The sequence below is a fragment of the Homalodisca vitripennis genome, chromosome 6, assembly GCF_021130785.1.
Source record: "Homalodisca vitripennis isolate AUS2020 chromosome 6, UT_GWSS_2.1, whole genome shotgun sequence".
Lineage (NCBI taxonomy): Eukaryota > Metazoa > Arthropoda > Insecta > Hemiptera > Cicadellidae > Homalodisca > Homalodisca vitripennis.
Genome location: NC_060212.1, coordinates 55259141 through 55331229, shown reverse-complemented (window position 1 = coordinate 55331229; position 72089 = coordinate 55259141).

Genomic DNA, 72089 nt, shown 5'->3' with positions numbered 1-72089 from the left:
GATTACGCAGAGCAAACTGGTACTAAGTTTCTGGACTATACGTTTTATCCATTATTAGAGAATTTCAAGGAAACAGAATTAGCTTTATAATGCAGTTTCTGTGCAGGACTTTTAACATGGAATGTAAACCAAGATCATGAGATTTGTGAGCATGAGACTTTCTTTTAGGAGAATTACATATATACCGGGGCATTACCCGGTTACATCTAGACTATGATAGCATTCAAATAACCCAGACGATGAATCGTAACCAAAGTAAAAGACCCATAATATGGTAAATTCTAGGTAATAATATTTAAAAACTAGTTGTAGTTATGTACATGAAGAAATAGATAATAATTCAGGGGATTTTTCTGGCAATATTCAAACGACTTGGATGAAATATTGGGTACAATCATCAAGTAATGCAAAGGCACCTATAATTACGTACAGGTTGTATTACCTAAGATCTTTGTAGTTCACAGCTAGAGATTACTTTAACAAGAGGCCCTTTTTAACCTAATTCTGCCCATCCATTCGCAGCAAGGATCAGAGAACAAGAAATACAACAGAATAAATGCGTTCTTAACAATCATGAGACTGAGTTAATTTATGTATTGTAAATGTTGCAGTGTTTTACAAAATTTAATATAATGAATATAAGAAAGGCTTTATCATAATTACGTTTATTAAGATGAAGGGAAATTAACTGTTTGCAGGTGTTATCAATATCCATGAGCCCTAAATTACAAGATAGCGAGGCAGGGGGGAAGCGTTATAAGTTCAACAGTTGCCGCGAATGGAAAAATCTCGCATCAGTTCTGGTTTATTCAATTTAACACGCGTTGAATTTGTCACAGTTTATATGCATGTACATTGTATGGGTATAAACTAGCCATTTTTACTATGTGTTGTGGTAGTTTCAGTAATAGGATACATATGTTTAGAATGTGGTAATGAAAGTCAATGTCAACCTTCTGGTGGTGTAATATCTATAAAATATAAATATCGCCATTATTATTTTGATACCAGAGAGATAAATTCCGGCATCATGGAGATAATTTCCGTGGGATATAGTTGTAACATTCTTGTGGTGTAATGTCGGTGAGAGATGAATACCGGCAATCTTGTGGTTGGGAAACACGGTAACACCTACATTGTTGGACTACTTGCTAGGCTTTTGTGGTTGATGTCACAGCTAACATATATTTTGTGGATCACACCATGTCATTACATTGCTTATGATGCAGGGAACATTGTATATACAGAACCTTGAATAAAAAGAAAATTACTCTTTACGACAAGTTCGAAGTGCCCAAAAATCCGTTTATTATATTATTACTAAAAGCAACAAATTATTGGTAGATTTTAAAAATTAAAAAACTAATCATTTGGCTATACCTGTATTATTTAATCACTAAAAAATGTTTCAAATTATTTATATGGATAAATATTGTGAAAACCAGTATTATTACAATTTTAGTTCAGTGTCTATACGAGTCTTCAGGGTTGTGATATTCAGACATCAGATAGCTGCGTAAATGAAATACAATCAATTTGTAATAAAATTAATTTGTAAATACTGCATAAAAATGCAGTTTTATTAACAAAGCAGGGTAACAGTTTATAGCATGTAGTTTACACACTTCCACACCATATTGTACTGTTATCTTTGAAAATTGCACACAATCAACTAAACGTTTCAATTGAAAATTGTTAATTATACTTATAACATTGCATTATTACGTAAACACAATACGATATGTATCATATAAGAAGGATTCTTTAGTCATTGTACAGTACAAAAAGAATTATTAGCAGTAAAATAATTCTAGCAATATTAAAGATACACTGTTAAGGGAAGACATTCGGAGAAGAATCTCAAAGTTTAGCTCGTGTCCCCGGGGATGCAATAACGAGTCGCCTTCTGCCAAAAACCCACTATGAGCTGATCTCAACAATTGTTATTAAACAATTAAATTTAAAACTACTCTTAGGCGTGAACTTAAATATTTTTTCATGAATCCAGGTAGAATTTTACGTAACATCCGGTAATAATTAGAGCTATTTTAATGTTAACTACTTTACAGGGTTTTATATTGAGGTACTAAGAGTTAAATACATGTATATGGTAATTTTTTTGTTCTTTTGCACATGTTACATATTTTGGAACAACGTACAGCTCCAGATACCTGTAACTTGTTCTAAACTTTTAAACTGTATTTAAAATTTCTAGGATGTTGATTCTTGGCTGCTTAAAATTTATCACAAACTTGGGTGTGTATCTTATAAGGGAAATAGTTTTATTTACCATACAACATACAACACTGTGTGCTATATTCAACCATATTTAAAATTTAAAACGAGAAATTACCACAGTATTGTAAAAGAAATGTTTCCATATCAACGTGCGTGAACGAAAGTTATACTTTTCCCGGAGGACTCGCCTTTGATTCTTTCCCTGCCAGATGTATTTATATTGTATTTAGCAGACACCAATGTTATTACACACAAATCTTAGAAATTCTGTGATTGTCAAACACTAACTTCAGATGTTTGTGGAAAGAGATAACTCGATCGATAGGTCTTTTTCAATTCGTAAGAGAAAATTATCTGATGATAGGAAAGTTTCCTAATTGTTTTTTGAAGTTACAATTAATATAAAATACGTTTGGATAAATGATTTATTATTGTACTGAATAAACTTCCAATCTTCCCATTCTCAACTGCGGTTTCTAGAAGAGAATCAAACCAATGCCAATCCGGCATCCGTACAAAAGACCTTACTCATCTACTTATTATCCTACCAAACATAATCTAAAATTCCAACTTTTCCAACCTTAGGACGTAAGTAATAGAATATGTTGTTTCAGTAATATTAAGTTTGAGTTGCCTACGCCACGTTCTGAGCTTTAAATCCTCAAAAGATTGGACTCTGATCGACCCGATAATGAGGAATACGAACAAAGGCATTTAGAAAAGCTTAATTTTTAGTAGGATTTATTTAAACTAAACTATAGTTTTGTACAAAAATGTTTTTTTTAACGGGAGCGCATTTTAACTCGATTTTGTGGGAACCCAGAAAGAATTTAGTATTAAATTGAGGAATTCCTCGATGTATTCACATAAGATAATAATTCATAATAGTAATTAAATGTGCACACTATTTATATATAATACCATACATGAAGCAGACTGATTTACGTGCCGTTATCTGCCCATCTAAGGTGTGATTTTTTCTCGACTTAACAACTTGGTACGTTGGTTAATCCTGGTCCAAGGAAAATCCAGATTTGGAGTAAAAAGTGCAATTAATAATTTTTGGGTATTTCGTGGGTAAATTTACGTACATATATGTAACAAGTTAAGCTAATAAAAACGAAAAAACCTCTTTGCTATTTGGCACGATAACATGTAAAGTTACTCTCATTAGAACAACTCATAACCAATAATAATAATGCAAAATAAATATTTTGAGCTATTGGAGATACAGTTACACTAATACGTCATCGTTACAGTGACTTCGATAACGACCCTCATAGCGGTTTGTCAGGTTCCTCGAAACCCCGTTGTAATGGTTTATTAAGTTATTCATATGAATTATTGAAATTAAGATTCTACACTAAAATACCAATAAAAAATATGTATCCTTTGAAATTTGAATGAGTTGGATATAAAAAGTTAAAAAATTAGGCATTGGTTTAAATTTCATAAAGCCTAACTATATAGTTCTTTCCAGAGGTTTCATTATTACTGTGAATGATTTTAGAAAATGCCTAAATTACGGGATTGTGTTACCATTTTTTCTGTAAACAACAGAATACATAACATGTCAAGAAGGAAAAGATCCAATCTTCCTTCTAATTTTACATGTACTTAAGGGAGGCAAAAGTTTCAGAAATCAAGATGAATTTTCCCTGATGAAGGCACCGTGACGTCAGGCGCCAGCAGTATAAACGCTGGAGGTTTACGGCCCCTACTCTATACAGTGTGTAACTGACACTGTAAAGAAAAAAATTGAGGTTGGTAAGTTGGCTTATAACTGGCTGGTAAATTAATATATATTTAGCCATAGATATAATTTTCATTAGCATAAAATGTAATTCTCATCTTGCCTATTTGTATACACAACACTTAGCTTTAGCCACAATACATAATCTCTTCTATGTAGAATTATACGGGATGTGAATAAAAACTAAAAAGAATAATTATTTGAGATTTCAGAACAAAATAAATTATGATTATTACATAAATTATAGCCACATTACGCTTAGTTTACCGTCAGTCTGTCTGTGTGGGGTTTTAAGAGAAAAATTATATCTATATTTTAAAAAAAAGTTCAAATTCTTAGTCTAATTAAAACCTAGTTTTGGAAAACATTGTAGAAAATAATACCAGGCTAGAAATAGCGAACGTATATAATTATTAATTTGTAAAACTAAATAACTGGAGGTATTCAAATTACTTAAATAACAAAATTAATACGTAGTTTAATTTTATGTGAACATTTTAACACTGACTTCGAATACAACAATCGAAGAATTGTATTGTTTAACTTCTGAATTAAAAATCAGCTGATTCTTTCACTTGAAAAATAAAACTCCAAAGCCATCGGTGCCGTTTAATGCAGTACATTTGTTTTGGAAGGTTAGAAAGGATTATAGGATTTAGGATATTCGACATCGCTGAATGTTAAAAAATCTCGTATAACATCGCGTTTCGATGATAGAAACCTCTTATTTTTATCATGTGCAAGAAAGTTCTTGTGTTATTAATACATAACAGAAGAAAGAAAAGAGAGAAGAAAACATAAGGGGTCAAACATACTGAAAACTGCTTGGAGTCCCAACAGAATATGAAACCAACCGTTTTTACTGCACATGATGCAAGTTACGAGAACTAGAAGTCAAAAGCACAATCACGCGTCACACCAGCACAGATAAAAGTGAGTTACTTTCATGGAATCTACAGAAGATACAAGAAACACACAAAAATGTTTTTGGACACTGTGACACTGCTTCTAAGCTAGGAATATCTTTCACTTCTAATGAAGATTTTCAATAAGAACTCAACCGTTAAACAATCATCAATATGGTTCTGCAGTTGTAAAACAAGTGTCTTATAAAGTAGTAATTAACTGCATCAAAAGCCTTAGACCCTACATCGTCTGTTTCCTGGCGAAAGTATGGACTATCCTATTTACAGAGTAACAAGTTTAAATTCTACGTTATTGGATTGTTCTCGAATCCAAAGTAACACGAAATCTAGACACCTCTACTAGGAATAAATAGAACTCTATCACTAACAACGAAAAGTTAAAGTTATAACTGATATGAGTATATATTTTGAATGTTCAGGTTTCTCCAGTTCACTTTCTTTCAGTGCATCGTCTGAAATATGGCGCTGTCACAGACGAGGAATCTGGAGCGATGTTTGTCTGAAGTTATACAAAGAAAGTCAGCTATGAAGAAGCGCAAAACCAACTCTATGCATCGTTTCGACTTCAGATATACTTAGACTATAAAATACGAGTATAATGTAATCTAGGGAAATAAGTATTCTCATAGTCTCACCATGTACACAACTGAGTGCAATGTGATGTTTTACACAAGTTCTATAAAAACTATGGAACAACCAGAGTTTTCAACACATAATTTTAACTATAGTGGTAATGATGAGTTTACTGTGAATGTAGAATTTGATCAGACTATCATGTTAATTTGTGTTGAAGGAACAGACCTATGAACATTTTACAAATATCTGTAACAATAAATATTTAACATATATGAATAATTTATAAGAATAATTTAGAATTTAAATAATATTTTTTAAATGAGGAATACTTCACACTAACTGTTACCCGCAATTGTGCACAACATTTATTTATTCAACATGTACATCATGGACATGTCCTATAAAGACATTGTCAGTTGAAAATAATCACATTTTCCGACCAATTTAAGAATGAATTAAACTTTAAAAGTTTAAAGGCTATGGATTTGAGGGCCCGAGATTGAAAAGTGAAATAGATTATTCAAATACCAACACCAACTCAAATTTCAATCTAAATTTCAATGTTGTTTGATTTATTGCCCTAAAGATTTAATAAATGACCCATATTTTATCTTTGAGCAGTGGGGAGAAATCCTATTGAAGGAGACTGTAGCTTTCTTTGATAGTGGATTTCTATGTCATAATATGGGGAACTATAAAAATTGCGTGGCGGCATATTTGAGGTAGATAATATTACATAAATCACTCAAAGTTTTGACTTAATTTTATCTATTACAGAAGGAAAATCGTGCAAAATACTATACTTATAACATTTACGTTTAGATGCTTTTGAAAGCACACTGAATTTCCAGTTTTCTGAGAATTGGAATATTTGTATAGTTTATAATTTTATTTACATTAAAACGTAATTAATATTTATATGATCATTAAAAAAGCCAAAAAATCCAACTGTTGTTACTACTAGACACATTTATTATTTTAACCAAAAGCAACCTAACTTAACTTTACCGAACCTTATTTGACTTAAGAGGAGTCTGACTCTCTACCTTTGATAATGTCAACTTTATGCTTTTCACTGTAACTAATCAAGCTAGGATTAAGAATTTTTATGTTATTTATTTCTTTGGAATTTTATCCACACAAACTCACAAGATGAACAATATTTTAAAATAGATTTTTTAGAAACAATTAAACTGATTTTATGTAACTATATTGTATAAAAGTATTTTAAAATATCTTTTTAACGGTTATAACTAACAATTTACAAAACCTCTGTTATTAGAATACAATAAAAAATACACGAAGTAAGAATTTCATTACTTCCTGACTGAAAAGCTGGCAAAAAAGTATTTAGAACATAAATTTCGAAGATCGCAAATGAAACAAATGCAAAGCTTTAACTCTGTTTAATAATGCCCAGGATAATATGGAGGGTTGTGCTGATTCTCCTGTTTTATCAAACGGGTCATTAAGCTCCCTTTTTTAAATTAGTCAAAGCATGTCTAATTTCTTTTCAAGGTCTTTAACTGTTTTTTAAATCTTTTGCAGTTTAACTCACTCCAGATTTGTGATCGCACTTATTAGATAATTCCCTGTACCCACACATAAATGTTCCACAATTTTGCTTTACTTATGTAACTTTCAATAAATGCACAAACCACAGTAAAAACATCATACCTTAATGTAGGTAGTGTCATAAGATTCTTTTTTGGAATTAGAGAGCATATAACATTATTCATCGACTTACTCGGGTTCTGTGTTTCGCTCTTACACCCATTTATAAAAGCTGTTCTTCGGTCCAGTCACTAAAGATACGCTTAGATAATTGTTATAGTCATATTGTGTTTGGTGTAATAAAGATTGGTCATGCATGCACCAGGTTCATTGTACAGAATGAACAAAAAACACTATTACATAATTAAAAAAAATACTTGAATGAGTTTCAATTCAAATAGGACAATAATTAATATAACACTGAAAAGAAGAGATTACAATCTAAAATAAATAACTGATAAAATACAATGATCTAACCTAACCCATTAAAACCTAACCTAATGTAACGTACCCTAGCATAGTTTATTCTAAAATCAAACTGTACGTAAAGTATCCCAACCTAATGGACTGTCCAAGTGCTAGCAGATTGAAGATATCATGGAATATAAGACTTCTTATCCTAAGTAATACAATGATTACGAGTCATATTAATTAGACTCACTTCCATCAGTCCACTTCAGTCACACACGTTTTGTCTCTTGACTTTGATGCAGCATTGGTGTGACACCCAAAGTGAGTGCTCGAAACTTAAGCTCTGAAGTCTCTCGACAAGCACAGCTTACAGTAAGTAGCATGACAGTAAGTAGAACGTCTGCCTATCTATAGTATCTTTCTATGGCAGGCCCATTAATCTAAACTATATCCTCCTATATATTCACTATATAAACTATATTCGCGGTAATACTGAGTTAAATCCGTAATGATTGATAGGGAATTAACACTGACACAACTGTTATGACGGATGCTTAATCCAATCTTTATTTTATGTTTTCATACCAGTTTTACTGCAGGAGAATATAGAGCAGGTATTACAACAAGCAGGTGAAGAGTTTATTCAGTTTTTCAGGAACGTTTTAAATTGCTGACGCATTTCCTGCGCAATCAATCACATTATTGTATTCTCCTCTCTGAGCATTATTCTTCATCATCCGGAGCAATAGAAACTGTTCAAGACTTAAATTTTATCAGTAAATATAGTACCATTTGCGTTTGTATAAAGCAAGTACCCGAATTCATATTTTACACATTTTAGAATATTATAGAGAGTACTGTAGTTATACCATTTTCCATTTTATTTTGTAAAATTAAAAGGCTAACAGTGTCTTGAAACATAATACTTTTTTAATATACGTACAAATGGCTTTTTTAATTAGTTATATGGTTAATTTTCTTTTGTAATTGTGAATGAGATAAGATTTAGAATCAATACCACTTGTTAAATTAAGAACTTATTGGTTTCACCTAAATAACAAAAGTCATTTTGTGCTTTTAATGTTTTATTTTACTTGAGAAAGAACCTATAATACTACTCTATATACATGTTACTACCATAAACGTTTAGCAAAGCTTCGAAAATTTTAACCTTAACTTGTACGTTAATTAATTTTCTTTTTATCAGTAAATAAGAAGTACCCAATTTTTTGTTACCTTACATTAACTTAAATAAAAACAATGGGAACATAAGTAACATATTCAAATCTTACTCGTTTCACACCGTTAAAATTTACAAAAGCCATTCTTAAAAAACGATTTAAATTTCTTTAATAACTGTAAAACAGTAAAAAAGATCCATAAAATACCAAGAACTACTATTCAAAAAGGAAGTAGTAAACTGATATCTCACATTAAATGTCTACTTACAATTCCTAGATCTTATTTTCTTCTTCATACATCTTAACCATAAATATTTGTAATGGAAAAATGCAAGTATATGGAACTATAAGAGCATCAGATCTCTAAATAATTGAGGTAGCATCCAGATACCCTGTGATATGAATTTCCTTATTGTAGAATTAAATGTTATGTAATTTAAATTTTCACTCCAGACAACGATTAAATTATTTTCTCTAGTAAGACATTGGTTCACTACTTGAGCTTTGCTCTATTATGTGCTATATTTTAAATATAATATTAATAATTTACGCTGCTAGGTAATATAAAGTATGTAAATCGGCAATAAATAACATTAAAATTAGTTATTAAGCTAACACAGTTGTCTTTTATTTAAAGAGACATACGTATGTTACAAAACAATGATCATACTATGCGATTTTTAGACTTAAACAAAGGTTTAAGTTAATTAGGGCTTCTAATAACCTAAAAAAGAAATTACTTTGATTTGAAATGGATTTTTATTTTATTTATCAATTTCAAAATTATATGTTACATGTTAAAAGAATGTATATACTTGACAGTTTAGCATATGTTTCGGGATCCTTATTGGCGCCACGCCGCCGTTGAGTTTTTGCCCGGAATCCTTGAGGAATCACTGTTTTACTTCTTCCAGGCATTTGCCTGTTGTTTGCTCTTTGAAGTGCTGGCAGCCAAAGTCCTAATCCCTGGCTCTTGATTGGCACCTTTGCCTTCCTTTTGCACTATGTCTACAAATTTACAAGATAATTGATCCCAGTACCCAGTGAGACGATGAGGAACTTGACAACCTTTTTCATCATGATTATCTGTCCTTGACATCCGTAGAGATCTTCCACTGCCTATTTCCGGAAGTCTTAATTTATTACAAAGATCTGGAGCCAGCCAGCCAGTCTGACTCGAGTCACTTACTACGGTACCTTGATATCGCACTGTCGTAGAAGCCGGAGACGCTTTGCAGTAAATGTACGAGTGAAACGCTAAAGACTCGAGAAACTTTCAAGGTTCTAAATACAACAATATTATCAAGAGTGAATAGGAAAGAAAAATATATGGGAAGTAGTATTTTTTTAAAGGACGTAGAAACAAGATCCTATTGAAGTAGCGTCACAGGTACGTGAAGGTAATAACGCACTCAACCAGATTGCCTCGTGGATGAAGTCGATCTTTACTAATCATAATAAATTGTGAACCCGTGAGTGAACTTCTTGTATTAAGGAACCTACACCTGAAAATATTATGAGAAAAGATATGATGCATTTAATAAGTGGTGAATATAATTTGACGATCCAGATGTAACAAGATGGAACAAGTTATATTAAACTGTCACAGTTTATGATCTGAAGAAGTAACACTTTTCATGATATAATTAAGATTTGAATTATCACCTGCGATATTTCTTTGTAAAACATTCCTTGAGTGCTGCAGACTAATGTAGGAGTATTAAAGAAACTGTGCAATTACTTTCCTGCTGGAAATGTAGTTTTTAAAATTTATAACCTCATTAATATTAATTTTAGCGTTAAATGTTTGAATATAATAAATTTTAACAGAAATATACAAGTTATAAAGTTTAAAAGAATAATAATGCTGCGTTGTTTATTATGTGCTTCAAAACAAGAATGTAAATTCTTTAGATTGATTTATTATGTAATTTGTTTTTTACTGAAAAAGTTGTACAACATATAAAACAGAATGGTAAAATTCTTTACAAGGACATTGTTATTGTAACTAACATATAAAAATAAAAACACTCAATATTTTCCACTATAAACTTCAATAACTAAAATCTGTAGAAGCTCATTGAAATTTTACCTAATACAAAAAATGTATAATTAATTTTACATTGGTTTGTGTTAAAAATGAAACATTTTCTTTACGCTGGTAACTAACATTTATTTTTTGTATTTGATACACTTTTCCAGGCATAATTTGAACGAGCTTTAATGAGTGTCTATAATAACTAAAATCCTATAATTTTTCATATCACTCATTGTTAATAAATGGCTTACCATTTTTCTCGATAATAAATAATAAGTGTTGCTATGCAATTGTATTATTTTCCAAGCTTCACACATATTATTATTATTGTAAACTCTAAAAGACCTTATTATATATAGTGATTGTCTAAATTCAGATGAAAAAATTCACCTACTGACGCTAAATTCCGAAGACAAATTTGGGACATACGCCTAACTCGAAGCAATATGTAAAAATAGGCCAGACGTAATCAGTAATAACGAATGCCTTTTCTTATGCCACTAACCACTCTCTAGATGCACACATCTCTCGCATGCTTCTGGAAACCTACATAATAGCATCAGATAGAAGACTTACACCATCAGAATTTCGCTATAGCAAAATTGCCCACACATACAGTAGTAGTCAGAAGTGAGGAGATTGGTGATCAAACCAATGATGTGATAGTTCATTGAAAGTTGACAAGATGATCAGTTTTCTGAGCCATCCTAAATGCAGGGGATAGGTTGGATAAGTCTGTTTGTTCACGATGAGTTACTTACTATACAGAGTGATTGAAAAGTAAGTTGAACCCCCTATTAATTATTTGTTATTTTAGATATATAAAATCTGTTTGTCACAATCTTGATAGCTACAAAGGGCATCACTAATAATGATAGCTTTAAAATATTTGACCCTCAGGGAACAGTGGTGGGAGATGTGGGGCAACTCAACATTTTCAAACAGAACTTTTCGTCTAGTAACATATAATTTTAAAGGTCTTGGTTAGTCAATAAAAAACCTTTAAAGAATTGAAATCGGACCACTCGAAAGAAAATGGCAACCCCAAACGGAAGCATTATTGCGATTCATAAAATAGAGGCTAATACCTAACAAATTTTCAACAAATAATGAAAAATCAATTAAAGACCAATTTTATTTGGTCAACTGCAGTTAAGTGTTGTCGTATTAGAGAGGTAGTAGTTGGTAAAACTAATACCCTCTTGTTTATATGATTCTTAACATATAAAATGCTTTTATCCGATCCGATTCTCAAATTTCTAACAGTTTGCTTATAAGGTCTTACTTGTTCAGTAACAATATACTGAGTTCCTACTGAGTTTAGTTCTAGTTTTAATTCAGAGTATGTCGTAGATACGTTATCATTATGATAACACCCTAAACTTAAATTTTTAATTTGTAATTTAGTAAACTCTGTTCTAGAACGAAACGAGATAGATATATAAACAGCTGAGTGTAATTATCACTGTATGGAGGTCCATGGAGAGCAATTTCGACACTTAATTTGAAGTATGAAAGTAATAATCTCTTTTAATTTAATATGTACTAAAAATATTAAGTATTCCTAACAGTTTTTTTATTTTTGTTTTAATACAATTTTAAATGTCTAGCAAAATAAATGAGTTGAAAATGTATCTTCTTAAGAAGGTTCTCGCTGTGGTTAAACAACTGTTCTTGACTTGTAGCCTTTCATGTTATATTCAGAAAGATATCAGCATGATAAACGATAGATGCGAATTACTTTTCAACATTATACGTTTGGTGCTGTTTTGTATCAAATGATTTTTCATTATCTGATAAATTAGATATTAATCTCTACGTTATGAATCTAACAAGATTGTGTGCAGGAAAGGTTTGATAAATAATACCATTTGTATCTTGAGCGAACATTTATATTGAAAAATCACTCGTATAAAAGTCTTGATTTTTTAGTAACTTACATAATTGGACGCCTCAAGCTTTTAACAGACAGGGTGTATGATTACTAGCCATTTATATTCCGATTCATGGTAACCTTTGTGTTAGGTATCTAGATCAACGCTCTGCGAACAGTCCTTGACTTTATAGTGTTAGAGCTTCAGTTGCCTTTAGGTGATAAAATGTTTTCGTAACCATAATTTACTTGTAAAATAACTCACAAATGTGGAGTATACAAAGGAACATTCCGTTAGCGTGGTACCATTGTGGTTCCACCATACAGTTATGTAGGACCACACTGAACAATGTTTGACTTCGCAGTTAGTGAATGCTACAGTTTCAGTTGCCTTTATTAGAATTTGTTTGTGATTGGATGACCTTAATTAACGATTATTCCTTGTCATTGTAAATACATATACACATAATTATTATTATTAAATATTATTAAAAAAAAGAAAACTCATCACTTTGGGTTATCTTGTAGAGTGGTTCGATTGAAATTCTTTAAATGTATTTTTATTGAATAACCAAGACCTTAAAAATTATAAATTACAAGACTATAAGTTCTATTTTAAAAGTTTTAGTTGGCCCCCACTCTCCTGTCCAACCTCCTAAACTCTTGAAATTACCTTTTGGTCCATGACTGTATTTCATAAAATCATATGTGTATAGTTATCGCAATAGCGTTTATTATGAATGAATTCGTTTATTAAACGGATTTTTGAATAAGATATTGAATGTTCGAGTGTCATAAATTAATATTTTAAAAAACTCGAAAAAATTAACAATGCATTTTCAAGTAACCCTTGCAAGGTAGGGTACCATAAGATATGGCAAAGATATCCTACTTATGTCACATATATAACAAGATAGCACAGTTATAAGTTATCTCAGTAATATTACAAAATTAAAGGTACACTGTCCCTTTATATTTCAAATATCAAAGGTGCTCAAAATAAGTATTAGTATTTATGAAAATACTAACTCTATTACTGCTGGATTAGGAGACCGTTGCAATATATATTTTTTATTACATAGGAAGTTGCATTTCACAGTCCTAATCAAGCACGTAGGTTAATAGGTGCAATAAAATGATTTCGTACAAAAATCATTTCTTTATATTGTTGGCATTACTTGTTGCAGTGTCAGATGTAAAAAGGTTGGTAAACTCGTACGTAACAATCTTTATTAATTAGTGTAGCACCTAAGCACACAGCTTAGATACTTCAATGTGTCAACTCTATCAAATATTTAATTTGTTAAAGGGTATACTTAAACGTAGCAGATGTTTAACCCAAAGAAGGGATAACGTGAAGGTTATTTAATTGTAATTGTACAACTTGTAATGCTGAGGCACCCAGGAATATACTAAGAAATAATATTAAGAAAGCTCAGGAAGCTAAAGGATTAAATAAGTCTGGAATATGATGTGGATTTTTAAGTGAAGATACGTGTTCTTTCAGTTATGTAAAAATATTATTATTTTTGGTTTTTAACCTTTCCTCAGTCCTACTATTACTTTCTATGCATTTATAAATAACACCAAAGACTAAATCAGGTGTTACGTGGTCATTGAAATAAACTCTAAGGAAGGCAGTAAAACAAATAATTTCCTCGTTTATTTTACACAGGAAATCCATTTGCTCTGGGAAATTATTCGTATCTCAAAAGACCATACACTTTTATCGATAATTTAAAATATAAATTTATAACTTAAAAATTTCCTGTGCAGTTACCAGATGTAACGATTTTGTTGGGACATCCTATATCTTCTAACAATTTCGGATGCTTAAAACATTATTAAACATTTTATTCTTTGTTATTTTCTTCTTAACTTACTATTTAACCTACAGCCCACTAACATTTATTGAACTATTGTGCCAATGATACCAATTATAATCAAAATATAAATGACATTATAGTTAATTGGAATAGTATTAGCGTGTCCAGGTTTAATAAGAAAATGTTAGTGTAAAGTTAAAACTTCCAACATAAACATGTTATACTAGAAAAATATAAAATTCTACAGCAAACAACAGGTCAGATACTATAGAGACGGCCTTATATTTATTAATCGATTGTAGATAAAGCAGAATAACTGTACACTATAAATACTATACTTAAATATCTACTTTTAGACATGAATATCATAATTTTCAGTATATTACTCAACTGCCCACAAGACATGCAAAGACAATTTGAAAAGAGTAATAGGTCCCAAACTACATAAAGTAATATACGACACCACTATGTGTTTAATGCTTGACGTCATCAAGTAAAATTAGCTGTTCAGAGAACTAAGTTTATACAAGCTTTTGTGATATTTGCACTTTTATTTGTAAAGAGATTCATTTTGCATTCCATTTGATGTGTCTCAACCGTAACGAATGTTTGCATGATGAATGAAACCCTAGAGTAAACTCTGCTTTGAAATTATTTTTCTAAATGTTTATTTATTTATTAGGAATTACTCAGTCACAATATATTTTCCTAAGAAAAGTGGTGGTTATTTTCCTCTTACCCCTTGACATCTACCAATTACACCATGTTTTTGCAGTAGTTAGTATTTTGTGATGTAATATTCACTGCACTTTTTGTCTTCATAAGAGTTAGGAATATCATATTATAACAATAATTAGGTTTTTATTGTATTACTAATTGGTTATTTAATCATAACTCTTAATAATCTCAGTGCAAAAGGGACTATGAAGATTTAGAAAAACTAATTATATCTAAAGTCTCCTATTTCGTAGGAGGAACCCGTTAATTTGCTCTAACCACGTTATTGAGGTGTAATCCGTAACTATATCTAGTGTTCTAATTCGTATTAGGAATTCATCAGTTTACTATACTGTTGTAATGTAATCCAGTAATTATACCGAATTGTAATTTATTTCGTACGAGTAACCCATCCATTTATCATGTAATTTAGGCGTAATCCAGTAATTGTATCAAAAGTCTTCTATTTCGTAGGAGGAATCCGTCTATTTTATATATCATTGTGGTGTAATCCGGTAATTATATTGGAAAACATATATTGAATTTATAGGCAGGGACGAATGTAACTTAAATCTGTAACATTGAAGTACAAACCAACTATTTAAGTAAAAAAAGTATGAAATTGTACGTTATATAAAATGTATACCATTACAACATTAACTAAGGTTAGATGATGGTTAGAAACAAATCTACTTAAGCTTAACCAGACATAACATATTTAAGGAAAGATCGTGTTAAAATACATATTGTTTAAAATTTATTATATTAGTGTTAAGTAAATAAAACTAAGCAATACAACAAATGTATTCGAAAACTTTGTGTCAAATAATTTTACACCTGAAACTGCAGCAATGATGAACTAAAACTGTTCATTATTATCAAACTGAGGACAGCCCTCCATATTATGGATAAAATAATTTGCAATGTTTCAACACATATGGTATCCATGGTTTTCTATCATAGATCTCATAACGGAACTAAACTTGTTTCACTTCTCTCTGCTTTTAATCATGTTTTCGGTTAAGTTTTTTTAAGAATATTAAAATTTTTACTTTTTTGTTTCGATTCAGATGTGTAGTTAGTTTATTAATTTGTGATTACGACATCATCTTGACTGTAAAGAATATATGGCATGCAAAATTATCATAAGTATTATATTTATGGCATTTTTGCATTTAGTCGCGGCTTTGCATGCAATCCCCTGCCTAGTAACAAAGGCGTCATATCCAAATCGATTTCAAAGGCATAAAACACATTTATTTTTTCAGAAGGCATATTTAGAACATCATTTTTCATGATATTAAAATAAAATTCAAAGCAGGAATAAAGATACTTTTTTATATTGAGGCCGTCTTGTTGCTTAGGTTTTATAGCAAACTTATGTTAGATTTCAATATTCTTTAGTCATATTAGATATTAAGTTCAGGATTTGGTTCTAAATTATAAATTCCTTTCGGGATGAAGCAATAATATTATTTTGGTTATGCTAAATCGCATGTAAACATAATGGATTTTCATAATTTTAGTGAGGAATATAAAACTAATCAGTGGTGATTCTACTTTCGAAAGAGTGATTGTTTTATTAATACAATCTTTGGGACTACATTTACAGGTTAGTTCCATAAATTCATGCATTGAACTTAATAACATACCAGAGGTAAAAATCGTCTTTTCCTGTTGCATACATTCCTCTTTTGGTATAAAGGATAGAGTGAAAGGTTCTTACTTTCGCTATAAAGTAATAGCGAAAGTAAGAATCTTTCAATAGTCTTCATATGTCCTTGATGGTAAATAACTCAGGTGTATGTCAAAGTGTTTTTGAGATAATGTGTTGACTAACTACGTGGGCACACACACGTTGATATAAACATTCGAAATTGTCACGATTTATTAATAATATTTACGATTGGTTCAATTACCTATTAGTAAGTGTATGTTTACTTTGCTCGTCACCTGGCTCGTTTCCTTCGTCTGTATCTCGGTACACGTATTTCGAAGTTCATAATGTACGTATCCTCTTACTTTCCAATCCTTGTTCTCCTTGATTTTTTCTAAGCAGTATATCGGGATTTATATACCTAATCAGTATTGTATGCTTTATCATGAAAAAATTGATTTTAGGGTTTGGTGCATTGCTTTTTGCTTTCGTTTGCTATATTCACGTGCTCACTGCACTTCACAAGGGCAATAAATCGCATGACTCATGTTAGTGTCCATATCCTCCGTTATTCCAACGTTACTATAAATATGCTGCCTCGTAATGTTGAAAGAATCCAACTTAAAGTTCCTACACACGTAACCATTCACTCAAAGATAAGTCATTGAATACAATTCTAGAACGGTCTTGAACATTAATTTGTGTTCTTCACAACTTTCATGTGTTATAAGTTTACCGGAGGGACAGACCTTACAGATCACAGGTCATATTTCAGACCGCAGGATTAAGCTCTGATATAAGATAACTAAGCAAGCGGGTCTGAGCCAAGCCAGAGGTCATATATGGGCAAACTCATGTGGATTTGAGCCTCGAGGGTAGAAGTTTCTGCAGAGTAATTTAACCGTAGTGTCGTACATATGTTTAAGCGTATATCAGCCAATATCTATATTATCAGAGATAATAACCGGAGTGTTTTGTCCTTATGTTTGCGTTCTCTGATACCTGTAAATACGACATTTCGTGTTACAAGATATTGATCGGATAGCGGTCTTAGATATGGATATAATACTATAGAACGCGCGTTGAGAATAAAAATAATGACTTTGAATGTGGATCTGGTGAAGCAAATCGGAGACACAAATGGAAAGCTTTGCGTTGCTGACTGGAAATATTCCTTTCTCTTTTATAAATAAACAGTAAGGCGGTTTCCATATCGAATTCACTCAAAATAATTTAGTTTCCTTCATTTAATACCATAAAATGTAATACTTGAAGTATAAAATATATCATATTATCGCATATACTATTCTACAATAAGTCAACTATTGCGTATTTAGTTATTTTTTAATGTACACTCATGATATTTACTGATATTACGAGTACATAGCTATTGTCAAATATACACATTAATGTATATTAACGTAGTCTTTTTTTATTGTCTTTCATACAGTAAATCTTTTTCTTATGTAAACTCATATGTTTCAGAATTTGTAAAAAAATATTCATAGACACAGTAGTTAATAAAATTTTAGAGAACAAGGCCTACTTTAAAACATATCCATTTGCATGAGCGTAAAGGAACTAGAATAAGGACATAAAAAGGAATTCACACGTACTCACACTCGGAGCAAGTTGTCGTATAATCTAAAGTAGTTAAGTGACTAGTGGCTGATAAAGTTAACTGTATGCATTTATACAGAGACTTAGTATTAAGTTTTTGACCACCTAACGACTTCTTTTTTTTTCTACTTACAACTGAGAATTCATCAATTACAGACCATTACCTATTATACAGTTTCCATTATGCTAACCACCCCTTTCCCATTTAAAACCTATCAGTCACTTTCTCAATTCAACCTCAACTCTCATCCATCGTGAATCTTTAACTTTCTGCTCTTTGCAATTATGTTACTAACAAAAGATATGCACCTGCAGATCATTGCCACATTATTTATTTCCTTGTCATTTCTCTTGCTTTACACCTTTCCATTCCCTTTTTTACCATTCTTCTCATTTATGATTTTTTGGCCACCGAGACTAATATCAAGAATGTTAATTAACTAGTAATTTTTGCAGCGTTAGAATTCTGCAAAAGAAATATCCGCAGAGAATATTAATAATTAGTAAACTGTTCAATTATCCAAGAAATATCCATGAATCATACCATTTACCCGGTAAATCTCTATTACGTCTTTACGAATCGAGTTTACATATTATCAATAATTATCGCCAGTATAAATACAGATTTATGAATAATTTAATCACTTTTACAAAATTGTTACATAAAGCAAAAGATCAGAGTAAATAAGTATACCATATTGATGTTATTCGATCATTAATGTGGTATATTTAAATGTAACATATACGTGTGGTTATCAAAAATGTTAAACTATAATGTATTTTTACAAATAATGTAAAATAAACTTTATTTTATGTTTTGGGAGCACTAGTAAGGTTTTTGTTTGTTTTTGTTTACAAAATATATCAGTATGAGGTTATTGTACCTATAATTAATGAAATACACACCTGCAATATAAATGTACATTCGTTGACAAAAATAGTGAGAACCGATTGAAATTCCATTACATCAGTTACATCAAAGACAACAATGTATCAGTTAAAAAGCAATGTAAATGCCAAAATTAAAATAAAATCACCAAAAGCCCGTTAATTGTGGTCAAAATTATCAAACAGTTCACTGATTAGGGAGATCTGAAAGTAATTATAATTGGATTATGGGTTATTAATTTCCTTCTATTCATCATTTTAACAAAGTGATTAGTTTTGATTGATACCAGTGTGGTTTAACAGAAGGTTATAGGTTTATAATTTAATATGCAAAAATGAATACTCTGCCTTTTTGAGGATAGGCCTACTAAATACATTTTATTATAATAAGCAATTTTAATTATGGAAAAACTTATAAATTTAATTTTTTATTGAGAGAAAGTAAATTTATTGTTTGTAATCTTTTTAATACATCTGTTCCTATTGAGGTAAAAATCTATTTTAAACATTTGAAAATGCAGGTGGAGGAAGAGGAGACCTGGAATGACAGACAAAAGTGGAGGAGGCTGTGTACGACGACCCGTGATAACGGAAACGTCAGATGATGATGAAACCATAGATCTGTAGACACGTATTTATATTTCGTTATGTCAATATTTACATACTAGTGCAATGTTAATTGTTTTCCACTTTGTCATTCACATAAAATTAATAATTTTAACAAATGAAATCAAATTTAAGCTAAAATTGTAATTTAGGTCAGCGAGGAATACTTAGTTAACAATGCGCCTAGAAATTATACATTATTATGAAGCAAATTTAGTACTGTTAGGAGTCCTCTTTACAGTACCTCTTATCAACATATACGGAAGGCACTGTGCCTGTTTTAAAGCATTCAGGTCATATTGCAGTTAGTTACTGAATTCTTCATGAAGGGATAATATTATAACGGCTATCGACACAGCTTATATAGTCAATAATTGCGATTGTTTGACAAAACAAAAGCTTATGAGTATTATAATTGTACAAAAACTAACATAGAGATAGCAGAAATAGTTAAACAAACGGCAAAACTCCGAAACATCTGGTATAGAGTCCATTAATGGACATATCAATCATAATAAACTGCAGTTTTACTTTTGTTGTTGTGAAGCTTATTTTTCACGTCATAATTAAGCCGCGGCCGTTGGTACTTCTCCACTTTGGGCCACACAAATAACAATGGCGGCCCTTCGATAGGATAAACGCTGTTGATCATGTCTTTCAAGAAATAATTGCTCTTATAATTGTATATAATATAACAAATTATAGACGAGTGATGTAGACAAGCAGCCGTGCAGAGAATGGGTGCTCTGCTAATAGTGAGTTATTACCAGACAACAAGTGTCTTTACGAGTAGAGAACATAGTGGTCCGAAAAATATCGAAAACAATAGAATACTGATAAGGCAAGTGTCAGATGTTTCGGGGGTCTGCGGGAGTGGAGGTCTGAACCTTCAGACGGTATACAAAGCACTACATAATAAAACGTCTCTGTTAACTCTAGATGTAAAGTGTATTTGTTTTTGTATGTAAAGTACAACATCCTGCTCTAAATGTTAAAAATAATACATTGTTCAACTACTTTAATCATTAACATATCAATTATAGGAGGTCTCTGCCTCCAAGTTTAAATTATGATTAAATAAAGCCATTAATGAACGACAAAGACTGTCTAGTTTAACCCTAAAAACTCATGCAAAGTACTTCGATAACAAAGTTTTCTTAATGTCACCGAAGCTTTTAGAGTACAAAGGGGTGGATTTTCTGAGAATAGGCTACTGTTGTCCTTGTGTATAGTATATTTACAATTGTTGTGATGTGACTATGATGAAGTGTATGTGGTGTAATTAAGTATTATACAACGATATAGATGTATGAATTTAAAAGAGTTTGATATTAATAAGCGTGTAAAAATTTTATATTTGATTTTTGGGCCGAAATATGTTATGTTTTAACACGTATTTCTGAAGATTGAAATAAATTTATTAGAATTTAAGTTTAATATTTTAATGATAGTTTTGGAACAGTCAACACATATATATATATATATATATATATATATATATATATATATATATATATATAAAACATTTATATAAAATACAATAAGTTTTTGCTACTTGTAAAATAGTATCGTAAAAATATTACCTACCTCACTACCTCATTTACCCTTGCTGATATGTGACTTACAATTTACTCTCACAAAAAAGCAAAACTGAAATCTACAATAATTTTTTATCGTGATCTTCATTAAATAATTATTTTATGCTTTTGTTCCATTTCATAGAGCTTATAAAATTAGGTCGACCTTATCTCTGTAAGAGCTTTTATTTTAGTTTCTCATTTTAATCATCTGAGTTAAAATAAAGCCGAAGTTATAAATCCTGACAAATTGCACATCATGACAGTTTATATTATGTCATAGTTCATTTAATAGTCACGACCGAGTATCATATCTGCTGCTATTTTTTAGATATAGTTTATCAAGGTACATATAATGAAAGTATAATATTTTCCCAGTTCCGAAATAGAAAGCGTTTAATATTTTCCACTACCCAGATAAATAATACTTTTTATTACATTTACATTAAATGAGATTTGTTAGCTTCTATACATTTTTTGGTAAATATTTACTATATCCATATTTTTTTGCTCTATTATGTTATAGTAGTTATACCGGGTGAGTCTAAAAGGACTTTACAAATTTTAAATTATATAGATGTTTATTGACTTTACTTACAGACTTGATATATGTGTCATTTTGTAGCAAATTACTTCAAGTTTGACTCCCGTAGTGCTGTAGTACCAAGTACCAGCTTTGTCTATACTAAAATGGTTACTTTCACTGGTGCGGAGCGTGCTCGCTGTGTGTTATCGTTTCATGAAACAAACTCTGCTACAAGTTTTCAGCGTAGATTTCGCACAGAATACAGAAGAAACCCTCCAAGCAGGCCTTCTATTTACAGCTGGCACAAGAATTTTGTCGAGACAGGTTGTTGTGTTCATGAGAAATTGCCAGGTCGCCCACAGGTTAGTGATGCTACTGTCGAACAGGTCAGAGAAACCTTTGCCCGTAGTCCTAAAAAATCAACGCGGCGTGCAGCTTTGGAGACTGGAATTCCACAAAAGATAGGTTGGCGAGTGCTACGGAGACTTTTGCACTTAAAACCATACAGACTTACGATGGTACAACATATCACTGATTTAGATAAAGCTGCTCGTGGAGAATTCTGTGCTGTAATGTTGGATCGAATGGGAGAAGATGAGACATTTCCCTAACTCAATAATCTTCAGTGATGAGAGTACCTTTCATATCAGTGGTAAAGTGAACATCCATAACTGCAGAATTTGGGGGAACGAAAACCCAAGAGAATCCCTTGAACAAGTTCGGGACAGTCCAAAAGTGAATGTGTTTTGTGCGATGAGTAAATTTTAAGTGTACGGGCCATTTTTCTTCATGGAGAAAACTGTCAGTGGTATCATTTACCTTGATATGTTGCAGAATTTGTTGATTCCTCAAATTGATGAAGATGAACAACAGGATGCTCCTTTCTACTACCAGCAAGACGAAGCACCACCTCACTACCTAACAGATGTTAGGGATTTCCTAAACGGTCGCTTTGCTGGATTGGGTGTTCAGGACCAATTGAATGGCCACCTCCTTCCCCCGATTTGACTCCTATGGATTTTTTTTCTATGGGATTCATTAAAGATAAAATATATGTTCCACCTCTACCAGCCAGTCTTGCAAATCTAAGAAGAAGAATCACAGCTGCAGTTGCTGAAGTTACGCCAGATTTGCTAGAACGGTTGTGGCGAGAAATTGATTACCGGTGGGATGTTATTCCCATAATATATATATATATATATATATATATATATATATATATATATGAAGATTTACCAAGTTTGAATACTCTGTCTACTCATTTCAGGAGGCCATTGATATATTAACCGTACTACATGCAGATACCCAGTATGTTTTCTTTTTGAATTCCGCGACTTCATTATTTATAATTAATTCCATTTAAAATATTTATACACTCCTATAACAATATACGAGTTCACTATACCACATGTTGCAGATTATATTCGTTTAGAAAAACTCCATATTACCCATATTATTACAACAGCCTGTTATTCAACTTAAAGACGTACTTAAATGGTGGATTTATAAATTAATATACTAGCTCAGACAAACTAAAAGGATAGAAACTCTGATATTTTACTTTAATACAGTAATCATTTAGAATTTTCTACTCTATTCATAAATAACTCTACGTAAAATCATATATATTTAAAACCATAGATAATTATTATTGAACTCTCTTAATATAACGTGATATTGTTTGTAATGTTTGTTAAGAGTAAATTCAGTTTTAGTTGTTATTTATTGAGTCAGAATGAAATAGTTTCAACTTTAATTGAATCTGATAACAAAAGTCTAGTATATAAAAAAAACCAAACGTTAGTCGCCAGATTTTTCAGAAGATACGCCACCATTTCACAGCCTTACATCGTTAAAGCTGTAGTAGAGTTGTAAGTGTTGTTATGTGGATGATTGTCAAGATTTGTTACTGTATCAAATTGCTCCTCACGTAGCATCAAAATGTTTAGAAATTCAGTATATGATCTTCTTTTAAACAAATGTTCTTTTTCTACGAATAATTAAGGGAAGGACAATTTGTACACTATGTAGTTTAAATGTCTGTTTATGCCGCCTTTCTAGACCATGGGTAGGGTGGATAAAATTTTTAATTGTAAACTTGGTGTAAAAATATTGTAACATCTAGCTGTAGGATACTTTATAGAAATTAATCATAATCAAAAAATGTTGAGTAAATATTATTTCAACTTTAACGTTGCATAACGCTTGTTTAAAAATTAACTTTTGCTGTTATAATTGCATGGGAAATAAAATAACAATTTTACAAGTGGTGTATTAAAATTTTATAATAAATGATAGTATAAGTTCGCACTCACTTAATTAAAAAATTTATTTAGTAATATATACATTTTAAAATGAATAACTTGTTTTATGTTTGTAAATAAGAGACTGATGGTTTATTGAATATATTACCGAATTGTAATAGCTGGAGTATTTACTTACTTATTTATCTCTTAGCAGGTTATATTTCAATTACTTAACGTAGTACGGTTATGAATTAAAAGAATAATAGGAAGCACGTGTTGGAAAAAATAATTGTAAAATCATCTGTACGACTAAAATAGCTCATTAAGTTTGTACAGCCTACTAAATTTGTCAAATATCCATATCCATATATATTCTATATCTTTGAAATGTTATATCCTAGGCTGAAAATAGATTAACCTTATAGTCTCCAAAGATACAACTTGTAATACAGTAAAACGTGGTAAACTCTCAATTCAGGTGACCTCTCTCACCAGTATTTTCATCACTTTTTCTATTATGTTGATGACAACCTCAAACTTAAGAACGTTACTGGAAAACAGTTAGTGTTTAATGTATGTCCATTACATGGCACACCATGTTCTGTGGTGTTAAATCCTTAGTTGTTCATTACACATCATTAAAATACATAATATATATATATATATATATATATATATATATATATATATATACTTTGTTTTTAGATACCAAGTTTAAATTGTATTATGTGTTCAATATGTTTTTTCGGTATGATATTTAAAATCATATTTACTTAGTGAATAGTTTTATACATTCGTTTAGATTCTTCATTTAATAAAGATTAGTGTCGCTGTAAATATCCGTAAGCTATTTTTTTACATTTACTGAAATAAAATGTAAAGTAAATCGTTTCTAGATTTTTAAGCTTAAAATACATTTACATTTCATTCCGCGGCAAACCCATCAAATATTAGTGACAAATCTGAGCTTAAATCCTTCCCAGCTTAATGGAAATGGCACCATAAATTATTTTAAGTTTAGTAATACCAAAGTTTATAACCCAACAGAGCTAAGTCGTGGATAGCTTCACAAATACTGATAAATATTCTACACTTGTCAAAGTCAGTGAATCATCTGATAACAAGTATCAGCCCGCGACTTATGTGTGTTCGTTCCCACAACATGTTTCCAGACTAATGGTTATTTTATTATTCGGCGCATTTCGTTAGCAAATAACTTGATTTGTTTTTATGTAACGGTACAAAATTAAAATAAATTGAATGCATAGCTATATGTAAATGTCTTTATTCCTTAGGAAGGAGATTTAGACCTTGAGACTATGCGTTTTTTATAATTATGTACGAAAATTGTCATAAGGGTATTATAACAATACATATCTAATAACTTATAGATATTACGTTTGAAAGTCGATTTGACACATTGGTATTTCCTACGTTCCCAATATATCTATACCCTCTCAAATTAATTTTTGTTATACAATAATAATGGTGTTCCATTTTTTTATTTGTTTAGACAGTAACGTAAAATGTTTTCAGACTAATCTTTAAAACTGTTTTGTTGTAATATTCCTAAAGAAATGTTCCTATTTTTAACAAAAGCTACTTTTTTATTTATAATGTGTAAATAAAATAACAGTTATTAATAGTTCAAAAGATTTAAACCAATTATTAAGATACAAGTAATTTTTTAAAGTACAAGTACGTTGTTTTTTCTATCATATAACATTTTACTAGTGGAAGTTATAAGTGAGATATTGATACGACTTATAGCTATAAAAAAATTAATTATAGTGAAGATTATAATCTACTGTCAATTTTCACCACCATTAGTTACACATTCTAGTTATATTGGAACCTTTACAACGCGATCTGCAGCAAGGGAAGGCATGAGGGGAATTTTAAAACTTAAAAAACACATAAAGCCCATAATAAAGATCACATAAACACCAACAAACCATATTAGCTTTTCTACAGTTATGAAAGATATTTATTGAAATTATAAGGTTTAGTCGATAATATGGTGACTTGTAAATAGGTCATCATATTTTACTTGTAAATAGGTGGGAAATAATAATCTCAGATTTTTCGTGTTATTACTTCAAATTTATGTTTAATTAAAATTAATGTTAAAAGTTAGCTGAGATTATTGGAGCTAATGTATACGAATTTGTAATCCTACCTTCTTGATATTTCTGGATTCAGCTTTCCCACAAGTCTTCTTAAGATATGTAACTAAAAGCAATATGTTGTGGAATTAGTTCTGCCTTTTAATTGTAATATTTAAAGATTTTCTTTTTAAAAACGATATAATCAATTCTAGGCAGTTTTTTATTTAGTTAATTGTATAAAGAATTAATGAGTTATTATCTGGTAAATCTTTAAACATATCACTGTATTTCCACACGTACACCTATCTGTACTAAGCAGTTTAACAAACAATTAGACATGGTAAAGTAATATGTTGCAAACTAAACAGTTTAATTTATAGGAAGGAAGTGTATTATTCAGTGTAGGAACTACCTGCAAGCTGTAATATAATTTGAGAAGTTGGCGACCGTTGGAGTAATGAAATTATAGTTGGTGAGTAAGCCGGTAGTATATCTCCTGTTATATTAAGTTAGCTCAAGACAATTATTCGATTAAAGTTATATAGTTATTCGTCGTTCGGTCCATAATTCTTTCACAAGAAATTAAATCTAGAAGTTAATCAGTTGAATCTCTCTCGTGTTAGTTTCATTCTAAACTCTGGCTACTTTAATTCACGTCAAATTTAATAAACAACAAATTAAACTTAAACATTGTTTTGGTGTTAGAAATCATAAGAAGTAATTCTTATTCATCTAAACAAACTCACACATAGACTAAACTGTCTTAGAATAACATTTCATACAAACTAATACTAAGGGAAGATGTACATTTGGTGGGAAAAGGTTGATAAAAGTAAAAATTTTAAAAATGTATTGACAATGACTCGGTTAAATCGTCCAAACCACGTTAGGAAGATATATGTCCCTACGATTCATTGCACGTTATTGGTTTTGTGCAAAGAGGCATGGCTGTACAAACACTGTAAATGGAATTGTTTGTTTACTCTTTTTGTGTCATGATTATTGTCTATTGTTTGCTTAAATATATCATACTGAAAAGCATATAATTCATATGAGTTATTTTTTATTAAGGCAAAGGGACATCATTAAACTGTAAAGTTTCTTCCGTAACAATATCTAGAATTTTTGTTACTCCTCTAGTCGTGGAACGATAATTTTACGATCGTATGATTCAAAATTTAGTCTATTAAAAATATCAGCCTGGAAACAATTATGTTTACCTTTTATCTTAAAAATAGTTTCAATTATTGTCTTGTAACTGTTAGTACGTTTGAGATAATAACAAATGTAGAATAAGAGAATTTGCTATACATTTATCTACGATTACAGATGATCTAAGTATAAAGTAGAGGTAGAGTAACGATCAAGGAATATGGGAAGTTCATGCAATATGCAGAGGGAGAGTTACAGATAGATTACCTGTCAAAGTGATGCCCAGACCAGTGTCTTGTGGAGTCGGTCTCGGTGAAATCTTATCATACTTAACATTGCCCTCCTATACATATAAATAGCCTTTCTAAATAAAACCTTAAAAATACGATTCTAAATATCTTCAAACATTAATTTAAAATCTAATTATTGTAGGTAATTCATTAAACATACTTACAATCATGCTATACATAACTAATGCTCCCTGTATGGCCCACATAATGGTTTTAAACAGCTCATAACTAAACAAAGCTTAATCTTCTATTAAAGTTAAAAGCATTGCACAAAGTCCATGAACCTATCTAACTATGTGGAATTCGTATATATAAACGATCATATGGCCCTTCAAAGTTACAAAATAAACATATAGTTATGAAATTAAAACGTTGGGATACGCTGAGTTTTTTTAACAAAAAAGTACTCTGAAATTTTATGTAATGGAATTGGTGTAACACAAAGAGATATAATATATCAGAGACACAATATGTTTTTGGCAGGGTTCACATGAAATGTGAATATTAGGTAAAAAAATTTCAATCCGTTCTGGTTTGAAACGCGAAACGTCTTATCAGGATTTTTTTAAGGATTAAAACGTCACATGTATCTCAAGCACCAATAGACAGGACTAAGCAGGTAGGGAAACGCATTGACTTTCAAGCATTAAAGACCATAATTTTGAATACCTTCTTAAACCTCTCATATGACGAGTAATAATCTAACCTTGTAAAACACACCATCTGTATAACCAAGATCGTCTGGACATACTTTTGTTTTGGTACATATAATTCAACTTAACTTTACAGTTAGTTCAATTTTACAAGGTATTCGGTTCGATGAAATTTATTTGTATATTTTTGAAATCCTTGGACCATCGGCTATTTCAAACAATGATCTCAGTTGTTTCCTGGAGAAAAATTTCGTTTTAAGAATGAACGTTAAAATACTCTACTTTTGTTAAATGCTTTATAAAAATAAATATAAAACTATAAAAAAACATATTTTAAAGTTATACACTTAAAAAATTATGAGTGTCAGAATTATAAGTCAGAAGATTTTGTTACAAATTTTGTTCTGACGGAAGATGTTACTTATATTATGTTTATCTTTTGTGATATTCCTATTAATCAAGTGTTAATTTTGACATAATATATGTTGAATAAATATGGTAAACTAGCGTTCTTATTGATTATTTTAATTCTATAAACAAGCAGCTTATAAACAAAATTACACTTTACCTTCAACTCATACATGCCTAAGAATGATCCTTGTTAAGAGAACGCCCCATGAACAATTGGGGTTTATTGTTTGAAACATAAGCAATCTTCAAGTGTTTTCACTTCAGTTGACTCCTTCTGTTCAACTTTTCAAACAAGCCTAACAAAAGTTTCTTTGTAAACACTTAAGATAATGAACTGTTGTTTTGAAAAAAAAAAACAAATAGCTGTTATATCACTGGTGTTTTAATTGGTAACGCCTGCTGATGTATTACAATTCCAACCAATACACTCAGTATGTTTTTAAAACGAAAAGTAATTGTTTTCTAATATCTTTATTGAATACTTGATGTATGAATACTATAAGTTATTTTTATATAAAACATGGAAATCGATTTAAAAAGTGTGACAAAGTACAGATAATTGCGGTTTGAATATTATTATTACAACTGATAAAATCTATTTTGATTATTTATCTTTCTTAAAGACAATACAAAACTTTTTATTGTTTCTTAATGATTTTTTTGGAATCGATTAATGTAAAATTAATTACATTCATGCAATTTTTTTCTATATTTATGATTAAATCTAATCTCTCCTAAAGATGCTTACATGTATTTTAAACTTAAATCGTTGCATCATACCAAGTTAATATGACGAAAACAATTATTTGAGGAGCTTCAATCGAGTTTCTAAAAAGAAAATGTGGGCTATTACAAAGCAAAGATCTACACGTAATTACAGCTCTAGGAGAATGCTGTAATACCAAAAGACTATGATCAGTCCCAAATCTGCAATATAAAAATAGGTTCGAAGCAACTCAGATCCGAAAGACAAATAATAGCGAACTGTTTCTTAGGAAAAAGCAGCGCCATATCTTTGGTTAGTGTAACGTGTCTATAGTAAGGTTAATTTCTATAAACCAATTACAACTATTTTTGTTTTAGTATAAGAGCGGTCAATTGGGTTCTAAACTAATAACCCTTTATTTTAAGAATGCACAAGTTCCAATGGAATTAAATAATTAAACTCAGTATAAATCAATAGTAATTTTAATAAAATTTTAAAATCAATAATACAGCAACGCCAAGCTATCTTTTTACTTTTAATTTATTCTCAATTATTTCGTATTTATAACCCATCAAATGTTCACATGTCCAGCCTTAAGATTAACAATCAATCAAAGCATCAATAATTGTGTCCTTAAAGTTCTCAGTGCTAATATTTTCAACACAAACTCAAAAAAAATCTTCATTAAATTTCAAAATAAAATAATCTTCTTCTAAAATAAAATGAAACAAATAATAAAATAAGACTTCTTCTCAAAATAAAAATCAAACAAAAGAAGGTAATATTAATAATTAATATATTAACAAGGACACTGTCCAACCAATTGAGCTCAAATTTGTATCAATTACTAAGTACTTATTTCCTGTAAATTTCCAATTTACAAAATTATCAAACTATCCAGAATAATCTGCTTGGCTTTGAATGTTAAATTTAGGAACTTGTAAAAATATATATAAAATCTCAGAACATAAAATAAATTTTCTTTATCAGTAGGCTATTCCTGATTTAACCAACTTGAACAGGAAAACATCATCAAGCAATTTTCCATTTAAATGTTAAAATTCTAACTTTCACAGTACCTCAAACTGAAGACCTCCTGAAGACTTCACCAACTAACAAAAATAACTGTTATGTAATCAATTAATTTAAACTTTAAATTTGGAAAAGAATTTTAATCTTAAACTCAACCTTCCTACCGAAAAATCGATACGGCAAGAGTAGGCTATCACTTCTACACGAACTCTCTAAGCAAACAGCAAAGACCTCCCTTGAAAACGTGGTTGAATCCACCGGAAGGATCTAGAAGTCTCTCCCACCATCTGATCGACCTAACATTGGCCATTCAAAATTGAGCAAGCACAATGTCTGAACTGGATGCTACCCATCCAACCCAGACCTGTATCCTATGCTCAATACCTAGATACAAAAGGAAGCTTCTAGGCATTCCTCGAACCCGAATCGACAAGAAATTCAGCACTGCTGGAAGGATCACAATCTTACAATTCACCTATTATATAAATTTACAATTCTCTTAGTCTAATTATAAATATTCCTAACAGAAGGATAGCTTTTGTGAAATAATCTGTGATTCTGCAGACATCATTTTTGAAAGCATTAAACAAAGTATTGGCCAACCTTTCTAGATGTAAGAAGCATTACGTCTTCAAAAATAAGTACACTGATGGTTAGGTCTGTTGCAAGAACGGCTGGCGAAATGAGACTTTTGCTAACTGTAATCTGCCCCAGCTATGACTATCCTCATTATATACTAGTAGGAGTTTCTTGGAACTTCAGGAATTAAGTGGTGGTACAAAGTCTCACAATAGAGACACGCTGGTTGCATTATAGTCAGCCTCCTAAACCTCTAGGAGATCAAACTTGAATATTAATTTGATATGCTTCTTATACTAATTCTTATATTTAGATAAAATAATAGCAAAATTGTTAGTCAAAAAAATGTTTACTAAAAATAGACAAAAATCTTGTATTCCTTGTTAAAGAAACGCGTCAAAACGTATACATCTTAACAAATTTCATATAATTTATATATCTTGGCCACAAAAAATTTAACAACAAAAACTTGTAGAATCTTGGAGCATTGGAAAAACTAGTTATTGTAGTATCACTAGATAAAGAAATACGACGTTTTCCAATATATAATTTTTTTATTTCGTGCAAGGCCTTTCTGAATCAAAGATTCCATCATCAGGCACTTCACAAATTATCAAATGTTTACATTTTTGTAATAATAATTTTATAATAACATATGGTAAACAATTTGGATGTATGGTTAGCCAGTATCAAATATTTAATCAGAATTTAATTTTAATTTTTTTATAAATTGAGATGAGAGTAAAACTGAATTTTGAATTGGTCCGTCTTCATTATTGATAATTTTTTCTTGCTTTATGGTAATGTAAAATGTTTCCCAAGCATTTAAGTGTGTTGTGTTTGTAACTTCTTTTAATAATCGTAAATTTTTATTAGAGATTGTGTGTCCAGATTCAATACAGTGATTCGCCACAGCAGATTTTTCATTTCTTCCATATTTTTATGTGTGCAAAGTGTTCTTTGAATCGTGTTTTAATGTTCCTTTTAGTTTGGCCAATGTACAATTTATCACAGTCGTTGCATTTAAATTTCATAAATTCCTGATTTGTTTTCGAATGTGGTTTTGTCCTTGGGATTTCCTAATATTTGTGATAATTTGTTGTTTGTTTTATAAGTGATAGATTTGTTTGTATGTTTTTTTAAAAATTTTCTGCAATTTATTTGAAATGTTACTGTATGTTGTACAGATGAATTCTTGTTTATTATCTTGAAGTGGTAGTAATGTTGTTCTAGATTTTCTTAATTTTCTCTTGATTGATTTGTGAAGTATGTTGTCAATAAGTTGTGTGGTGTAACCGTTAAAAATAGCAATATCTTTGATGTAGTTTAACTCTTTGTTGTAGTTATCGATAGATAGTGGAGTATTCAAAAGTCTGTAAATCATTGAGTTGAAACTAGCTCTTTTTTGTTGAGGTGGATGGTTAGATTCGTTGACAATAAATCTATTTATATGCGTCGGTTTCCTGTAAATGTCAAATTCAAATTTTGATTGGTTTCTAATTACTAACACATCTAAAAATGGTATACTATTGTTTTGCTCAATTTCGTATGTAAATTTAATGGTAGGGTAAAACGAATTTAGGGTAGAGATAAAGTTTTGTAGGTTTTCATTTTTATTAAATATTGCGAAGATATCATCAACATATCTTATCCACTTTCTTGGGAAATATTTCATTTTTGTTTTAGCCGTAGTTTCAAAATAACTCATAAATATATTTGCAATGAAGCATGAAAGAGGATTTCCCATTGCTGTACCATCAATTTGAGTGTAGTATGATTCTTTAAATTGAAAAGTATTATGATTCATACACAGGTTTATTAACATGGAATATTCATCAACTATTTCTTTTTGTAAATTTATGGAAGACAACCAATTCAATATTATTTCCATTGTATCTCTAATTGGAACATTAGGATACAGTGAAACTACGTCAAAGGATATTAGATATTCGTCTTCTTCTATAATAGTGTCTTTAATTGATTGTATAAAATCATATCTATTCTTGACCGAAAATGAAGGAAGAGGTTTTAAATTTTGAAGTGTTCTTGATAACCATTGTGATAAGAAATAGGTTGGAGAGTTTATGTTTGACACTATGGGACGCATTCCATTTCCAGGTTTGTGTATTTTTGGAAGACAATATAATTTGGGAATTGTAGGATTGGGAACTGTAAGTTTTCTGTATAAATTGGTGGTCGATTATATTTTTGCAGTTTTTTAAGGTTTCCGAAACAGATTTATTGTACTTTAGTATAGGGTTTTTTAAACATGTGCTGTATTGTCCATTATTTAAAATTGTTTCTACTCTTTCAAAATATTCATCTTTGTCCATAATAACAATAGTATTACTTTTGTCGGCTTTCAAATAAAATACATCCTTTTGTTTTAAAACTCTTTACAGTGTAACTGTGTTTATTGAATATTTTATACGAAGATTTTGCTTCATTTATATTTTTAGAAAGAGTAGAATAAATATCAGATCTAATTGCTGTTTTCTTACTCTCATCTAAATTTTGAATGTTACTTTCTACATCTATTATCATATTTTCGTTATCATTCTTACTTTTTAGATTAAAATGTAAACCTTTATTTAAAAGATTCATTTCTTCTTTGGAGAAGCTTTCTGATGACAAGTTACATACCAGTTGTTGATCTTCAAAAAGCGATTTGTTTTCTTCATAAAGAAGTGGTTCATTGTCATTCTTAAGTGATTTAAATTTGTTTTCCAATTTTTGTTGTTTCTTTCTTTTTATAGTTAAACTCAATACTTTCAAGAATATTAAAGTATTTCTCTTGAAAAATCTCATGATAAATAGTTGATAAATGTTTAGTTATTTCCAAGTGTAATTCTAAGGCCTGTAACGATAAGTTTTCTTGCTTAGAGTAAAGATTTTTATTTCAAGATTAAGCCAATTTAATTTTGAATTATATAAGACTTTATCTGTAGTTTTATTTTTGATTGGTATGTTAACTTTAATAAATTTTGGAAAAACTTTGTTTCTCTTACATTTCTTAAAAACTGAATGTCTAAATCTAATAACCTTACTTTTTGTTTGTATTTGTGGAGTCTGTTTAGCTCACTGGGCTTGAGTGCCATGTTGAATGTAGAATCTTGGAGCATTGGAAAAACTAGTTATTGTAGTATCACTAGATAAAGAAAATACGACGTTTTCCAATATATAATTTTTTATTTCGTGCAAGGCCTTTCTGAATCAAAGATTCCATCATCAGGCACTTCACAAATTATCAAATGTTTACATTTTTGTAATAATAATTTTATAATAACATATGGTAAACAATTTGGATGTATGGTTAGCCAGTATCAAATATTTAATCAGAATTTAATTTTAATTTTTTTATAAATTGAGATGAGAGTAAAACTGAATTTTGAATTGGTCCGTCTTCATTATTGATAATTTTTTCTTGCTTTATGGTAATGTAAAATGTTTCCCAAGCATTTTTTGCACGAAATAAAAAATTATATATTGGAAAACGTCGTATTTCTTTATCTAGTGATACTACAATAACAAAAACTTGATTTTGATTATACTTATGATTCTTCACTAAACGTATGGTTGTGAAGTCAATTGTTTTATTTCATTATAATTTGGTTACTATCTGTCACAAACAGATAAATATTTTGTGTTATCACTTAATGAAACCACATGTGTGGTACTGTCACTTCTGTTGTATTTAAATTATTGTTTAATATAGAATTTCAGTGATAATTTTATCCCTAATTACATATATGGAAATAATGTCAACTGCAAACCTGAATGTTTCTTACACACACACACACACACACGCACGCACGCGCGCTCGCGCGCGCGTGTTTGTGTGTATGTCTTAGTCTGAATTTATAAAATAAGGTTCCAGTTTCCTTCCATGTCTTTAAAGAAACACTAAGTATAAATATATAAATAAATATATCCATGTCATAATTAAAAGGGATTGCTGATGGTAAAAAAATACATTGTTCCGGTTTTCATTCAATCTCGCTCCCTCCCTCCTCCCCACTTCTCACTTGTCTGTCTGAGAAGGAAATGTATCGTTTTTGTATCTATGTTGCATATATAAAATATTACTTTTAATAGTGTTGTTTAAAATTTAGTTTCAGATATATCGAAAATTTAAATTTTTTTATTATTTTTGGTCACAATTTTTAAATAAAGTATTTTAAGAATTCATTAGATTTTATTGTTGAAAACATTCTTTGTTTACAAAGATATTTAATTTATGCACACCTATGTTTGAATTTGAAATTCTTGAGAATTGAGCCTATAACACTTGGTTTATGTATATTATGTATTTAAAAATGGATGAAAAAATTTGGAAATTATTCCTTATTGTTGATTTATTAGGACACATTGTAAAAGAAAACATGAAGTGTAACCGTTCGTCCGCTTCACTCAATAAAAGCTTACAAAATATAATGCTCGCACTCAATCTGTTGTAAAAGTTTTAAACGAATAAAATATCTGTAATAGACTGAATCCCAAAAAGTTTCCTCAAACACAATTGTAAATATTGGCTGGACCATATAGACCTAGCGGCGCCACCGAAACATTCCCTTTAACAATTGGCGAAAGTAAACAAACTTTCAGACGTTTCTCTGTAATTTCCATCTCCTCCTCGGCCCCTCGGCCACCGGTTTTACTCGATCGAATATCGAGTCTACTAAATATATCACATTAAATCATACTAATTTATTTCTACATAATTAAATTGTTCTAAAACTAAATTTTACTTTGAGAAATTCATTATTTGGATATTATTACATTACTTACGATTATTACAAAGTAAGACCTAGTGTAAATAGGCAGAGTACTTTTATTTACTGGATGAAGTATGATGTACGAGTATAAAGGGTACATTTGAGGATAGTGCCACCCACTGATGTTGATCTTGGTTCATGCCTCGCTTTATTCGAGGGTAGCCTTCTAGCTCGGCCAGCGCTTCCAGGGCTGTGGTACTATTTACAGAAGAACGCGTTACTTACTTTCACTGAAAATGGACACTGGCAACTGAGTTGGTGCAAGTTTTGAGAGCAACAATCACGAAAACAAAGGGATGAGCTACTGCAACCTGGCCATGTCATCCCCCCATGGCCCACGATACACTATAAAACGAGTACAAAATATAGTGCCCAAAAAAACACAAAATGGCACTACTTTGCCTAAGAGAGAATTACGCAGTGAGCTCCAATACGAGATTACAACAAACACAAATTGCGAAACTTTGAAGTTACTACGACCGGACCTACAATACTTCTGTAATGATGTGCAATGCACCTCTAACTAGTATGACAAAATAGAGCATTGAGATCTAGATGGCTCTAATCTGCCCCAGAGAGAATTAAGAGCGAGACTTTGTGAGTGAACACGACCGAACTATATCTCCAGAACGGCTCCTACGGTAAGACTGAATGTTTGGGCGTCTAAAGGACGCTCCTAGATGGTAGCCAGACAGACAGATTGGCTTAACCATGTGTCCATTGAGAGATATTGGTTAAATCAGACGATAGGTACAAGGGTTACTGGAATCTCACCAGTTATTTATTTTAGGATAGGAATGCCCTAAAATGTATCCTCTCACATTAAAGACCCGTCTACTAAATATTAAATGCTAAAAGCTATCTACTGTTTCATTTTAAATATTACACAAAAACGCAATGTGCCACGCACGATTTTAAATACACAATTAGTTGCACCGTGCTATTAGTAGCAATGTCAAAACCACTATATTACTAAAATGTACTATGACAAACTATATATTATCGCAGTTAAGAATTTAAACCATATATTTTAATAAATTATAATTTTACCCTCTGAAGTACTTTATTATTCTTGAGTTAGGACGCGTTATGTCAATATTGCGATATCATCAGGTATCATATGGAAATACATTTATAATGCATTACTATAGTGGATGCTCCAGGAGTATATATCATTGGCTATATAACTATATCATTGGCTGAATATAGTTTAATTAAACACTGAGGCAAAATCGTAATTGTAACGTATAAATAAAGTTTTGTCACAATGTACTCGAATTGAGTTCCATTAGCATTTGGAACAATACATTTATATTAGCTAAAGAAATAAAAGAGAAAAAATTGGGAGAATAACGTGGCTTAATAAACTATTCGCTCTTGACAGCATTTGAGACAATAACTAGCACAATGTGTTTGTGACCATTACAGCAAAGGACCAGACACAAGTGCAGTTTTCTTTAGGAATAATAAATCATCGGGGGAATAGCGATTCTGAGTGTTCCTACATGAGAAATCCCAAAACTTCAAACAGCCCTAATTTTACCTAACCTCGGAAACTCTTAACCATTAGCAGTAAAGCAATATGTACCTTAAATTTGCCTACCTCTGTTTAAAAATACCAAATGTGCTCCAGTGTAAGTGCTTTTACTAAGAAATCTTCAATTAGCTTCTACGATGTAGATTCCAAAATTAGGCAGAAATACTACAACCTAGTTTACATAAACCTTCCTATTGAGAAGTCGCAGTGAATAGTGTAATAGGAGGGCTGTGTGTTTACAAATACAGTCTGTCCAACCGACTGTGGTTACCATTGTTCTGACTCAACCCAATCAAACAATCTTGTTATCTTTTTCGTATTTTTAACGATGTGTTTTAATTAAATCTAAAACTGCCACCATAATACTCAAAATTTACTCCCTAGAATAATAAGTGCGTTTATATCGTAACTGTGCATAAAATTCTTCAAAGATAGATTTCTGATAAAATCCGGTTAGGATAACAGATATATAATATTTTATTTAATGTTTAATAATCAATCAAAGATTTCATGACAATAAGAAAAACAACTGTCAGTGGAATCTACTAGACGCTAAATATTCACTCTATGTACAGTACAATTCAGGGAATTACAACAACTATGAATTATTAATAAGTCCAGGCTTTCACCAGTGTATGCTTTCACAAGTCAAATAATTGAAAACGATGGACTCGTAGGTATTTTTTTGTAAAATTTTACTCCTGTTTGAACTTAATTTTTAATCGTCTAACTTTGACTTAAGAGTTTCAACAAAGATAATATCTTGTATGTCTGATCTATAAGGTCAGGTATGTCTTATATTAGGTAAGGTTTGTGACAGTCACACTGTAGTCCCTTTTATGTTCACATTTTCACTAGTCTACCTTGCAGATTGTACCGAAACAACCTAAATTTGGATCACATTTATATCATTCCGCACTTCTAAACAACATTGCCTTTTCTTATGGAATCTAAATAAAGATTTATTTTTGAGGGCTAAGTGTGTTATCCTGGAATTAGATAGATCTGGATCACGAGTACTAGAGTATTCGGGTCACGTTCATCAAACATTAATACCTAACCGGTGTTTTGAATTTCGTAGGATGTGCACCTCAGAGTCTGTGGTTTATCTTTGCATAAGCCATCGTCTTCCTCGTGTAAGTTAAATTAACTAATCCAGGGTAGTATATTTTATATATATATATATATATATATACACACATACATATATATACATACATACATACATATATATATATATATATATATATATATATTATATATATATATATATATATATAGTATATATTAAGTATTATATACAAAATTAATATAAAAATTAAATTCAAAGTCATTTAACGGGTATTTGGTCTTCCGATCATATGTTAGTTGGATTATTAAAACGCGTTTTTGTAGTGCTAAACTGTCATATTATAATTTATTGCATGAAAAAGGTTTTAAATAATTTGAAATTGTAATTTTTCCGTACAAAACTGAAATTTCTTGAGATAAAGCCATTTAGTTTTTTATTACACTTAGTTTATTGTTACCAAACCATACGGTTGTATTTCGAATGTTTTTTAGTTATAAAATATAAAGTGTAAATAATTTTAAGACATTTTAAGTGTAGACATTTGTTTATAACATAGTTATTTTTTTGCAGGGGTAGGTCCTCAAATAATTTTAAGTAATATTTGAAGTTGCATTTTCCAATTACAGTTCATAAATTTTCTTGAATAAATTGTTACTGATTATTTTACTTTGTGTAGATAGCATTATTAAATGTTCAATTTACGACGAATCTCATATGAAAATATTTTTTTATTACATTTTTGGAGTATCTAGTGAAACAACTACACAAGATTTTGTCAACGGAAAGACCTGCCTGTTGGTATTCGAGATTTTTATATTGAATATGGATTTAATAACGATGTATTTCAAAAATGCTGTTTATTTTTAAAGGGTAAAATGGTTAAGCCTGAGAATTAATATTTCAGAATTGTCATTTTTAATATTCTATCCATTAAGTATAACGCCAATACTAATTTTGACAGAATATTGAACTATGATAATTACATATAAGCAAGACATATACTTTACTGACAAAGGTATTATAAAATTCATAATTTATGTAACAAGATTAAACGTTCTGAATTTGAATCCTACTTCTGAATTACAGAAAATGGAATTAACAAACTAATATAATAAATCATATGATACTTTAAATTGTGTTTTCATAATTCACTGGCTTGCAAACACAATGTGTTTTATACATGTGTAACATGTATCGTAATCACTAAAATAAATAAAATTTAACATTGATACGTGTTCTTTGAAATAAAGCAAACGTGTTCACTGATAACATTGTTATGTTTTAATAAACTTTCCTACTCCATTTGCAAACATGTATCTGTTTACAAAATCATAAAATATGTCAATAAGCAAATTAAAAAAATAAAATCTGACTAAAACATATAAGCAACACTTCAAACCCCAGGCGTTTATGTTATTCTAGAGTAAGTGTAAATATTTTTAATGTGAATCTTTACGTGATACTATGAATGTTAACATTGTGTACATTGGCAAGCCCATTATTGCTATATTAAATGGAGTAATTCCCTTGTCTAGCATTAACATTTAACCCTCAGTTTTGTACATTAGTTAGCCCATTATTCCTGTACAACGTAGAGTACTTACCTAAATAACATTCATACTTAACACTCAGTTGTGCACTGTACCTAGCATAATCTTGCTGTATAATATTAAGTATTTAGCTAGTCCAGCATTATTATTTAGAATTCACTTGTGTACTACAGCTAATCCAATCTTTCTATAAAATACTGAGTACTTAACTTGTTCAGCATTCATATTTATAACTCAGTAGAGTATATTTTTTAGCCCTGTAGTTTTATAAGGCTTTTGGTACTTTAACTTGTACATGATCTATGTTTGACATCCATTATTTTTACTTTAGGAAGCTCAGTATTCATATATAGTATTGAGTATCTAACTTGCTTCGTACCGCTATACAACATTGAGAAATTCGTTTTGCGTGAATATTGATATTCAAATTAAACGAAACTGAAAAGTTCTCCTTTCAATTAAAAAGCAAACCGCTTCTTAAAACATTACTGAATTAAATTAAATATCAACTGAAGTGTATTTAATTCTTAAATTTATTAAATCAATCAAATTTATATTAAAATAATTTTAAATTTTATTGTGCGCCTCATAATAATAATTAAATGTGGAATTATGTCCAATTCCATTTGTATTTAAGTTCGTTTTTAAAACTCAAATAAAACTGGCTATAAAGTATATTTCTTATTAATGTACAATATTACGCAAACTAATCAAAAGTCCAATTCGAAATTTTTATAGAGATGACATTAAATCTTACATTAACGTAAATGTTATATACAGTAATTAAACTAGTATACATTTAAATTTGCTTAATATCTCAAATACTTTAAGTTTGACTCGACAGAATTTATAGAGCAAAAGGTCAGGTGCAGCTGTTATGCCCGTAATCCAATTATATTGGATTGGTAAAATGTTTCATGCAAATTATTGTCAAGTCAAGCGTCACGGGAAGCGAGTGAAATAAACTTAATACGGCACCAGGTATTCCACACAAATTATTGTACTAAACTAGTTTAAGGGGGTTCGGTATGCCCTATCCTTCTCATGTTAATTTGGGCCAATTTTATGTACCTTTTTCTCAGAAACCTTTAAAGCTATCATCATCAAACTTTAGGACACTATTATTTAGAACTTTGTTAACATTTAGAGCGGAACAAAGTTAAAAAAAAATTTTATTTTAATTTGTTGTAAATAAAAAATTTATTAATTTTTTTGTAAAATAATTTATAATTATAATTTTCTTTAATAAAAATTTAAAATAGATTTTTATAATGTCTTCCGCTCTAAACGTTAACAAAGGTCTAAATAGTAGTGTCCTAAAGTTTGATAATGATAGCTTTAAAGGTTTTCTGAGAAAAAGGTACATAAAATTGGCCAAATTAACATGGGAAGGATAGGGCATACCGAACCCCCTTAATTGGCTTAACTGAGAAATAAATTTTTCAGAACTGCTCCTGCTTTGGTTATTGTAATATATTAAACTCGGATACCACAATAAAACTCAATACGTCTCCAGGCATTTCATATGAGTTCTAAAACTAAACATGTTTAACTTCTGAATTGAAGTTTTTAGCACTTCTCATGTGTTGTATGTAAGTAATAAATGAAATTCTGATACTACAAATAAACCCAATACAGTCTTAGGTATTTTGTATAGATACTTAATCTGAATATTTTAATTGACTCAATTTTGAAATTAAATTTTCAGCGCTGTTTCTTTGTTGGTTATAACCAATATATAAACTTCGGATACTATAAAAAACTCAATAACTTGTGTATCCTTATAACTTTAGGTTTTATGATAAAACGAGAAGGGTTCACTTCTGTCTGGTTAAATTACTCAATATAACTTACACTTGGTCAGAAAAATAATTCTGTGTCACATTTAGACCAACGTTTAGTCGAATATTTAAAGAACTTGCAATATCTAAAAGGATTGATTTTTATTGAAAAATAATATTGCAACACATACTTTTTACATTTTTCGTGATTAACCTGACGAGGAAATGCCGTATTAAATTTCACCTTGACTTTTACCCCTGAACAGTTCTTACCCCTGTAAAGAGAAAGTAGCCGAATAATTGTGAGAAATATTCATAATATTAACTGTTTCAGTCAAAGAAGTCGATATTAATATGCAGTTTGTGATTATCCTGACCCGCCATGCTTAGGAAATATAAAAGAGCTGTAAGAAAAAAAGGATTGTTTTCTTACTAATTCAATAATAAAGAAAAACACTGATACATTTTCACTGGCGTTATAGGTTTATTTAAAAATTACATTTCTTACATACATCTATGAATGAAAAAGATTAAAATTTGAGATGTTCACCTTTACAATTACCTGGAATATAAAAGATTGTATAAGTATTAACAGAAAAAATAACTGTTATTTTAAAACTAATTTATATCATTCTTAGTTATAACACAGTGTATATTCGTTAATATTCGTAGTTTAAACGTTTTAAAACTTGCAATATTAAATAGAGAATATAGAATTCCGACTTCGTTTTCAGAATGTTGTTCGTTTTATTACCACGCATACCTTTTAAAATGTAATTTATGGCCGATCTAAGTGGACTAAGTTCTAACCACTTGCTGTAGTAATCTTGACATACCAGTATAAACCGATTTCCGCTCCTCGATCGTGGTAAGGGGCCCACTATATCTGCGGTAACCGTATACCACGGAACTTGTGGCTTACGAAAGTACATTTTCCCGGCGGGCTTCGTTTGTTCAACTTTATATCGTTGACATATCAGACATTTTTTTACGTATGCCTTTACATCACGAAACCAACCTGGCCAGTAATAACATTGTGAGAGCTTCAAGGCGGTTTTTTTCTAATACCCAAATGACCTGCAGTTTCAATGTCGTGATTTTCTTGCAGTACTTTCGGGCGGTCCTCCTCGCGAACACACATCTTCCAGTGGGCGTGTCTGCGTCCATTATTTCCTTTTACTAATATTCGACGATAGAGGTTCCCATCATTTATAATTAGATTCGAGTCACCCTTTTTGGCCATCTTGTATAGCCCCTTATACCAACGGTTCCTATCAACCATCCCTAGATAATTGGATTCATCCGTGATTTGGTCATGGCGTGGTCTCCTGTTTATCTGCCTTCTTTCCTGAGCTGAAGAATTTTCAGCCGTAAACGATCCTATATGTTCGATTTGTTGCTCATATACTGGGTTTCTCGTATAGTTTCTTTGTTTAATATGTGTATTATCGATCAAGCGAATATTGTGTTCGACTAATGTTGTTTTACCTCTAACATGATCGAATTTAGGCATCTCCTCTCTTAGACATTGTTCTAAATCCTCATGTTCATCTTCAGATAGCTGATTCAATCCGCTAACATCCCCTACATCATTCTTCTGTAAGAAGATATTACGTTCATGTCGCGTCTGGGGAGGGAAATCACATGTCAGCAACAACAACGATTCAATCGAATCGACACCAACTATGAGGTCCGAAGTAAGTGACGGCACGCAAAGTGCCTCGAACGTATGCGTCGTATCTCTATAGGAGATCAAGCCTTCGAACGTATAATATTCTTCTAACGATGTCTGTGAGCCATCAGCCATCCGGATTTTCATCGGGCGTTTAAATGGTACATTTCCGTTTCTTCTCAAATGCTCAGCTAGTCTCTTTCCCACCATTGAAATCGTTGCTCCAGTATCTATTAGAGCAGAAAATATGCTACCGTAGATTTCTATTTCGATGTGTGGTCTGCTGTCCATGTTTCTGCTGCTCTGTACTGATCCAGACAAATTCGCTATTGTGCGAAGCCAACTCTGCCAGTCTTCTGGGGTCGTTCTTAATTTCTTCGGTTGGGACTCAGGTGACCCCTTCTCGGCTGAGTCCACCGACCGTTTCCCGTCTGGCAATTGCAAGCGGTAGTTGCTATACCTTGTCCCTTACAATAAAAACACCTCAAGGTCTTGGGCCTCTGGCATTCTTGAAAAAATGCCCCCTTTTTTCGCAGTTCCAACATATGGTGTCGTCGCGTATACGCCTCACCGTGTTAACTGGGGTTTGGAACCTCACGTTAAGCTCACGTTTATCTTTTTGAACGTTAGGTTTGACAATTTTGGTTTCTGTCGTCCGTCTTTGCGTGTGGTTCGCCTCGCCACGAATGGTGCAACTCATTTTGTTTTCTATTTGAGCGGGTTTTGTCTTTGTAACGCCGTTCTCGCTAACCGCAGACGCTTCGTGAGATTTATCAGACTTCTTCTTTGCACAGTATGCCGTCTCTGGCACTAGGGCGAGTGATGGCAGTGGAGGAGGCCGGTAAGTGTTTCGGGCCCTCAAATATTCTTCATACTGCTCAGCCTGGTGAATCATATCCGATATGGTCCTACATTCTTGTCGTTTCATCGTAAGTTTATACTCGGGACGCATGTTTGAATATAAAATATTGAGTTTATCGTCTAGTGTTAACGACCCTCTTCTGCGCATTAATGTCATTAAAGCCACGACAAAGTCTTTAAATTGCTCCTCTTGACCTTGTGTACGCTTCCGGATCTCGTCGTCAAGATTTTGTTTGTATCCAGGAGGAAGAAACTGTGTTTCAAAGTCCCTCCGAAAATCCACATAATTGTTCCATAAGTCCTTATTTTTCCTATACCACAGGAGTGCAGAGTTTTGGAAAATCTCTGGCAAGGCTATAAGGATGTCGTTTCGTTCAATGCCGTACGTCAACTAGTTCATCCAATCTCTCTATTAACGAAATCTGTCCTTTCACTCCGTCAAAACGAAGATTCCATTTCCTTACTAGGTTGCATAAGTTAGGCGATTCACTCTGCAGATCGAAACAACCTGATCGTTTTTTTAATCCGACCGGATTCGTTTGTGTGTAAGTCGGAAGTGAATAGTCCGGTAACATCGATTGGTGGCTATGTACTACGTTTGTGTGCGGAGTTCCCATCGTGCCATTAGCTGAAGGCTGGGATTCTCTAGTGGTTTTTAACGATAAAATCATTTCCCTTAGGGTTCTGCTGTCAGCGTTAGGAGGGAATCCAAGAATTTCACGAAGAGCCATGCTTTCGTTTTGCTCGTTGCTGCAGTATCCTGTGGGTGTGAGATACGGAATTGCCTCCTAAGACGCCCGCATAGTCCATCCTATTATTTTCGTTCTCGACCTCACGCTCTGAAGTCGTTAATTTATCCGACCGTAAATATGCTACGTATCGTTTTCTTAATTCGTCAACTTTTCCCTCACTATCAAGATTGTATTTTAATAATTCGTTGCGTAGTTGGGTTTTGTCTAAGCGATAGACCCATCCAACATATGGGTCATTTTCCGTTGGGGATTTATCTTTTATTGTTTCCGGTTGCCTAGTGGGAACATTAAGTGTGGCCGAAGGTAGAGTTTCTGTTGACAATAGTACAGGCGTATCTTTATCACCCTTAGTACCGTTAGCCTTATCTATATCGACCCTTTTGTTTGAGGTTGGCAAAATATAAAATACTCCCAACAGCCAGCGTAAAACTGCAAGGAACTTGCAAAATATAACGTTTTCAAACATTTTAAACTAATTTCCTTAAATATACAGTATTTTAAGAAAATTTAATCGTTTAATTTCGTCCAATTGTTTGGGCGCCAAATTTATAACGTTTAATCGGGTCAGGGATAGTTTATAAAAATATATAACCCTAAGACACCGGATAGAACAGTCGAGAGGGGTAAAATCCAGGGTTCGAAAGGGAGAGGTAGTTTCCAAGTTCAGCTCAGAACCGAATTAATGTAAAAACAAAAGCCGATCAAATACAGCACCGATGATCAACGGATCAACATGCTTTCATCATCGCAGACTCGGAAACGAAAGGGAATAAAGGGAAGGCGTCAGCATTTGCATTATTTAGTTCCACCACCTAAACGTCCCCTAATACGACAGTTGTTAGTTCAACTGAAGCTCGAAAACGAGGAACGCTGGAGCCAATTTTTGTCAAGCGACCCAGCGGCCAAAAAAAAGAAATGATAGCTAAATAAATCTAAATGCAAACACTAGTTCGCTCGAAATCACAACTAGCTCGACTAGAGCTCGAAAGTAAGGAACGCTGGTGCCAACCTACGTCAAGCGACCCAGCGGCCTCGAAAAGAATCGTTGAACTAAATAAAAACTAAATGCGAACACTAGTTCACTCAAATTTGCGCCTAGCTCGACTCGAGCTCAAAACTAAGGAACGCTGGTGCCAACGTACGTCAAGCGACCCAGCGGCCTCGAACAGAAACGATAAACTAAATAAAAGCTAAATGTAAACACTAGCTCGCTCGAAATTGCGCCTAGCTCGCTCGAAATTGCGCCTAACTCGCCTAGAGCTCGAAACTAAGGAACGCTGGTGCCAACGTACGTCAAGCGACCCACCGGCCTCGGAAAGAAACGATAAAATAATAAAAGCTTAACTAAATCAAAGCTTAACTAAATTACGTCTTGCCCGATGCTAAGGAACGCCGGTGCCAACGTACGTCAAGCGACCCAGCGGTCTCGAAAAGATACGATAAACTAAATAAAAACTAAATGTAAACACTAGCTCGCTCGGAATCGCGCCTAGCTCACCTAGAGATCGAAGCTAAGGAACGCCGGTGCCAACGTACGTCAAGCGACCCAGCGGCCTCGAAAAGAAACGATAAATTAAGTAAAACGTAATTACATTACGCTTAGCCTGAAGCTCAGGAACGCTGGTGCCAACGTACGTCAAGCGACCCAGCGGCCCCGAAAAGAAACGATAAATTAAGTAAAACTAAATTCAAACTCTTCTTTACTAGTAATAGAATCTAATCCTATTCGTACTGATCTATTTTCTTGCTACACTTTATATCTATAATTATATTCCGTTAGCAGCTTAAGTACGCAATGTCGCGTACTTATTCTATCGTAAGTGACTAGGCAAGTTCAGGTAAAAGCATGTTTTGGCAGGTAAATAAGTACCTACTTACTTGCACCTTATCGTGGCGTGTGTGGGGGCGGCGACTCCGACTCGACGACTTCGACTGCTAGACACCGACCGAAAGACAGCGACCGAGAGACAGCGACCGAGAGACAGCGACCGAGAGAGCGAGGCAGCCAGGCACAGCGTACTTACGTACTGTAGTACTGGAGTCGTCCGCTGTAAGGCGCTTCAGCCCTTGAAGCGAACTCCGGCGGATGTATTCTGAAACTCCGCGTCTTACCCGGTCGAGCCGGACCCCGCCAGCTGACGTCTCCCGCGATGGTGTTGAGCTACTGGAGTATAATTGTAGGTGGAAGAAATAAAAATCATAACATGTCATTAACTAAAAAATATTCTCCTCTCAAAAAAATAAAAATGCCTTATTTAAACCCCCTGTAAAAATGACATGTTACAATGCATATAAACATAAAAAAACAGAGCAACCTGTAGTGGCACATGGCTTAATACATAATTTAAATTTTGAAGAAACATTTTCAGTGAAACCAATTAGAAAAATATCACAAAATTTAAGTACACACAGTCTGAGAACCATGGAACAAGCCCATCAACTCGTCACTAAATCAAAATTTCCAAGTGGATTAAATTTAAGGTGACTTAGTCAACAAAGTGAATTTATAAAATTAAATCATATGTTCACCATTGTACATAATTCATTCTTATTTTTCACTTTCTGTGTTGATGTTTTATGTTTATTCTGTTCTTATAGCCCTATTTATATAATTTTTGTAATTTTTGTAATTTCCTGAAGACGGCGCCGAAATATAGAAAATGTTTATTACAATAACTGAAGAATTCTTATTGAAGATTAATATATATATATATATATATATATATATATAGTATATATACATATATTAAGTAATTTGACAGGTATTTGGTCTTCCGATCATATGTTAGTTTGGTTATTTAAACAGATATGTAAAAGAAACGGCCAAATACAAAATAATTGAATCGTAAAAAGTGAAGGCTCTGTGGTGTAATGGTAGCACATTCACCCGGCAAGTGAGAGATCCGGGTTCGAGTCCCGGCGGAGCAAGTACTTTTTGCGATTCAATATTTATTGGAATTATATATCAAATCAAAACATCCTTTATTCCATATAACATATTACAATGCATTGGTTTGCGTCACCTTAGTACAATCACGTGTAGAGAACAATTTACATAGGAAAAAAATACATAGGAAGGACTAAATAAATTACGTATTGCTATTAATGTAGTCATCTACAGAATAGAAACAGTGTTCAATAAGATAAGCTTTAAGCATTCTTTTTAAAACAAAATAAATCCTTTTCAGCTCTAAGAGCATCAGGAAGAGCGTTAAAAAGGGACGTGGCATTGTAAAAGGTGTGATGTTTAAAAAAAGTAGTGGAATGGTAAGGAATATTCAGTTTATGTTTTTGTCGAAGACTGTATCCCGACTGAGGAACAAGGGACTGGAAAACACCATGGTTCTGCTGTAAAAAAATCAAGGTCTGAAAAACATAAATGCTTGGGAAGGTAAGCAATTTAATTTCCTTAAAAACAGGCTTGCAAGTCTCCATTCGACGGATGCCAGTTACTATTCTCACTGCCTTCTTCTGCAAGACAAAAAGCCGTTTTGTGCGATAACTTTCCGATCCCTAGATTGTCACCGCATAGGAAATATAAGGGAAAATTAGAGCGTAGTAGGTTGTTAAGAGGATCGCAGCGTTTGTAAAAGGTGCCAGTCTACGAAGCACAAAGATTCCACAACAAAGCTTACGTGCTACATAATCGATGTGGGATGAAACATTCAGGTTTCTGTCTATAGACAATCCCAAAAACCTCACATGCTGTTCAGAAAGGATTTCCATATCATCGACCCAAATGCTGAGATTATTAATGCTATTAGATGAGATTGTGAATTCAACAATTGCGGTTTTAGCAGCATTTACCACTAGACCATTTTCCCTAAACCATTAAACAATCTTATTAGACTCCACAAAAGTGCTAACCTCCATGGCCTCACGACATTGGTTTTCCATTACGATTGACGTGTCGTCTACAAACAAATACAACTGGGCCTCCGCAATACAACTCCTGAGGTCGTTTACATATATAATAAACAGAAGAGGGCCGAGTATGGAGTCCTGTGGCACCCCCGCCTTAACGCTCAGCACATCCGAGTAGCATCGCCTCACAGTGCCTGCAACATCGATGAAGGACACTTCTACGGCCTGTCGACGAAAGCCTATCTTCACTTCTACGGCCTCAAATAAGATGAAAGCCATTTGTTCGCCACTCCTCGAACTCCAATTCCTTCAAGCTTTTCCAACATGATGTTATGGGAAACCACATCGAAAGCCTTCCGAAGATCGAAAAGACACCGGAAGCAGACCTACCTCTATCCAAGGCATTTACTATTTTGTTGATGAGCATAAACATTGCATTGACAGTTGACCGTCCTTTAACAAACCCAAACTGATTCTCAAATAAAATACTGTTGTGATTAATAAAAGACCATAATCTATTTAAGACTGCCCTTTCAAATATCTTCGAAAACGTTGATGTGATAGATATTGGTCTCAAATTATCGAGTTCATCCACTCTTCCTTTTTTAAGCAAGGGCTTCACAACATAAAGCTTCAACAAATCTGGGAAAACTCCAGCTTCGAATGAACAGTAATAAGGTGAACGAGTGTGTCAACAAAACATTCACTACATGACATAAGCAATTTAGATGACATCCTGTCGCAGCCAGAAGACGTCTTTGGCTTCAAAGACCTGATGATATCTGTTATCTCTCTCCTAGTAACTGGTGATAAGAAAAATGAAAATATACACAATCCAGGCTGCACATAAGAATGAGGAATACTGGATGAGGTTGATGCACTATTAGACACATCAATAAAGAATTTGTTAAACATGTTTGAGACCAGTTTTGGATCACTGATATCAAATCCCTTGTCATCTTTGACGGTGCGGGGGACATTACATGGAGACTGATTCTTCCCTCTACTTTCATTAACGATCTCGCACATAGTTTTGACTTTATTAGAAGATTTTTGTGTAACATCAAGCACCTTAGATGACTTAGCAAGCCTAATACAAGACTTGTACTCTCTCTTCAGTGATAAGTAATGCTTTCTCCTCAGATCAGAAGAATCCAAATATTTAGTGAAGCAATACCACTGGAGAACCATATCTCTAAGTTTCAATTGGTGATCACTCAAGGACACTTTGCTGAATGAGGCACCTTTGCGAACTCTTCTTTTCTTTTCAGGAAAAGCCTGTTCAAAATAAAAGGAGATTGACGATTGGAATAGACGCATTTTATCATTTATAGTCCCAGCCTCGTAAACATTAGACCACGTTTCTTTGTCAATTAGATATTTGAAAATACGGATATTATCATCAGAAAACGATCGCTTGAGATAATACTTAGGATGTCTTGAGTCACTTGAAGTGGGTAGTCTGACACTGATCACCAGTGCATGGTGATCGGACAATGCAGTAATTACAAAGGAACAACTACAAACGTCATCAGGGAGATCGGTGTAAACATGGTCAATCAGGGACTTGGAGTTTTTAAATTCCCTGGTATAAGATTTTACCTTATTTTCAAGGTCATGAGAAGCCATGGTGTAAATCAAGTCATTAACTTTACCATCAGACACAGACAAGTCGACATTGAAGTCGCCCACATCAATGGTTCTGATATCTGGACTTATATTTTTTTCCAGACATTCTGATAAACACCTGTAAAATGTCTCGTGCTCCTGTATTGAGGACGAAAAAGGCTGTGGCTTATAAGCAGTGATTATCAAAAATGAGGTGTTACTAAGGTGAAACCTGGCAGCAGCAAGCTCGCACCTGCCTTCCAAACAAAAACGTGAGACATCTATTACCTCAGATTTGATTGAAGACTTACTATAAATACATACACCTCTCTTATGAAGAGTTTTTTGACAGTAGGCTGTGATGCCATTATAACCGTAGAAAGATGCAACTTCAAATTCAAAGTCTCTTAAATGGTGTTCCGAAAGGCAAATTATGTCTGGATCTTCAGATTCAATGAACATTTGAAAATGGTCAAACTTACTTGAAAGACCCTAAACATTATGGTGAACTATCTTTAGTTTGCAAGGTGAACTGTGCTCAGCTACAGTGGTAGGGTCATTTGAGACAGATCCTCTAAAGAATGTTCTCCTTGGGTGATATCAGGTGGACTGCAAGGAACCTCCTCGGGCAGAATTGGCTCTTTTGAGGCATTTTCCTCCAAGCCAGGAATTACGCTAACAGTGTCATATCCCTTTTTAAGACCGAAGGCATATATATATATATATATATATATATATATATATATATATATATATATATATATATATATATATAATGCTTCCATGGATCTCTTTAGTATAAAACATGATATTGTCCTAAACATTAATCACTAAATAATTAAGAGTAATGACCACAATTAATAAAAAAATACAAAGAGATATAATATAATTGATTTCACACAAATGCAACATATCAATTTAAATGACATGATTGAAAACCGATGATATGAGAAATATACTAAGACACTGGAGCACTGTTAACTGTACAGAAACGGTTTTAAATTGTAAATTTCTATTTGTATATAATAACAACTACCTATCATAAAGTAGTTGATTATTTTGAGAGTAATTGTTTATTTCTTGATAATCAATATGGTTTTAGGACCAACAAAAGTACAATTTCTGCCATCACTGATTTTATGAAAAAATGTATTTATAGTCTAGATGATAAAAATAATGTCTTAGGCAGATTTTACGATATGTCAAAGGCTTTTGACACTATTTCACATTGTGTACTGGTAGATAAGCTAGAATATTACGGTTTTGATGTAAGAGCAGTTAAACTTTTTAGATCCTATTTATCTGATAGGCTTCAAACTGTGTATTGTAATGGCAAATTTTCTTCTTATCTACCTGTGATGACAGGTGTACCGCAAGGTTTCAATTCTAGGGCCCACAATGTTTATAATCTATGTTAATGACCTATCCGCTGCAATTATAAACAATCTTGTAACTACTTTTATGTACGCCGATGATTTGGCCCTTCAGATCTCTTGTTGTAACCATAATCTAGTCAATAGTCTTTCCGATGAATGTAATTTAGTCATTGAAGATTGGACTTCAGCTAACATACTTTGTTTGAATAGAGATAAAACTCAAAATCTGAATTTTAGTTTAAGTAACTGTCAAAATGTGCAAAATGTAAAGTTTTTTAGGTGTTATTGTCCAGTCTAATTTAAAATGGAATGCTCATGTTGATTTTTTGTGTAGTAAAGTTTCTAAAGGTATTTTTATGCTTAGGAGGTTAAAACTTATTGTGAATCTACAAGTATTATTATTAGTTTATTTTTTCTCATATTCAGAGCCACTTGTCTTATGCTACAGTTGTGTGGGGAAATGATAGTCACGCCAACAAGTTATTGATTTTACAAAAGAGGGCAATAAGGGTTATATGTAACGTTCGTGTGAAAACACATTGTAAACCTTTATTTAGAAAATTAAGAATACTTACTGTACCTTCTTTATTTATACTGCAGTGTTTAATGTATGTAAAAATGTATTCCCATAGTCTGCTTACAAATAGTCATGTTCATGAGCATAACACAAGATACAATAGCCATTTCAGAATTAGTCAATGTAATTTCCAAAGAACAATCAATAGTCCTTTTGAAATAGGAATCAAGTTGTTTAATTTACTACCTGAGCGCTTGAAAAGTTTATCTGTTTCATGTTTTAAAAGAGAGATTAAATCCTTTTTATAAGATATTAGTATTTACTCTGTAAATGAATTCATTGATCACTGTAAGCCCTTAAAATAGTCTGAATTAATGTACATGAATGTCTTACTTAAGTAAAAGCTTTGCAATGTATTGTATTGTGACGATGTCATACATTTCTGTATAATGTGTTGTGGCAATAAAGCATTTAGGATTTGATTTGATTTTTGAATTACAATCTGTTGGGAATTTTTAAACTGGCTGTTCCAGCGTACAGAAAACAGAATGTGACATTAAACGCGGCTTGTGTGGTTTACTACCAGTTCCGAACGAGCTATCAAAAGCCACCCAGATTGTTTCGTTCCCTTTTTGTATGTAGAGGTTACACTTTCATCGTTGTACAGACAAAATATAAAACTAAACAATGTCACTACGAATACAGAATTAATATGTCCGTAACAATGGAACACATTAAAAAAATTTAATACAATTTCAGTCCAACATTTGAGTCCAACATCTTGTTTTCTGCATGTCTGTCCATAGGACATCTTGAGAATGAATCAAGGTGTAAACATAACATTCTGCATACAAATTCAAATCCTTACACATGGTGTGGCGTAGCCTACTCTTGCCTTGCCTAGAGTGCCAAGAGCCCGGGATAAACGTTTATTCCATCCAACATTTTGAACTCAAATTTTTGAGACCATCGAAGTTTAACTGTATGTCTATAAACTCGGTAGGGTATACAATTTATATAAAAGAAAACCTATAATGCAAGGAATATAGATCCTTTCTATTTTGCTACTTATATGTTGTCATAATATTCACACGTTAATTTACGAAATTATAAAAAATCTAATAAAATATATTTAATTGACTATATTATTTGAAGAACAAATAGGCGTTGATTAAAGTAAATGATTTTATTTTTCCCGAAAATCACATTTTTTCAGCCGTAATCTTTATTATTATCTTTACCTTAGCGGTCCTAAGAGTTGGAAAGTAACTAAAAATTGCATTATTTGCTGAAAAATATTTTAAGACGACTTGATTATATTGTATAAATGTGCAATTGATTATAAATGTGCAATTATAATAACGATATAACTATTTATGTGTGTCAGGGTGAGCAGCATGCGTTGACACAGGGGAATGCTTGAATATGTCTGATATCACAAGTAGACCCAATATTGCACTAAACCAAAATATTGTATTGTATATATCCCTAATTGAATATTTTAGGTTAAGGTAAATAAAAGTTTTCGCCGTATGTTCTATTTCTGAATACAGCAGGAAATACATAAAACGCCCGGTTTGTGTTGGAGGAAAGCCAAACTACCTACAGGGGTGCCAAGCGAGTGTTATTGTGGTAACTAGTCATAACTGCTGCTGTTGGCATCACTGTTCTAACTGGTAGTTATGTTGAATTATTGTCACGCGTTCCAGGTAGGTGGAAGAGAATGTAATGGCAACATTTGCTGTATAAAAACTACTGTGTATTGAATTGTTTTAGAAAAGCAATGATACACTTTTATTTAAATTATGTTTAAATGATTAGTGCACGTAATAGAATAAAATTTAATTGCTATACATTTGATGTCTATTAAGTAAAAATAATTCAAAGTTTAAATATAAACACTTGTGATATTGCGGACTTAGACAAACATATTGTCTGTAAAGTGCATGTACACTATCTCTACAACATGTGCTTAGTTAAATTATGTCTATTATAAGTAACACAAAACTGTTAAGTATTTACAAGACTTTATTTTAATATTCTTAATTCAAACATTAACAGCGATACAATTTGATTATAAATAAACGATAAAATTAATAGACTTATTCTAAAGCAAGTTATTAAGTGCCTGAGACTGACGTGTATTCTTTAACACTTTCTATTTTATGTATTCAACAGTTTCTATTGTATATATTACTGTGTTTTTGTAGCCTTTGATTTGAAACTTTAATACATGTTGTTACCAATTTTTTTATCTGATTTCTTCAACAATTGCGCATTTGTTTTTAGTGCCAACAAAAATTTATAAAATAATTAATAACGTGCATAAAAGAATAAAACTGCTTGTCTAATAGCGCAGTAACTTAGATAGCATCCGAAGACACTTACATGACATTCTCAGTAGTCAAGTTAAGATGTCAGACAGCGCCTGACATACGGAATCGATATGGCTCCTTCAGGAGATACATCGATATGGAGACAAACTGAGCGAAATGGTCCAAAAAACCAGTACCCAAGATATCAACTCTTACATCTTCGGCGACTATGTCAGTCATGTCCCAGACCAGCAATGATTGGTGGCCAGCAATACGAGCCACTCGAGTTGGAGGTTGGAGGTTGGGGGTTGGTGGGGTTCCTCCTCGTACTGTATCGACTCTCCCCCTTATTCTGTTTGATAAGATAATCGCACAGGCCAGTGGCCCATGAGGGCGGACAGAATAAGGCTTAAAAGGAAATCGGCCTCTCCTTTTTTTAAAAAAAAAAAACAAAAACAACTAACTGTCTCAAGTTAAAGGAGTTAAAGGAAGTCCTGCATCTCATCTCGCGCAGTTAACCAGCTAACCAATCAATATTAATATCGCCAGTAATAACAGTGTGGTTTTATTGAAGAGGATAAATATATGAAAGAATAGTCAATTAGTCGTGTAAATCTTTATAATTGCCATTTGGAGAGCGATACGCACCAGATATAACTTTCAACAGATTTTTCAAGGAATTTAGCAACAGCAGTTTAAAAAATTATTTCCTCGGCAAAGGATTGTAAATCAAAGACATTATGCTTAATTTAACTTTTACAATATACAAGGGGTTTGAAAAGTCTGGGTACGGCTTAATATTTTACAAACCATAGCAGATAACATCTATAAACTTTGCACAGTGTCATATGGCTATGTAAACTATTTTTCCTTGCTATTACCATGACATGCCAACCATGGAGGGACGTCCCACAGAGGAAAACATGGAAATCTTAAATTAAAGCATGGGTCGAACAGGGGGTTTCTTATTTAAAAGCAAAATATCAAGGGCGTCAGCGTTTTCCCTTATGTCCTTTATAAACTATTAAAGAACCTTTCGTTATTGGATCAAGGTTTGGATACACTACCAATATGAGCTCCATAGTAATCTAAGTGTCTATAGTGTCGAATGAATGCGAAGAGTTCATTCTTCGACACAAACTTTTTATAGATATCTTCAGACAAATGAGGACTCTAGGGATGACTCAATATTAGAAAATAGAGTGAAGCTCCGTTTTACTTTCCGCATAGTGCAGTGTCTGAAAATAAGCTAAATTAAAAGTTGACTTTCTATGAGAAATATTTTAAACATATAATTTAGAGTCTACACAAACAATGGATTTAGACTATAAGAGAATAATGGCTTAGTAAGTTACGTTTGCCTTTGTGAGATAAGTCGAACAGCAATTTGGTATTATTGTTCGACTTGTAGAATGTATATCAGTTTCCAGAATGTAGGAAGTTCAAACCACTGTTCTGTATTCAAACAAAGGTACCAAGTAGGATCTTTACTCACAGTCATTAAACTGATAATGTATTGATAACTGATATCGCCGTAACACCTCACTACCCTCATCCAGATTACTGATCCATGCACAGTGTCTCAACTTTGGAAGCTCGGACTAGCGTACCAAAATGCGGGTATAACAGTGATATTCACAAGCAGTGAACTGATGTTCGGTGGTTATTGATTTCTCCATAACGTCTCACCACCCTTATACAGGCTACTATCCGTCAACATCCCCCAGAGAACTGTGTTGCTCGTTTAGAATACCTTTCAATATCGACTGTAAAGAAAACTTCTTCTGTAAATAGTTTATCCAGCCTGGTATTATGTACATTTATGTCAATTCATAAATGTTTAGAATTATATCAAAGTTAATGAATGATTTTTCTTGCCCAAAAAAAAACAATATAGTACTTTGAAGCAACTTACGGGGCTTAATTAATTTTATATGACTCTTATTATACTATTTAATTTACGAATTAGGATTGTGAGGACTTTCCTGTATATAATTACCTAGGCTAATTCTAAGCATAGCATAGACTAGAAAAAAAAACTAATTGTCTTGCTTTATATTTTGTAAATATATTTCGCTCACAACATAAAATTTTTCAATTAAACTTTTTAAGTATAATCGTGTGTTATTAGTAAGAAGTTCATCCTTTAAACCTATTATTTAACGTTGTAGGATGTGAGATAGGTAGAACTAAATTAAACCATCTTACAAAATATGTGTTTTATGGCATCGATAGACACCAACTTTACACAGTAATGGTGAATTATCCTTAATAATGTGCAATATTAGTTAAAATAAATCAAGTTCAAAATACTTTACAAAGAGTAATGTTATAAAACAGTTTACGAGAGTAACATTTCAATTCATGCATACAGCTCTGCTAATGAACTGCATGAGGATGTGAGGTTTCATCATTAACAAACGGAAGTGAATTAATTGGGTCTGATTATTGTTCCACGGCGGGTTTATTGTTCCGAATGATTTGCGCTTAACGAGCGAAGCATGTTACAATAGCTGGGACTATCTACAATTTGTTAATTCTTTACATAAGTATTAATAATACAATTTAAACCTTGCAGCTCGTTCATATGTAACAAGCGCATAATGAGGGCTATAAATACACACTTTAAGACGTGGTTACTTTGGTATACCAAGATGAAATGTTGTTGTATATTACTTGCAGTTTAAGCATATTTTAAATTGAACTTATTTGCTAGCGTAACAACTAAGAGCAAATAATAATTGTTTTGTGCCCGTTAACTGTGGGTGTAACATTATTCGAGTAAATGAAGTGAAATTAAACTGTCATTGCAATTGCTAACTAATTATGCGAGTTCAATGTTGTGGACCATTGGTCGTAATTGTATGTTGCCTCACGCAATTAACAATACTAACATGTTTTCACAAACCATCGAGTAATTAATCATTATGTGCATTTCTGCACATATCATGGGTAATATTTACTGAAGACCACTATTTTTATACAGAGATTATTATATAATATAATCATTTTGTAATTATTTGTAAATTGTAAAATAACAAATTTGGAATAACCTAAATTGTAATTGAACCTGTAATTAGTAATTTCACCTAATAACCTATTTGCGACGCCGTTACTCAGGGAAGTCTTGTAGTAAAAGTAAGAGTTAAGAATATTTATTGCAGTAAACTTATGTATTTATCACGTTAGAAGCCAAAAAGTTCCTACCAATGTTTATTGGTGGGGTTTTCAGGTTATGTTTACTCCCGTTCCACTCACTTTAAAAAAATTAAATCACAACATATGGTTTTAAACGTTTAAATTATGTGTCCGTTTTCAAGTTTTTTTTCTATTTAATTGATCAAACAAATTTTTATATTTTCTTGAGTTTAATATCTTCTGAGATAGCCTTGAGACGAACGCTTGCATTTTGTACTCACGAAAATGAATTTAATGCCCTGTGAAACTATTGTATATTGAGGTATAATATAATATAAGTAGTTTAGTTAGTTGTTTTTCTAACAGTTTATATATTTTGTATTATGTAGCAGATGTAGGAAATAATTCGTCTCAAGTTTTATATTTAGTTAAATGTTTGTTAAATCGTACTTCATTTACATGAACCCTTTACGTGGACCACTGTTATTATAAATATTTGCAAACGGATACCAATAAAAACATGAAAAAAACTGTTTTGAAGACCTCTTTATGCATAATGGTTCTAAAGATATTACGGATATATGTTACGGACACAAAATAATGGACGACGTGTATAGGAAAATTTAACTTAAAACTATAAGTATTCATCTTATCTTATTTTCATTCATAATCTTACAAAGGATATTTTCAGCCACATATGGTAATTTAAAACTTAATAATAGTTTATGTTTTCTATAGGCCAACCGACATCACCTCTAATCCATAGTTATATTTGCATATTTATATCTAAAATTTAACTTATTTGGGACAGTATATTTTTAAATACTTTAGAATTATAATCCTATTTTATTATTGTATTGTGATAATAATTCTTGTTAGCTTTTCATTTCCTGTTATGATTCATAAATTTATAAATACTGGAATTGTTATTTACTTCTTAAAGCACTTAGTGCATTGTTACGATAAAAGTATAATATGGAAAATGCAAATGTGTATGGTAATTATGAATATTTATCAGTTGTACCTATAAAAGCTGATGAGTACTCTTTTTTCGTAATTAAAATCTAATAGTTTAAAATTATTAATAAGTTCTTTGAAATAATTTTTTTATGTATTTATATGATTAAAAATTAACCATAAAATGATATTGATGCAGGAAATCTCTTTAAAATGATTACAGAGATTATATATTTAAAGTATATTATGTTAAATTATTGATATAAAACACATAGAATTTAATATCATTTTAGTTTATTTAGTTTAAAAAATATACAATATTAGTAATACTCGTAAATTAGTAAACAACTTATTTAAATAAAAATGATAAATAAACAGAGTGTAAAGTACGTTATAAATGTTGAAAACATAACGCTGTAATGTAGAGCTCTGACATAGTGTGGGTGCAGCGGTCAGCCGATCTCAAAGCACTTGGTAAAGAGCAGGTCGGTTTGAACTTCTCTCCCCTCACATGAAACAAAACTTTAGGCACAAGTTTTACAAGCGGAATGCCTCATTCCTTTCTAAAATAATATTAAATGGAAAAATTAAAATTGTAAAACATTTAACAGAATAGTTTTAGTTACACATTAAATATAGCCAAAATCTCTACATCTAAATTAATATTATATGAGGCATCATGGATCTGTAGACAAACGACAAAACCAAATTTTAAATTTTTAGTTTAATCTTGGAGGGTTAACTTCTTGCTTATTTATAACTTCTATTTGGACCTTCATTGGTTGTATATGTGTCACTTAAATCTGGTCAACCCCATAGATGTCAGGAAGTGGATCACTACTAACACTAATCTGAAGTTATTTGGGTGCAAGGCTGAATCGATAGATCTAGTCTACAGCGTGGGTTGAATATTGGAGCTTTTGGGGCTCCCTAGGTGTTAAATGCTATTGCTAGCCTGAACATAAGGGCGTGCCACCCCTGACCGCCTAGACTGAGGAGGTTAGTACAGGGCTGACTTCCCCTTCTTCTAGGGAGAGATGATTGAGATTAATGCCGAAAAGCTTTCCTCATGAAGCTCGATAGGAGGCAGCTCCTGCTACCAACGTTTCACCCCCCCCCCTCAGTATAACCTTTGACCTCTTAAATAGCGCAAAGGACTAAGCGCAATTTCTCAGCTTATAGTTTTAAGATATCACAAAAATCCTACTCTACTTTTGCTAAAACAAAATAGATTTTCAAAAAAAAAAAATAATTTGAATTCATTCATTGATGAAATAGCCCTATTGGATTAAATTAACAATTATTTTAGTACTCTTGCCTCAATTAAATCTAAAAACAGCCGTGGTGTGTTTGCCAAAATTACATGTATTGGAAAATATTCCACCATGAGAATAATTACTCTTAACAATTAAACAAGCATCAACTAACATTATTAAAATACACAACACGTAAACCTAACAATCAATCCTCAAATAATCGTCAAACAAAGAATTGTGTGATTGTTGTTAAAGTTTTAGTTAATCACATACTTAAAATGTTGTAACCATAAACATGTTTGGCACAATCTTTATTTTTTATATTTAAAGTACTTGGAAGATTGTTATATTTTCTGATTTTATAAACATTGCACCAAATCTCATTGCATTATTTTAGTTACATATCGTTTTAATGTAATGTTGAGTTAATGTGTGAAAATATATTAATACATGATGGCAACAAACCTATATAAAAATTTGTGTAGGGATTTTTATTAAGAAAGGTATATCAGTAGTTCACCTCAACGGTATTTATTTATTTATACGCCTCCAATAATAGATTAATATTTTTCATAAAAACCAATATTGATTCTTAAAATCTTTAGAAATACTTAGTAAGGGTGCAGATCAAAGTTTGATTCTCCAGTTTTCATATATGAATCATTATTTTAATTCATCGTTGTATATACTGCACATATTCTATAATACAGATTATACAGTATACTCTGTATTTAAATACAGTCGGATCTATGTTATAAAACGAAACTTCGTCAGGAAAAGCAGACATTGAAGCATATATATGAAATTTTAATGTTGTTCCAATTATAATGAATAAAAGTTAAATGCAAATTTGCAGAGAGCACTGACCCCTGAGCGTCACCAGATTTAACTTATCTTTTCTACATATAATAATTTCCAACTTTTACTTGTCTTTCCCCTAAAAACGGTTTGTAACTTTTGCAGTGCCTCCAACGCCTGCTTGTTCGAGTGTTGTGTAAAAAACAGATAAGAACGTCATTATCTACGAGATAAAAAGTTATTTTTTGAAATAAATAAACATACCTATGATTTTATTACTTGATTTAATTTAATTATACATTCGTTCTGCAACAGAAATTTTACCATGCTCCCTTCATTGCCATCTGGTAAAATCATGTTCCTATTCACTAAAACATTTTACTAATTTAAATAATTTAACAGTCTTTTCAACAATTATTTTTCACTGATTTTAGAAACATCTGACAAATTGACAGGCCTAAGTTTATCAGTGTAGAATTTATTCAATGGATAGGTATAACAGTGGTTTATTTGAAATGTTCTGGGAAAAAATCTTTACTAAAGCTAATATTTATTATATGACCTACAATAGTGCTAAGAGATTGAATATATGTTTTATTCCACGGGTGGTGATGTTTTAAACAGTTTCAATTTAACTTATTTTTTAACTTTTATTAGTCTTTTAAAATGTACGCAGGTTACCTTCCTTGGTTAACTCTGGTGATAGCATGTCTGTTACAGCTAGAGGCTCCGTCACAACTTCGGTGTCTTTGTCATTTTTTACACTGTTATCGCTTACAGAACTAGTTATTCTTTTGATTAACTCCCATTGTTTATAATTGTTCCCATAATTACGCAATACCATGCGTAACTGCTGGCGAATAGTATGAACGAAATAAACAACGTTTATCACTAGTACCTGCTGTCACTGCTTGTTATTGCTGCTGGTATTGCTTGATGTGAGAGTCAATACAAACTCTGATCACACGTAACACTAGTATCTAGGTAAGGTTTACAATTGAAATTGTAATGTTCGACACGGCTTTCAAGAACGCAAACGAGAGCTCTTACACCCGTTTGGACTAGGAATGTTTTGCTGTCGGACAAAACGTGTACCAGTTCTTGCCCATATAAACGTATATTTAGGCCCTATCCTAGCTGTTTGACAAAATTGCGATTAGAGTGCGGCACAGTTTCAGGAACAACAAACATCACAGACACACTGTGGACATGAGCGTACTCTATCAGGGCGAACAACGCAACGTTGCCGGCTTGTACATTCAAAGACAGACATGTTCGTTTCGGACGCGAGAAAGTAGCGACACGAGTGAAAACAGTAATAGCCGTCGGATCTCTTGTCGTCATAATCTTTTGAGAGAACTGAGTACACTGTTCTCTTTATGAGTTGCGTCGCTGACTGACATTTTTATTACCCAAGGCGGCGGCAACAAACTTACCAAGTAGTTGAGTAAAATAAAAAATATAAGTGTTGATGACATTACATACGAATACACAGAAAATGATTATGCAAAAACGTTGTTTATAACAACTTTTTTCTACAACACTTGACACTTGAACAGCTGGTTGACGTTCCTAATATCCTAAAGCATTTTTGGCACTATTGTACGTCTGTATTTTTTTAAAAGGTACTAACAATATGTCTCATACCAAAAAAGGTATTGAAATTACATTCCAGAAGTATAATGCAATTTTATATTCTAAACATTCTTCCTTTGGTTACCCAAAGACTATAAAATCTCTAAAGAATCAAAATTCGAAAATATTCTAAATTTAGTAAATGCTATGATGATTAGGACTATTTACAAATTGAAAACATACTTCTCTCTTGAAGAAACAGAGAATATTTTTAATTATACGTTACTTGGCAACGAAAATTGTAAAGGATAAAAATAAAAGAACTTAGTGTATAAGACATCCAGTAAATAGGAAAACCAATATATTTCTATCGATTACCTAATGCCATTGTCATTAGGCACAACAGCACGAATATTGAGTTAATTAATGAATCGGGAAATCTACATATCAGATAAATATAGCTGAAATTCTGGAATGGGAACAAATTATATGACAAAAGATATAGCAGGAGTGTGACAGGACGTACAGCACTATGTTCATGCAATAGAACTCGAGAATACCAAACGATATTTACTAGTAATACATTCACGAGGAATAACTAATAATTAATAGTGAACTCATAGAAAGAGAAATCTAAGATAAGGTGAGTGACTTCCAAAAAAATAGCATTAATAATTTGGCAGCCTGTGATGATGAAGTCACGCTGATCAAGCTTCAAGGCCAAGAGCCAATTAGCATTTCTTAAGCACACAACAAGGTTTTTTTTAAATTGTCAGCCAAAATTTCCTCTAATAAAAAAACTTTTCCCTCGCGTTATTCTTAGCAGACTTTGAGATCGGATCGAATCAAAAGAGTTAACAATATGACAGGATACTTTTTTCTCATTTAATAATTTTCTTAACACTGTACACTTAAAACCGACTCTTAATCATTTTCTAACGATAAGTTTAATTTTTGGCCTTTCACATGGAAGCTATCGTCATAAAACCTGACGATTGAATCTAAGATTTTGGAGGCCTAGTAAAAATAAAACTTAATACTGCAAAATGTATAATAATTTACTACTGAAATCAAATTAAAATCTTTCCCATGTTCTTAGGATTATAATCTAAATATATGTTATATCAAAGGCATGTAACGATCTACATACGTATAAAGAGGCGGAGCTAAATATATAGTTGTCTGACGGTTATATAACTGTTATTTATGTGTCTGACGGTCAGTTTCAAGTGTATAGTTAGGAAAAATATTATCTGAGATAAAATATACTTTGCTATCTTTTCAGTTCGAGCTCCATTCTAGCGATCGTTTTTTACTTAGACGGATGTTACCAGAACACATGTATTTGTATTATACGCAGTCTCGGTTTAATATATATCGACTGAAGATGGCTCTCCATAACGAGGTCGAAACATTTCAATATTTTAACTGTTTATAGTATTTCTTATGTTTATTCATAGTTTCAGCTCGAATATTACATCTTATTCCGTTTATGGATTAATTATATTTGTGTTTATGGAACTCTTAATTAATCTAATCTATCTTTGTTGAACAAATATGGGATCCTATTAAATATTAAGTTTTAAACTTAAAAATCATGTTTTTACTGTAGATGAACAGTTAAAGATATTATTTTCTTATCCGTCTGCAGAGAAGAATTAAAGGCTTTTGCTAATTACTGAAACCCTATCACAGTTAGTAGTACAGTATAAGCTTAAACATAAAATATAATACTTTAAAATAGTAATAATAATAATTACAAACATATTCAAATCAGTCTTAGAAAAAAATATTTTGTATTCAACTCTTATGAAAATGTCAAATCATTTTGGGATAACAGAAACAGTCCAGATCAATTTGGGCCTAATTAGCTTCATTAGCTCCAATGTTTTCAGTGCTCTTAAAAAAAACTCGCAACGAAGCCTTTATAATGTCAACATAATTATGACGTATGAGACTTGTTATATTTGCACCTAATACTCTACTTTCCTGGTAAACAGGAAAATCCTGCATAGACTAATCTGGCTGTCAACATCAAGCGGATTACAGCATCATAGAGTTCCTCACATAGCATGTTTTTTATCATTCATAAATTATTTTTGAGCAGAGAATACAATTTTAATTTTCCTAATTTAAGCACATTTATTACAAAATAGAGCCTAATTTTGTATTGTGCTTTCATGGTGGATTTAGGAATCAATATGATTTAAAATTGCTGATTACTAATAATATAAATATAAATATCCGAGGTTGTGTATTAGAAACGAGAGTTACAAGTTAGAGAGCTCCAAATATTTAATGCATTTACCATGTCAGGTTTAATGAGATAAACATGAACTAAATAAGCTCTGAATATCAATTTATTGGCAAAAAGTATCACACATTAATAAATACATTTAACAAACACGAATCTAGAAACAAGGCCAAATCATAATTTTACTTTATATATTTAGTATTTTCTTATATTATTATTATGAATGCAATGTATCACGTTTTAGTTGTATCAACATTTACTGTATTAGTTCTCATGTTTCGTGAAATAAAAATAACAAATTTGATATACTTATACGGCTGTGTGCTAGTGAAGTTTATTTCCTGTGTTTCTGCCAACTTTATTAAAGATCTATATTTTCAAGGCCTAATTCCGCAACACATGAAATAAAAATAATAAATTTAATAACAGATTTAAGAAGAAATTGTTACCGATATAATTTATCTATCCGAGTAAGGCTGCTTTCTTGAAGTAGTTCTAACAAATGTATGATATATAATTATTACTTTTTTTATTTTTCGTATACAAAGCATATTTTGAAGTTTGAGTATACATTTATATTTATTCAAACAATTGTTTAAAAAAGTGAATGTATGTTCTTTTGGTCTTCTCAGAACTCCGGAAATGCTATTAATATTTATAATCTTAATATTTACTTTTTAATTCTAATCTTAAATAAATAAATGGTGTCAGTTATTAACAATGAGTTTGTATAGCTTAAATTGAGATAATAAGTGATATTTTCAATTATTTTAAAATGTCATAATTGTTGGCGGAGAAAAATCTAATTAGTACATAATTATAAGTACTGATAATAGCAGTAATAACCTGATGAATAAAAATTAAATAAGTAAAATTGATAAAAAACAAATATCCTCAATAATTTTAAAAATAACCTTTAAATAATTAGTTACAATATATAATTAACTTTTTTTTTAATATATAACTCAACAAATATTCCTAATTAAGAATTATATTCGGTTCAAACCAAAATAAAAGTCTTCTATTTTACATCAAATTAAAAAACAGTTCTATACATTTCTTGAACAGCTGACAGAATTATGTATTCAAAATCAAAAACAAAGTCCACTACTGTGCATAAAATATTCACACATTTAGCTTCGTAAAATATTGAAATAAACAACATGCAATTTTTGCAGAATGTTACGCTATTTGCACACTTTAGATTCCAACTCCATGGCTCTGGTTTACTGACCTTGAACAATTGCCAAATTAATGTACAAACTTTTCAACTATATATCACGGAATTTTGGTTACGTATTCATAAGTGCTTGCTTCAACCATACACTTAAGCTTTTATCGACTAGAATCCGATCTGATAATCAATAAATCAGAAATGTGGATTTCGTACACACACAAAAAAGTTAAACTGTCAGGACCCATTTAGAAATGCTGGGGACGCTTTTTAATGTCGAATGAAAATAAATACAAAACTAATAATGCTAATTCTAAAAAATACAACCATTTGAGGAAAAAACCTAATAAATAATATAATTTCAAACGTAGTTTCCACAATAGTACTTTCATTTTTTAAATCCATTTTACTCTTTTCCACAAAAATTATTTTCATTAAATAAAATAATAAAATATTTTAAATAAAATATTTAAAAAGAGAATGATAACCACTAAAATATTAAATCCATTTTTTTCGATCTCCAATATTACAGTATGTAATATATAATTTAAAGAAATTGACCTCTATAGTCAGTTGATTCTGTATTAGCCGCATTTCATATTTACTTTACATTTTACGATTAAATTTTAAAGCTTCATTTCCCTCATAGTGTAAATTTTAATTAAGTTATAAAAAAACTGATAACTGTATTTAAAAATGAAGTTTAATATTATTTCAAGTTTTTTTTACCTAAAATAGTTTTCATTAATGTTGAAAATACATCCCTGACGGAAAACGTTGCTAGGAGATTGCTACCGATGTTTGCAGTGATCCCGTTTCCAAGCCTTTGTCAACACAGACACTTACTGTGTACTATCATCCTGAGAGTTTGCAAATTGAATGACAAAACGACGATATTTGAGACAATTAGAGTGAACATGAATTAATAGAAAATTAGTATGGGTTTATACCGGACAGTCAGTACGTTCGTTAAAATAAGTTTATTAACACCTTTTCGTTATTAAAAAGAATTCTATTAATTTTCCTGCTGTAATTTTGCTCGAGTGCTTTTGTTTCAAGAAAAAATGGAAGCAGTCGTAAAACATAACATCATGTATTATTGAAAAGTGGATATGGTATGTCAAGTATTAAAGAAAGTTCTTCAACAAATCTTTTGCATTTGTGAAAATGTCTGCCCGATATATTAACAGCAATATATAATCAGAATGACATCACGATGCAAAACTGACAAGTATAATATAAATATACAATATAAAACGTAACATACAATATATGTATATTGTACACACATGCATATATATTGAAATAAATTTGTTATATTGAATCCTGAGAAATTGGCGTATAAACATAAATCTATAATCATTGCAGAATTAAATATTTTAAATATTAAGTAGACATAAAAGAAATAATAAGCGGTATTTAAGTGGTAATGTAGGTTTAACGATGATTGGTACTTCAATTAAATGAAAAAGTAGAAATGTTTAAGAACTAAATTACCTTGATAAACCCCGGGTTTGAAGTATAACACAATACCGCTTTAAAAATGTTAATTTACTTTAAGAAACATAAAACAAATAATTTTAGTACCATTAGATTACAGAGTTTCCTAAATTAAAATATAAATATTATCTGCTCATTGTGCGCTTCAATATCGCTCAGACGAATTCCACGGATGGACTTGGACCACCATAAAACTCTTTTCTATTTATGTGGAATAAAAGAATAGTTTCAAGAATCTCGCCAAATAATACATTCAAATTTGTATTTATTGATCTACGTTTTATAGCATTGCTTGAATAATACACCTTCCGGTGAAGTAGGGAAGGTTCCATAACGCAGTGAAGTAGGGAGTGTTCTACACAGCGGTGAAGTAGGGAGTGCTCTACTACACCACGGTGAAGTAGGGAGGGCAATGCAAAGGGATGAATAGGGGTGGTTCTATAACGTGTTGAAGTGCGAAGGGTTCTACAAGTCATTGATAGAGGGAGGGTTCCACGACGCTGTGAAGTAGGGAGAGTTTTACACGTAAGAATGTGCTGAAATCAAATCAACAACTTTAACCGTAAAATTTTCACTCTACTATTTTTATTTTTACAGTATGAACAAGCTAAATGTTTAACCAAGTAATTACAGCAACGTGATTCCTATCACCGTAAATGAGTTTAATTAATCAGATTATCCAATAATAAAAATCACGCACACTTAACTTTTAACATTACTATCAAATTCGATTTATCCGTATGTAAATGCTTTTAAATATAAACCATAGAGACGGTGGTTTAATACGTCGCACATTAAAATTTCATATGATACTACTTAGGTTGTTTTCAAAATTATTCTGCTAATTTCCCGTTGTTCTATTAAGCACAATGTAAAAGATATTAACTGACGCTGAGCCAAATTTCTTCGTATAACATGCACCAGTGTCGAACTCATAGTTGTTCGTATAGAAAAGCACTCGATGGTATCAACTACGAAATATCAGTCTACATGACATCACTATCACTAACTGTTATTTATATTTGGTGACAGTGTGTGTTCTTGAATATTTGATTTAAGTTAACTTAAATGTCGAACTTCCAAAGAAGAACTATTAATAGCAGCGTACGCTTGCTTAGCACAGTCATTATATCCTACATCCGAGAAAAATGAGGCTTCTATATTGACACCCGGTCATCTGTCCCGCATTTGAATATCGCATTCAAGGAAATCACTCTATCCAAACAACGGAAGGGCTACGGAATGTCGCGCGCCATTAGAACCTACAACCGAATGTGGCAGCGCTATTCGGCAACTAGGAAATCGGACCTTAAGAAATATATAAAACAGCACTGAGACAAAAACCGTACAGCATTTGACACTCCGGCTACGTTATTAAGTTGTTAGTTTAGCTTAATTGTTAACCTTACTGTGCCTCTATTCCGTTGAGGTAGTTTTTGAACTGTTGATTCATATACGATATGTTCAAAGTCAGTGACATCAATAGATAGGGAATTAGAGGGTGAAACAACTCTTAAACTGAACAAAAAAGAAATACATCACTTGAGAATACGCTGTCCCAGACAAGCATTAAATATCAATAACCTTACAAATTCAAATTTCAACTGACACAGATACTGAGCTATCTAAGGCGCTTTATTACGTACAAGATTTCATGTTGAGCCACTAAGAAGAAAATCCAGTACATGTTTTGTACGTACATTTTGTAGTAAACATAGAAGAAAGTTCTGTTGACCAATCCTTATACTAACAGTATTACTTCTATCATATGAATGTAAAGCACTGTACGGCTCTGACGTATACACTGCTAATTGAAATAATTTTCTCGCAATAAAGAGTATTATCATTACTATAACGTAAACTCAAACGTCATACCCAATTTGCACACTAAACTCAACAAAAAATTACGGTCCAAGTTGGGTAGCAAAGTTCAGATTGCCAACTACACAGTGATAACTAAACCACTTCTCATGCCGTACTGATTAACCACCGTCTCTATGGTTTATATGTAAATAAATAAATAAATAAGGACTTTATTTTGGAGCGGTTTTCAACAATAATTGCTGGTTTACGAAACGACTCATGTCTTATTATAGTTCTTAAAAAATTAAAAGCTTATTTTATAGTTATTAATAAATAAAACATAATATTAGACATACAGTTATATATGGCTATATCACCTTGTATTGTACATTAAATACTTGTATATATTTTCTTTGTATGTCGTTTCAGATACACCCTGGCCTGTTACGCTGGAGGACAGTTCATTATATAATTTGGGAGCAAAGTACGCAAATCGCTTTCTTTCAAATTCACGGCGAACGCGAGGCATCTCCAACACTTGATCCTGTCTAGTACTGCGAGATCGGACTTCAGACCTGCTTTTTAGTTTTTCTCTCAGATATCCCGGCCTGCCAGTGGTCAGGATTCTGTAAACCAGGCATGAGGAGCGCAGGGTACAAGTATCAGCTACAGTCAACAAACCCAGCGATCGTCGAGCCTCCGAAACATGGTCAAACCTTTTTAAACCACATACATACCTTACACACATATTTTGGACCCTCTGTAATTTTTCTAAATCTCCTTTAGACACAATGTTGCCATAGACAGGGAGGCAATAATCGATCACAGAGAGCACAAGAGCCCGGACAAGGCGAAGCTTGATCTCTCTAGGAAACATGTGCCTATGCTTGTATAGCATTCTCAGTCGACCAAGTGTTCGCCGACAAACAGCACTTACATGACCAGATAGTGTGAGGCCACTATCAAGCATGAGGCCCAAGAGCTTTGAGGATTCACACTCCTTCAGTCTGACACTGCCAAGCAACACCTCACCCACTGTCTCCGAACCCACATTGGAAGGAATCGACAACACACTACACTTTTCCTTGTTCAGTTTAATCCCATGCCTCTCAGACCAATCATGGACAATGCTTAAGTCAGCATTCAAAATGGAAACTGCTGAGTCAGCTCTTCCGGCTTCATATGAAACACACAGTTGAGCATCATCGGCGTATGAATACAAGCGACTATGTTGCAAGTCTGAACCCATAGTGGCGGAAAACAGAGTGAATAGAATGGGCCCAAGGCAACTTCCCTGTGGAACACCAGCAACTCTACTTAAAGATGAGGAGAAATCCATCCCAATTTTAACCTTTTGTCTCCTATTCACCAAATAGGAATCAAACCAAGAAACCACCTCTGGTCGAAAACCATCAAAATGCATGACAGCCAACAACATCCTGTGGTCTATTGAGTCGAATGCATGTGAAAAGTCCAGCATTGCAAGAAGAGATGCTTTCTTATCCGCCCTTGCGTGAAGCAACTCGTCACAAACGAGCAAAAGCGCAGTTGCAGTGCTATGGTCCTTCCTGAACCCAGACTGTAAGGCTGGAATGATATTCTCCGACTCCAGAAATTGTACCATTTGTGAAACAACCAGCTTCTCCATTATCTTCGACAGGGCAGGCAATATCGAAATTGGACGCAGCTCGGATACAGATGAAGGTGCTTTGACTTTGGGAAGAGGCAGTACAATTGCCTCCTTCCATGCATCCGGAAAAGTGGAAGTGGCCAATGACTGGTTAGCTAAATGTGTTATGGCATCAATACAATACGGACTTATCATTTTAATCATTTTTATTGATATGCCATCAGCTCCAACTGCCTCTGATGTGATGCTATTCAAAGCCTCCTGCACTTCTCTCCTTGTAACACTCCTGAAATAGAAATCACAAGTGACACTCTCTGATTTGTTTCTTTCATAGAACTGTACGCAATCATCATTTGCCATGATACCTAAGCCCATACTAACGAAATACTTATTGATTTCTTCCAAATCTTTTACAAAGTTGGGTATGGCTGGATCGAATGTATCAGTGACACCACTTGTCCTTATTTTAGTCCAAAAGTCTCTAGAGCTTTTACATTTCTCCATTTCAGTTCTAAAATAATTTTGTTTTGATCGTCTTATTTCATTGTTGAGCATATTTCTAACCTTACAATATGTTTTTTTCACAAGTTTCATTTCCTGTAGATAGCATTTTCTTCTTATAATAATCTTTTTCTATGGTTAATTGAATGATTTGTTTATTTCTCCATGGAGATTTCTTTCTGGTCACTCTCTTATGTACTAGAGGTGCATTTTCATTAAAAACTTGAATAATAGCAGAATTAATAAAATCTAGAATGTCATCTACATTGTTCATAGACATAGCATCTTCCCACCTAATACTGGACGTACAATGTATCATCTTGTCAATGTCAAATCGGGAGAAGTCACGATAAGTAACAAATCTAGGAGGCCTTCTTGATTTTTTTGTTTTTATATCGACATATGTCATCTTGTGATAAGATACTCGAACACCTCTTGAGTCATAGATGGTTGACATATCCACGACGTCACACTGTACGTATTTAACATTGCTATTTACAATAATGTGATCAATCAAAGTTGCACAGGTTTTAGTAACCCTTGTAGCAACTTTAACCAACTGAGTCACCTCAAGGCTCTTAAAGAGTTTATTTGCAAAGCGGGTCTCTGGGGATGATAAATCTAACAAGTTAATATTCAAGTCACCCATTACAACAATATTATCTGCGTACTGGGCCAT